Source organism: Molossus molossus, unplaced genomic scaffold (assembly GCF_014108415.1).
Source record: "Molossus molossus isolate mMolMol1 unplaced genomic scaffold, mMolMol1.p scaffold_m16_p_18, whole genome shotgun sequence".
NCBI classification, from domain to species: Eukaryota; Metazoa; Chordata; class Mammalia; order Chiroptera; family Molossidae; genus Molossus; species Molossus molossus.
The window spans coordinates 60,773,582-60,841,047 of NW_023425353.1; the positions used below are offsets into that span (position 1 = coordinate 60,773,582).

General features: G+C 46.0%; 4 protein-coding genes across 4 annotated transcripts in view; 2 read left to right on the forward strand and 2 right to left on the reverse strand.

Annotated features, from left to right (window-relative positions):
* Window positions 1-2,324, reverse strand: part of ZNF445 (zinc finger protein 445) — a 22,106-nt gene extending 19,782 nt beyond the window's left edge. The window contains exons 1-3 of the mRNA XM_036267488.1: window positions 2,213-2,324; window positions 2,037-2,082; window positions 890-1,050 (exon numbers count right to left, since the gene is read on the reverse strand). The gene's annotated coding sequence lies outside the window, so the exon portion shown is untranslated. The remainder of the gene's footprint in view (window positions 1-889; window positions 1,051-2,036; window positions 2,083-2,212) is intronic.
* A 9,540-nt stretch (window positions 2,325-11,864) lies between these two features.
* On the forward strand, window positions 11,865-16,303 carry LOC118632967 (the record flags this gene model as incomplete). The annotated part of the gene is given in 6 exon segments (XM_036266305.1): window positions 11,865-12,252; window positions 12,255-12,344; window positions 12,559-12,906; window positions 12,909-13,033; window positions 13,035-15,079; window positions 15,901-16,303. Coding segments are annotated over 6 exon segments (3,399 nt in total), but the record flags the coding sequence as incomplete, so codon positions are not given.
* Window positions 16,304-26,048: 9,745 nt separating this feature from the next.
* On the reverse strand, window positions 26,049-43,248 carry ZNF852 (zinc finger protein 852). Its single transcript, XM_036266306.1, has 3 exons — window positions 43,061-43,248; window positions 30,055-30,218; window positions 26,049-27,498 (listed from the first exon to the last, which is right to left on the reverse strand). The coding sequence occupies exons 1-3, from the start codon at window positions 43,246-43,248 to the stop codon at window positions 26,063-26,065; spliced, it is 1,788 nt and encodes a 595-aa protein (XP_036122199.1). The 3' UTR covers window positions 26,049-26,062.
* A 3,407-nt stretch (window positions 43,249-46,655) lies between these two features.
* On the forward strand, window positions 46,656-59,749 carry ZKSCAN7 (zinc finger with KRAB and SCAN domains 7). Its single transcript, XM_036267500.1, has 6 exons — window positions 46,656-46,829; window positions 48,979-49,519; window positions 53,981-54,200; window positions 55,257-55,348; window positions 55,663-55,786; window positions 58,163-59,749. Exons 2-6 carry the CDS (start codon window positions 49,097-49,099, stop codon window positions 59,596-59,598), a joined length of 2,295 nt encoding a protein of 764 aa, XP_036123393.1. The 5' UTR covers window positions 46,656-46,829; window positions 48,979-49,096; the 3' UTR covers window positions 59,599-59,749.
* Window positions 59,750-67,466: the final 7,717 nt, after the last annotated feature.

Here is a 67,466-nt window from a genome sequence, read left to right on the forward strand (position 1 = left end):
CTCCAGTCACCCCTCCTCGGGTCTGGTTCGACTAGCCATGTAGGTCGTGGCACCTAACCTTTAAGACCCTGAAACAGGAGGCCCCAGCAAGCTCGCCTTCCCAGGAGCACGACAGCCCTCCCCTTCCCTTCTTCCCTCAGGCTGCGTCTCCTAAACTCTAAGGGACCCAGGAGGCTTACAACCAGGGGAGCAATGAGCAGCAGCAGTTCATCCCAGACAAACCCCCTGAACCTGTCCCCAGTTCCCCCCTTTCTCTGCCCTCTTAGTGAGCCGAAGCAGGCCAGCTTAGGCTCATTTCCCCAGCCCTTCCCGTTTCACTGTCCTCAGCTTTAATAAATGTCCTCTAAAATTCACCTGGACTTGTGTTGTGAAATTTCTCTCGCACAAAGTCAAGAAGCCACACACTACCTGCCCCACCCTAAGCAGACTCACTCAGGGCAGGTCCTTTTTCCGGTAACAATAACACAAAATTGGAAATAACCTACTTGTCCCATCAACACAGCTAAATAGAAGTGTAGCACTTTATTGGATGAAATACCAACAACAGTTAAAAAAGCAGGTCAGTGTCTGCCCGGCCGTGTGGCTCAGTGGTTGAGCATCGTCCCATGCACCAAGAGGTCACCAGTTCGATTCCCGATCAGGGCACATGTCCAGGTTGTGGGCCAAATCCCCAGTGAGGGGCCTGCAGGAGGTGGCCCATAGATGTTCTCTCTCACATCAATGTTTCTATCTCTCTCTTCCTCTCCCTTCCCCCCTCTCTCTAAAATCAATAAAGAAAAAAAAATTGTTTTAAAAAGCAGGTCAGTGTCACCCAGAGAAGAGACCAGAGCATGATACTAAGTTGTTGAGAACAGAAAACACACACAGCAGGGGTACAGTGTTTACTTACAGCAAGAGAGAAGAGAGAGTACACAAGACTCAGCCCTTTGGAATCCACCGGTCCCCATGACGAGCAGATGCACTTCACAGCCGATGTGGTGCGGGTGGTGTGGACGCAAGCAGCACACGCCATGCTGCAGGAGGGAGGTCCTGACCCCTTGCAGGTGGGGTCTGAAACAAGAAAGCAGGGGTGGGCCTGAGGGCCACTGACACAGGCATGCAAGCACAACAGTGGGGTTGCCTGAAGCACTGAGCAGGGAGACAGTCCCTCACAAGGCATAAGCCAGCACAGGCTGGGGGGGCTCTTCACCTCTTTGCAAGGGACTGTTGCCCACATCAGGCCACGAGCTCCTGTGCTGTGCTATGCGAAGCAGAAGCTGCAGAAGCTGTGCCTGACTACCTCTCCCAAAAGAAGCAAGACGTGCTAAGTTAAAAAGAACGTCCTAAACATAATTGTAGGAAAAAACCTGAAAATCACATATATGTGCATATAAGTGTGTGTATGTGGGATGACACATACACTCTCAAAGGAATTTAAAATGGCCTGGAAGGACTCACAAAAACTTGTGAGGTTGGAGGTTGGGAATAGTAGTTATAGGAACTTCTACTTTATTTGTAATTTGATTTCTTAACACAAAATTTATATACTAGGTCTCTCTTTTTTTATTGAAGTGCACAAAGAAAATAATGAATGCAAATACATGAAAATGTTAGATGTGAGTACCCTCTGTGTTATTTTTCTTTATATTTTATGTTTATATTTTTGTCATTTCCCAATTTCCTGAAATAAAAATTAAAAAGGCAAACTTTAGAAAGTACAGTCGTGAACCTGTTCAGTCATGAAAACAGCATGTTTGCATGTGCGCAGAAAGGCCCTAAGCAGCGGCACCAGTGTTTCAGCCACTGTCTCCTCTGGCAGGTGGGACCAGAGGGCTTTCCCTTCCTGTCTGTTTACGTCTCCTGAATCGTTATGCACTACTTTTACAGTCAGCAAAGCGATCAATAATTCTGCTTAAAAAACAAAGCAACTGAGTATCGGCTCCCTGGACGGAAGAGAAGGCAGAGAGCAAAAGGGGCAGCAAATCCTCAGAGGAAACCTGGGTGCAAACAGTGGCTGCAGCTCAGGTGATGGGAAAAAAAGAAAAAATCCAGGTGACCTTAGTTCTGTTTTAGCCGCTGAGTCAGCATCTAAATCAGGGAAGGCTGGTTGAACAAAGAGAACAATGTAAGACAAAAACTGGGAAGTGAGGCACAGAAGAAAAAGAGCAAAATGCTGCCCCCAAACCCAACATACAAAAGAAACAAACTCAGGCAGTTAACAGACTGCAGTTACCTGAGGGAGGGGGGAGGGAAACCAGGGAGGAGGACAATCCTCTGTTACAGATGAAAACTAGACTCCGGTGGTGAGCATGATGTATTATATATAGCTGTCAATTTATAATGCTGCATACCTGAAACATAGTGTTAAAACCAATGTTACCTCAACACAAATGAAATTTTTTTATGAAAGAAAAGAGTTAAAACAAAAAAATCTACAAAGAAGTTTGAGATGGACAAGCAGGCCTTGGCACCTGGAGCAAATTGTACCGCGTCACAGATGATGATTGTCACCCCTGAAACTGTGGCACCCTCCAACCCTCACCACTGTCAGCAAATTAAAAGAAAACACTGCCTTCACCTATGATACTAAAACAAAAGCCATCCTCTCCTACATTCATTATAAAAATAAAAAACACCTCCTGTTCAACGTCTCCTGGACTCAGCAAGAGCTGCTAGGACCCACAAGGAAGACATGACTACGTGAGACAGGAAGAAGGCTCACCCAGAAAGCATGCCCCATGCCAGCTCCAGCTACAAGAAGAAACTCCACCGGGCTCCAGGGCGGGGGTCAGGTAAAGAACCACATTAAGGGTCATGCATGAGGAGGAGGCTGCTCAAATTTCAGCAGAGAAATGAAGCTTTGCTCTGAAAGGGGGCGGAGGGTAAGAAGAAGTATTCAGAGAAAACAAAAGCAAAGGAAAATGAGAGAAATGATAAAGTAAATAAATGCAGGCCTGTCACAGGAGACCTGGAGACACAGACGACAGCAGGGAGCTTCAGGAGCCAGAGGGCCAGGCTCCAGCCTTGCTGAGCTCCAGCAGCACAGACAGGAAGCAGAAACACTGCTCAGAAGGCAGCTGGAAGTCAGAGAAAGGACAGTGACTTTCCCACACAATACTGCAGAACAGCCTGGAGAGAGCAAGAAATGAAAAATGAAGAATGAAAAGACCTAGAGTGATGCTGAGTGTAAAGAGAAATCTGGCGGTGAGGCTAAAGACAATGAACTTGAGGCCAAATATTTTGAAGAAATGCAACCAGCAGGAAATATATATGATAACAATCTCAGAAAACTGAGACCCACAACGAAATTAGCACCAAAAATAAGCCTCCGATTTGGCCTGTTCTGAAGCAGCTGCAGAAATGTCCAAAAGGTCAGTGAAGTATTTATAAGGAGCTGATGAGAAGACTGAGAAACAGGAAAATGAGGGTGACTGCCTGATAATATGGCAAAGGAGTCCAGGTCTTCAAAGAAAGGGAGAGCCCAGCTTCTGCAACCATGAACATGGATAAAGCTAAAATAAAAGGCCCAAGAGTGGGCCTTTCAAACTCTGAATGAAAGACCCAGAGCATAGGAAAGCGATGGGGGCCAGTGAGTTGAACTTGTCCAGTTAAATTCATGTATTCTATCTAATGCCACAGGGAAACTCCTGTCCCAACTAGCTTTTAAGGACAAAAGATAAGATTCAGCCCTGGCCCGTTTGGCTCAGCGGTTAGATCATTGGCCTGTGGTCCGGAGAGACCTGGGTTCGGTTCCCGCTAAGGGCATGTACCTCGGTTGCAGTTTGTCCCCGGCCCTGGTTGGGTCGTGTGGGTGGCAGCCACTCGATGTGTCCCTTTCACATCGATGTTTCTCTCTCTCTCTCTTCCTCCCACTCTATCTCAACAAAGTGTTGAAAAGTGTCCTCTGGTGAGGATTAAAACAAAACAAAACAAAGATTCAGCCCTGGCCAGTTTTGCTCAGTGGTTAGAGCGTCACCTGCGGTCCAGAGAGACCCGGGTTTGGTTCCCACTAAGGGCACGTTTCTCGGTGCAGTTTGTCCCCGGCCCTGGTTGGGAGTACAGGTGGCAGCCACTTGATGTATCCCTTTCACATCGATGTTTCTCTCTCTCTCTCTCTTCCTCTCTCTCCCTCCCACTCTATCTGAACAAAAAATGGAAAGGTGTCCTCGGGTAAAGATAAAAATGAAAAGAAAAGAGAAGAGAAGATTCATTCATCAGTTTGTTAAGATTCTACCACTAATGTGAGCCCCCAGGGCCTAGGAAGCAACTTGAGCTGGATCAGGCTTCTCATTAAGAGTCATACCTTAAGCCCCTCTCATTCCCACAATGAAAATAAATATTTGAAAAAAACAGGGAAGCCCTGGCTGGTTTTGCTCAGCGGTTAGAGCAACGGCCCATGGACCAAAGAGTCACGCTCCATTCTGGTCAAGGGCCATGTACCTCAGTGGCAATTTGACAGGGAAAAATCCCAAGCAATTGCCTGGCCATTTTTCAGGGGCATTTTCTTCTTTTTATCATTTTGTTTCTTCAACTCATATGCAATGTAACTGTGTTTGTTTTCTTTTTCTTTTTTGTTAATCCTCACCCAAGAATATTTTCCATTGATTTTTTTTCTTTATTGATTTGAGGCGGGGAGAGAGAGACACATAGAGAGAGAACATTGACTGGCTGCCTCCTGCATGCCCTCTACCAGGGATTTGACCCACAACCTGGGCATGTGCCCTGACCAGGAATCCAACTGGCAACCTCTTGGTATATAGGTCGATGCTCAACCACTGAGCCACACCGGCTGGGCATCTTTACTGATTTTAGAGAGAGAGGGAGAGGGAGAGAGATGGGAACATCGATGAGAGAGAACATCAATTGGCCACCTCCTGCATGCCCCCCCCCCCCCAGGATTTGGCCCACAACCTGGGCGTGTGCCCTGACTGGGAATTAAACCTGTGACCTCTTGGTGCATGGGTTGATGTTCAACCAGTGAGCTTCACTGGCCGGGCTCCATTGATTTTTAGTTAGAGTAGAAAGAAGGGAGGAGAGAGAGAGAGAAACATCAGTGTGAGAGACATATTGATCGGTTGTCTTTCGCACGACCCTGATGGGGCGGGGGATTGAACCTGCAACCCAGGTACATGCCCTTGACCAGTAATCAAACCCAAGACCCTTCAATCTGTGGGCCAATGTTCTAACTGCTGAGCCAAAATAGCCAAGGCTGTTTGTTTTCTTTTAAAAATCCTCATTAAAAGTAGTCTTTTATTTTCATGTTTTTCTTACCCATGTAAGGGTACAGAGGTTTATTCTATACACAAATAATACACAAATGTGTACTATTAATTGCTGTTAAATAAAGATTTCCCTTCCAGTACATATTTAAAATTTTAAAACAATACTTATACAAATATTTCAATTAAGAAATAAGCTCACCCTGGCCAGTGGCTCAGTTGGTTGGAGTATTGTCCCATACACACAAAAAGTTGTAGGTTCAATTCACAGGCAACAGCCAACTGATATTTCTCTCTCTTTCTCCCTTCCTCTCTCTTAAAAAAAAAAAATAATAATAATGAAAGCCTATCCTCAGGTGAAAATTAAAAAAAAAGGAAAGAGCCCTGATGGTGTGGCTCAGTGGTTGAGCATCGACCCATGTACCAAGAGGTTGTGGGTTCAATTCCCAGTCAAGGCCCGACCCCCCAGTGGGGGCATGCAGGAGGCGGCCAACTGATGTCTCTATCTCTCTCTCCCTCTCCCTTCCTCTCTCTAAAATCAATTTAAAAAATTATTATTATTATTATTTTTATCCTCACCCGAGGACACTTTTCCATTTTTTGTTCAGATAGAGTGGGAGGGAGAGAGAGAGAGAGAGAGAAACATCGACGTAAAAGGGACACATCGAGTGGCTGCCACCCGCACAACCAACCAGGGCCAGGGACAAACTGCAACCGAGGTATGCGCCCTTAGCAGGAACCGAACCCGGGTCTCTCTGGACCGCAGGCTGACGCTCTAACCGCTGAGCCAAATCGGCCAGGGCAAGAAAAATTATTTTTAAAAAAGAAAGAAAGAAGCTCAAACCGAGTTCCCAAAACTAGACATCTAAGTACTTTTCTCTAATAGACAGAACCAGGGTCCTTGGAGAATTGGCTAATTCCAGTGCCGGGGTAGAGAAGATACAAGATGAGTAGTATGTGATGCCAAAAAGTCAGGGAAAGACACAGAAAAGCATGGGAGCCCCTCAAGGAGAAACAAACCAACCCGAAAGAGCTCCCAATGGCCAAAGTGGGAATAAATTAGACAACAAAATAAACAATAGCACTGCATTATAGGCTGAAGAAGAAATTACACACCCAACATCACACACTGGTATAACTGATCGAACAAATAATCAAAAAGGGGTGAAGGCACAACTCTTCCCCACAAGGAATTGCAGTTACTAAATGCAGACGGAATAACAGAAATGAAAGTCACCATTAGCCCTTTACAGTAATGACTGCACAGGCGAGATCCATCGAGGAATGCTGACTGACTGCTGAAAGGTGGAGAGAAGCAGAATATTTTTATGTAATGTCTCAAAGCATCTTCCCCCAAATACTTACTAATTACAAAGGGAAAGACACTATCTTCACAGTGGTGAAACCTGGCAAATACCACAGGATCAGATTAATTATCACCGGTAAAAAGACATATCAACATCATTCTCAAAACAGGAGAACAAATATAACAAAACCAAACTGATAGTCCTAAAAATATAAATACGAAATACTTCCAAAGTGTCAACGTCATAAAAAGCAAGGACTGAGAAACTGCCACAAATTTAAAAAGAACAAGGAGACATGACAGCTAAATGAAAGAGGGATTCTAGACTGAATCCTGGAACACAAAGGGTCAATAGTCAGAACCTGATCAACTCTGATTACAGTCAGCAGTCTCATTAATCACATTGTACCACTGTACATTTCTTAAGTTTGATGATTGTATTATAGTTATGCAAGATATTAACTTAAGGCAAACTGGGTAAAGAGGATAAGGAAACAGTTCTGCAACCCTCTGTAAATCTACAATTATTCATTATTTATTTTATTTTATTTTTTATCCTCGCCCGAGGACATTTTTTGATATTTTGTTCAGATAGAGTGGGAGGGAGAGAGAGAGAGAAACATCGACGTGAAAGGGACACATTGAGTGGCTGCCATCCACACAACCCAACCAGGGCAGGGGACAAACTGCAACCGAGGTACATGCCCTTAGCGGGAACTGAACCCAGGTCTCTCGGGACCAAGGCTGATGCTCTAACCGCTGAGCCAAACTGGCCAGGGCTAAATCTACAATTATTCAAAATTAAAAGGTTTTAAACTGAAGACTGGGTTGTTACCATTTTTTTCTGATTTATTTCTATCTTAGATATTTAGGATTAACTTGGCAATCAAGGATATGAAATACAGTGAATTCTTATCTCCAATTGGGATTCATTCTTCAATTAATTTAACAAGTATTTCATGAACAACTACTATGTATCAGGCATTAAGGTCACGGGAGTGAAAGAGCAGACATGGAGGGCTGCCTTGAGGCCCTTATGGGAAGACAGATTATGAAATAAATAAAGCACATGGTATCTTAGTGACAGGTGCTATGTTGTATAATAAAACAAGGAGGGAGCTCTTTCAGATTGTTTCTGATATAAAAATACTGGAGATAGCAAAAATAAGGTAAGTTATGTTTACAATACTTTATGCATTTTTACTCTTAAGCAACTCTCTGACATCATAGAATGTTATACACCAATACTTCCTGGATATTAGGAGCCCCAGGAAATTTAAAGGTGAAACAGTATTTTTGATGCTGTCAGCAGTTCCCTTTTAAGTACATATTGAATGTTTATCTTCAAAACATTCCATCTTTTCAGCTTACAGAAAGGATTACATTTTTTTTCATCCTCACCCAAGGATATTTTTATTGAATTTAGAGAGAGTGGAAGGGAGAGAGGGAGAGAGAGAGAAACATAATGTGAGAAACATCAATCGGTTGCCCACCAGAGAGAGAATGTGAAACCCAGGTTTGTGCTCTGACCTGGAATCGAACCCACAACCTGTTTGGTGCATGGGACGACAGTCCAACCAACCAAGCAACCTGGCAGCAACAAGGATTACTTTTTAAACCAAAATTTGTCTAATATCTTTAGCGTTCACATAACATGTAAGAACAGCCTCACTGGTCAGTCCCTGAATGTGCACACAGACATAGGTGTGTATTAAAAGATGCAAGTTCCCTGAAATCCTTAATTTAAAAATACTCCCCGACACTTCCTTTGCAAAATAACAGAATAATATTAATGAGTTTTCAGTATGAACTGCACACAGTTTGAAACAGGATGTTCTTTCCTGGCCACCACTTTTAACTTAGGAAGGAGAGCTTGATTTCGAAGGCCTATGCAAGTCACAGGACAGTAGCTGGCTTTGGGTTAGAAATGTACCTCATGTTTAACAAACTGCATTTTACATACTACACTGTCATTCTGAGAACAATCACCCCAATAAACAAGATTTTTCTCCACAAACGTCACTTGTTGAGCATTTACAGCCTCGTGAACTGTGTACTATGGGAAATAAATGGCACATAAAATGTTTTCTTTTAATTATACTTGGAAACATGCTTTTGTGATATTATGCTAGCACCATCTTTAACCGGTATATGAACAAACGCATTATGCAAATGAAAAACTGCATAATTTTCCAATAAGCAACACATAAATTTATTTAATGCCACTCAATTATACACTTTCAAATGGTTCAAACAGTGCATTTCTACGTATCCTTTGGTAAATGTTATGTATAGTCCATCATATTTCAGCAACTGCTTTATCACAATAAGTTTTTATTAGCACTAGCGTGATCCCATGTCCTAGTATATACGGATATGAGTTTGCATAATTACGCGTAAATTTTAAAATATCAGCAAGCCTCCCGACGAAAACACCGGCGGATTGCAACCACTTTTACTTTTCTGTGGCTCACCCGCGACAGTAATGAATACGCTTTGTTTGCATAATTGGGACAAGAGCGAAAGCACGAAACCTTCACTCCAAATTCTCGCCCCGGGCGCCCCGGGCGGGGACGCGCTCCCAGATCCGCCCCCGACGCGGCGGCGCAGGATCCCAGCCATGCCGCCCCGGGCGCAGCCTCCAGGCCCGGCCTCCGCCGCCGCCGTCCGCGCAGGGCCCCGCAAGCGCCCGCCGCCCTCCCGCAACCCCGCGCCGCGCAGCAGCCCGGACGCGCCCCGCACCCCGCCTGGTCACTCACCGTCTCCCGCGGCCCCCACGGCCGACCCCGGCCGCACCGCTCGCCGCGCGCTGGTCTCACAGCCCATAGGGTCGCGCACGCGCGTCGCTGTCCCGGACCTCGGCGGCCTCTCTAGGAAACCGGGAGGGCCAACGTCTCGGCTTCTCCCCGGTTCCAGTGCGGTTCTGGTCGACCACTGTCTGAGTCATTGGGGGCTCTTCCCCAACACACCCATCTCCCCCACAATGCCTGTCCTCCACTCTCCGATGACCATTCGGGCCCCACACGTCCATCAGCCTTGACCTGTGTTCCCGCTTCCCTCCCAATGCATGTGCAGGGCTGCCCCTGGGGCCTCCCTCCCACCAGGTTAGAATAGGATCCAAAGCCAGGGGTCAAAATAGGGACCAGTGAGATCTAACAGACCAGTCCTGGCAGGAAGGAGTTGTTAAGGGGTCACTCATGACTCCCTGGAGCCCCTTTAATGAGGGGAACCAGATGCTAGTTTTCAGGACTAGCCTCTTCTAACCCCATCGCCACCAACACCAGGGGCACGGAGGTGGGGGTCCTTTCAGCCACAAGCACCCAAAACTTGACCTTCCCACACCTCCAGCTGTCTTCTCCTATTAAAGAACAAAATTCAACTGAGCAAAATTTTTAAATCTTACAGGGGATGGCAGGCGTTAATTACCTTACTGATGCTAATGTTGTAGCCCACAAGAAGAATCCGAACTCAGACTCCAAATGTGGTCAAATCAAAGAGCTTTATTAGCTGCGCGGTGACTGTCCCTTCCTGCTCAGAGGAGGGAGCAGCCCTGAGCTCAGGAGGAAGGTTGTGTTATAACTCAGTGCCATTGACCTAAACTCCCAGAGGCCTTCACAACAACCAAAGGGGTTGTCAGTTACTCATCTACTGAAGAGCATTCTTCACTAACTAACCCCTGAGTAATCGCTAACCCCGGGTAATAACTAACCCTTGAGTAATCCTGGGCTCGGCGCCAGGAATAATCTATTGAAAACATCTTGACCTTTGAGATGTCTGGGAAACCGAGTAACAGGTAATTAACTAACCGCTAAATTCCGCTTCTGTAACATGCTTGCTTACACGTAGCACCCCCCTTACAACATCCTATAAAAAGGAGCCATTTTAGCTCTCCGGGGCCGCAGTCACTTCTGTGTGGGACACACTGCAGGTGCCTGCGGACTTAGCTCAATAAACTCCTTTTTTTTTTTTTTTTTTTTTTTATCCTCACCCGAGGATATTTTTCCATTTTTTGTACAGATAGAGTGGGAAGGAGAGAGAGGAAGGGAGAGAGAGAGAGAAACATCGATGTGAAAGGGACACATCGAGTGGCTGCTAAACTCCTTTTATTAAATCCCATCTCAGCGTCTGAGTTTGGTCGATCTCCTGGGTTACAACAGTTGGAGGCCTCAGCGAGATCACCTCGAGGTCCCCCTCTAAGAGGGGTCGACCTCCTCAGGTACAAGGCGAGGCATCTCCATCCTCGCCTCTACAAATTTGATCTTCTGACTGCGGCCAGATTCGGCTTAGGGTCTCCGCGCCACGTGGTCTTGGTAAGTGGATCGATCCATTTGTTTCTCTGTGTCTTTGGCTCCGGAGCATTTGGCGAGGCTGTACAGGCGGGACGCCGCGCACTGTCTGCCTCTAATCAGTCAGGACGCTGACTTCTGATTTTGGAAGCCTAGGTGCTTCACTTTGAAGGTGTGTGTGTTCCGTGAGGGTGTGAGACTAGTCTCAGTGATTGTTATTGTTTGTCTTCTGATTTCGTGTTCTTGTATGTTCAGCCTCTCTTGCTGCTCTAACTGTTTCACTTTCAGAAGAGACGCCATGGGCCAAGGACCATCCAGGAAACAGACCCCCTTTGAATGTCTGCTCTCTAACTTTTTCGATTTTCTCAAAAGGTCCTGTAATTACGGGAAGCCAGCAGACCCCGGCTTCCTGAGGACGCTATGTGAACTAGAGTGGCCAACCTTCGGGGTGGAATGGCCCTCGGAGGGGAGTTTTGACTCTAACCTCCTCTTCGCCGTGCGGTCGGTTGTTTATAGGGTCCCTCACCCAGACCAACGGGTATATATAGATGTCTGGATTGACAGTATTAGACAAGCCTCCCTATATAACAAAATAGGGAGAAGCCCCAAAAGGAAATGAGAGCTAAGATAGGAAACCATACCATCATGGTTGCAGCCCCAAAGGAGCGACCGTGGGGGGCAACCAAGGAGAGCCAACCAGAACCCCCTGGGAAAGCACCCAAACCCCAGTTATATCTGCTCCTAGAAGTAATGATGCCCCCACCCTATGCAGGAAACACCTTGGGCGGGAAGGCGACGGCACCCTCAGACGAGCCTCAGGCAAGAGCCCCAGGCCCGGCTGACAACGCCAGACTTTTGAGTCCCTCACATACACGGGACGGCACCCCTTATCAACCGGCCCGGGAACTGGACACCTCAGTCCCGATGCTCCCATTACGAGAGGTGCCCTCCACGCCCGGCACTATGGGCCCGGCGCGTATGATCTATGTCCCTTTTTCAACTAGTGATTTATATAATTGGAAACAACAAAACCCCCCTTTCTCGGAGCAACCACAAGCTCTGATAAGTTTATTGGAGTCTGTATTCCGGACCCACCAACCCACTTGGGACAATTGTCAACAGATCTTACAAACTTTGTTCACCTCAGAGGAGAGGGAGAGGATACGTGCTGAGGCAGTTAAGGCTGTGGTCGGGGATGACGCTGGCCCCGAGGGCTTAGATGATGAACTGCCTCAACGACCCCCAGAATGGGATCCAAACACTGGGGAGGGGATGCAGAGGTTACACACTTATCACCGAAACCTCCTCAGGGGTCTAAGGGGCGCTGCTAAGAAACCCACCAATTTAGCAAAAGTAGCAGCCACTATGCAAGGGAAGGACGAATCTCCCACGGCCTTTTTAGAAAGATTATTAGAGGCCTACAGAACTTATACCCCCTCAGACCCAGATGCAGATGGGAATAGACGATGGTCAACATGGCCTTCATCTCACAGTCAACCCCAGACATCAGAAAGAAATTGCAGAAATTAGAAGACTTTGGGGGAAAGAATAGAAGTGAGTTACTTGAAATAGCTCAGAAAGTTTTTCAGAACTGGGAGGATCCCATTAAGGAGCAAACGAGGCAACTGTCTCGAATCTTGCTGGCAACCCCTAACAAGGGACCACTAGCCACCTATCAGGGGAATAAGGAACCATCTAAAGGTAGACCCCAACTCCCCTAACAAGGGACCACTAGCCACCTATCAGGGGAATAAGGAACCATCTAAAGGTAGACCCCAACTTAATAAAAATCAATGCGCCTTCTGCAAGGCTATGGGACACTGGAAGAAAGATTGCGCCAAGCTAATGGCAAGAAAAGCACAAGAAACCCCTACACGCTTACTCCTAGAGACTGAGGAAGATTAGGGGGGTCAGGGTTCCATCAATTTAGGCCCCCAGGAACCCATGATAACCCTGACGGTCGAGGGAAAACAAACTGACTTCCTCGTCGACACGGGGGCCACCTATTCGGTCCTGCAGCAGGCCTCTGGAAAGCTCTCCTCCCAAAAGACATCGATTATAGGGGCAACAGGAAAGCCAAAAGCATACCCATGGACTAAGGCCAGAATCACTGATCTCAGGAAGGGCAAATCACTCATTCTTTCCTCGTAATGCCCGACTGCCCCTACCCATTGCTTGGCAGAGACCTGCTGCGAAAGCTGAAAGCAACTATAACTTTTCAAGACAACAGCACAACTCTAAGCCTAGGGAACCAACAACTTTCCCACCATCATGGTTACAGTACCCCTTTCTGAGGAATATCTCCTTCAAGAGGAAATGTCACCTCCCACTGGGGAAAGTAACTCACAGGATGTCTTGACTAAATTAGCCATACAGATCCCTGAAGTTTGGGCTGAAACAAACCCACCGGGGCTAGCCTCTCACCAGCCCCCTATCATTGTGCAATTGGCCAGCACTGCTACTCCCATTCAAGTCAGACAATACCCAATTCCCCAAAAGGCCAAGGAAGGGATTGCCAAACATATTAAGAGGCTGAGAGATGCAGGCATTTTAATTCCGTGTCAGTCCCCCTGGAACACCCCATTGTTGCCCGTGAAGAAACCAGGAACAGAAGATTATAGGCCAGTTCAGGATTTGCGGGAGGTAAACAAAAGGGTTGAGTCTATCCACCCTACTGTGCCTAACCCATATACCCTCCTGAGTCTTTTACCTCCAGACAAGGTTTACTACTCAGTCCTGGACCTCAAAGACGCCTTCTTCACCCTGCCGCTTGCTGCGAAGAACCAACCCATCTTTGCCTTTGAATGGACAGACCCCGAAGGGGGTTTCTCAGGCCAGCTTACCTGGACCAGACTCCCTCAGGGCTTCAAGAACTCTCCCACCATTTTTGACGAAGCCCTGAGCCGGGACCTCCTCAACTTCCGAGACAGCCACCCACAGGTAACCCTGCTCCAGTATGTAGATGACCTACTCCTAGCTGCCCGGACCTCCGATGAATGCCTTGCTGCCACCCGAGCCCTTCTCATTGAGTTAGGCAAACTTGGGTACCGGGTATCCATGAGAAAAGCACAAATATGTGTCAAGAAAGCCACCTATTTGGGTTACCACTTAGAGGAAGGGAAACGCACTTTATCCTCAGGAAGCATCCAAGCAATCCTTGGGGTCCCAAGGCCAACCACCAAAAGGCAGGTACGAGAATTTCTAGGCGCGGTTGGATATTGCAGACTGTGGATTCTAGGGTTTGCAGAAATTGCAAGACCCCTCTATTCATGTACGGGGGGAAAGGAACCTGATTTAACTTGGACTAAAAGGGAAGAAGAGGCTTTTGAAAGACTTAAACAGGTGCTTGCCTCAGCCCCTGCCCTTGCCTTGCCAGATACCACCAAACCTTTCCAGCTTTTCGTTGCAGAACGCAAAGGCATAGCAAAAGGAGTCCTAACCCAGACTCTGGGACCATGGAAACGCCCGATTGCTTCTCTCTCCAAACAGCTTGACCCTGTTGCTGCAGGCTGGCCGTCCTGCAAGAGAGCGATAGCTGCAACTGCTCTCCTTGTCAAGGAGGCGCAGAAGCTGACCTTAGGCCAGGACCTCCAAATCATCGGAGGCCACACCACTGAAGCCTTACTCAGGTCTCCTCCTGACAGATGGATTTCCAACGCTCGCCTCACCCAATATCAGGTACTATTATTGAACCCACCACAGGTTACCTTCTCCAAGTCTACTGCCCTCAACCCGGCTACCTTACTCCCCGACGAGAATCAAGGAAAACTGCTCCATGATTGCCACTCATTACTAGACTCCATAGAGGGAACAAGACCGGACCTCAAAGACGAGCGAATAGCCAACTCTGGCTATGACCTCTATACCGATGGGAGCAGTTTCATCAAGGATGGAACTCGGTATGCCGGGGCAGCAGTAGTCACCAACTTACAGGTAATCTGGGCTCAGGCCTTGCCCCACGGAACTTCTGCACAGAAAGCAGAACTGATTGCCCTGACACAGGCACTCAACTGGGCAAAAGGCAAGAGGGTCAACATCTATACTGACAGCCGCTGTGCCTTTGCAACTGCCCATGTGCATGGAGCCCTATACCAAGAAAGGGGGCTCCTCACATCAGCTGGGAAAGAAATTAAAAATAGAGAAGAGATACTCAACCTCTTAGCAGCCATCTGGCAACCTAAGGCTGTGGCCATTGTTCACTGCAGAGGGCACGAAACCAAGCCTAGTCAGACAAAAGAAGGAAATGACCTAGCAGACCGGACTGCTAAACAAATTGCCCTAACTGAGGTAAAACCTATAGAAATCCTCCCTGCTCTTCCCCTTCGGGAATTGCCCTCCTTGCCATCCTACAATGAAGAGGAGCTCAACCTGGGAAAGAAATTAAATTGTTCAACAGAAAAGGGGAACTGGCATCGGCTCCCCGACGGAAGACTACTTCTCCCGAAAGCCTTGGGAATTGCTCTCATTAGAGATCTCCACTATAGTACTCACCTAGGCACATCAAAATTAATCTCTCTAGTCAGTAGACACTTCTATATTCCAGATCTCAAGACTATAGCCACTTCGGAGGTTACCCGATGTTCTGCCTGTGCACAGGTAAATCCAGGGCCTCCCAGACCCCATGGACTTGGGGTCCGAATCAGAGGGCATGAACCAGGTGAGCATTGGGAACTTGATTTTACTGAGATCTCAACCAGCAAATTTGGATTTAAGTACTTACTTGTTTTTGTTGACACCTACTCAGGATGGACTGAGGCTTTTGCCACAAGGCACGAGACTGCTAACGTAGTTGCCAGACATCTCCTAACTGGGATCATTCCTAGATTTGGCCTGCCCTTAGTCCTGGGGTCAGACAATGGGCCGGCTTTCATAGTCAAAATTTCCAAATTAATAGCAGAAGCTCTCAGAATAGGCTGGAAATTACATTGTGCCTATAGACCCCAAAGCTCAGGTCAGGTAGAGAGAATGAATAGAACTCTTAAGGAGACTCTTACCAAACTTAAGATTGAAACCAGTGATAATTGGGTAAACCTCTTGCCGTTTGCTCTGTTGCACACCCGTGCACCCCATATCTCAAGAACCTTACCCCTTATGAAATCATCTATGGGAGACCACCACCTATTATCCCTAAGATTCACTATGACCACATAGGCAAATTATCTAACCAGGGGCTTCTCAAGTCTTTGCAGGTCATCGAAGTCATCAGAAGAGAAGCCCGCCTCTCAGCCAAGGAAAGAAAACAACCCACTGAAGCGGAACCACCCCCACTGGACATTGAGCCTGGTGACTGGATTTGGATCAAGAAGTTTAACAAGGAAACCCTCGAACCTACCTGGGATGGGCCCCACTTGGTAATTCTGACAACCCCCACAGCCTTTAAGGTGTCTAATAAGACACCGTGGATTCACCACACCCAGGTAAAGAAAGCACACCCTGATCAGATCCCAAAGAAATGGGCTCTTTCCAAGGATCCCACAGACCCTCTAAAACTCAAGTTTACTGCATCCTCTTGAGTTTGTTATAGGTCCCTACCCTCTGCAGCATTCCAACTAAACATACCTGGATCCTCACCAGGACTAGAGATGGCTCTAGGCTAGCCATCAATGAGACCTTCCAAACCTCCCAGGTAACCCTTAAGACTGACTTTTCACAATTCTTCGATGACAACCTCTGTCACGGAGAATTTGGTTCCCGTCACACAACCCAACCAATAACTCGCTTTGGCTCAGCAAGTAAAAACTTCAGTCTGTAACCTTAACCATGTCCTATGGAGCACTCAGCATTATGGTTGTCCCCAGAACCCATTCCCCAGGCATGTGAGGGCTACATGTGGTGGACCGGGAGAATTTTATTGTAAGGCCTGGGGTTGTGAGACCCTAGCCCTCGGATGGTCACCAGGGGGCGGCAATGATGATGAAATAACCCTCCTGCGGGACCGCACACCCCATACCCACAAGAGACAAGATGGAATAGACCCTACTTACAAGAACCAAACTTGTAACCCCACCACTATTACTATAAAACAGCCCCTAAACTCAGTCTGGCTTACTGGAAAAACATGGGGATTGAGACTATATCTCACTGGATACGACATTGGTACCTTATTCACCATCCAGCGACTTCCCTGGGTTCCTTCTCGGAGGGGCCCTCCCAACCCTGCCGGGGGTCTACCCCCACTGCTTCCCATTGGACCAAACCACATTCTCAACCCAGTAACACCCATAGAGTCTCTAGAGAGCTGGAACAGGACAACAGCTCCAGCTTCTGGGTCCCTTCAGGTGCCAACGCCACACCCCCTCAATTCCTTTCGCAACTCGCTTCTAACCATGTTAGATTCTGTTTTCTCCCTCTTAAATAGTTCTCAACCTACCACCACCGAAGACTGCTGGCTCTGTGTAGATCCAGCACCACCCTACTACGTTGGTCTTGGGGCAAATGCCATGGGTACTCTTGCCCCCATGAACCAAACTTTTAGTGACTCACACTCACCTGGGGAAGGAACCCTAGCCAACTGTGCCCGAGCCGGCAAGCTCACCCTAGGAGATCTTCAAGGACAGGGGACCTGCTTCATCCTTGACCTCCAAGCTTCGCCATACAAGGACAACTGCCTGACCAACACCTCTCTGCGAGCCGAAGGCTCACCCTCATGGACGCTGATTGCACCTAGCGGGACTTGGTTTGCATGCTTATCAGGTATCCACCGTTGCATTAGCCCCGGGAACCATTCAGATCTTTGTGTTGTTATCTATATAGTTCCCCAGGTATACCTATATGCAGGGCCCACAGGTGCAGCCCATTTTCTAGCCTCAGACTATCATACTAGACTCCAGAAACGTGTCCCCATTCTGATCCCTGTACTGGCTACCCTGGGTATTGCCGGCTCCACTGCCCTAGGGGCGACAGCCCTCATTAAGAATGACCTTGCCCTTCGTGAGCTGTCAGCCACGTTTTCCCGCGATGTTGAATTACTCCAAACCCAAGTCAAATACCTTAAAAAACAGGTTGACTCCCTAACCGAAGTGGCCCTCCAAAATCGCAGAGGTCTAGATCTGCTCTTCCTCAAACAGGGAGGCCTCTGTGCTGCCCTAGGAGAGACCTGTTGTTTCTATGCTAACCACTCAGGTATCATCAGACAATCTATGCAAGAGCTGCAAAAGCGATTACGAGCTAGAGAGAGAGAAGAACATACCTCTACCTCATGGTATGAGAGTATGTTCAATTGGTCTCCCTGGCTGACCACCCTCCTCTAGTGGGTCCGCTCCTCCTCTTATTCATAGCCTTAGCCTGCAAACCTATCATCCTTAACTGAATCACTGCATTTGTCAAGGAGCGGATCCAATCAATTAAGCTTATGGTACTAGCCCAACAGCAACATTACCAACACTTACCCCTGATCGATGACTAATATGAATCAAGGATTTGATTAATTCACCAGAAGAAGTGGGGAATGTTATAACTCAGTGCCATTGACCTAAACTCCCAGAGGCCTTCACAACAACCAAAGGGGTTGTCAGTTACTCATCTACTGAAAAGCATTCTTCACTAACTAATCCCTAAGTAATCGCTAACCCCGGGGTAATAACTAACCTTGAGTAATCCTGGGCTCGGCGCCAGGAATAATCTATTGAAAACATCTTGACCTTTGAGATGTCTGGGAAACTGAGTAACAGGTAATTAACTAACCCCTAAATTCCGCTTCTGTAACATTCTTGCTTACAGTAGCACCCCCCTTACAACATCCTATAAAAAGGAGCCATTTTAGCTCTCCGGGCCGCAGTCACTCCTGTGTGGGACATACTGCAGGTGCCTGCGGACTTAGCTCAATAAACTCCTTTTATTAAACTCCATCTCGGCGTCTGAGTATGGTCGATCTCCTGGGTTACAACAGTTGCTTATATAGTTTTCTTAGCCCCTGTTAAGAAATTGGGCTAAGGGTCTGCGAACAAGCAAACACGTACAGAAGCAGGTATCTGCAGTTAGCCGTTATGTCTGAGGGATTAACAGTTCTATTTGTACAATACAATGGTTAACTGCACAATACAATGGTTAACTCTGGCTGATGTATATCTCCTTCCCCTTTGCCCAGTTCCTGCTATTCTCTTAAAGTTCAGGGAGTAAGGTCTGCCTAATGGAAAATTTTCTAAGGGCAGGTTCCCGTGTTCCCCTATTTATTGTCTTCTAGTTTTCCCTTCACACTAGTCAGGAAGTTTTTGAATGATTTCTTAAAGACAATAGGCACCAGCCCTGGCTGGTTTGGCTCAGCGGTTAGAGCCTTGGCCTGCGGTCCAGAGAGACCCGGGTTCGGTTCCCACTAAGGGCATGTACTTCAGTTTGTCCCTGGCCCTGGTTGGGTCGTGCGGGAGGCAGCCACTCGATGTGTCCCTTTCACATCGATGTTTCTCTCTCTCCCTCCCACTCTATCTGAACAAAAAATGGAAAAACGTCCACGGGTGAGGATAAAAATTTTTTAAACAGACAACAGGCGCCAAATGGAGTTGCTTATGCTAAGCCCCGTGTCACCAGATTGACACTTCAGTTAGTTACAGTTCTGGCTCTCCCCAAAACAAAATCTTAAAGCAATCAGGAATTCCCTAGTATGCTTTAGTTAGGTAATTAGCCTGATAAACACCTGCCATTCATCTACTATAAGGAAAGTAAGCTTGTAATAACCAATCCACCATTTTGCCTAGTATAACTTCCTTGGTTCTGCTCCCTTCTGCCTATAAAATTCCTTGCCTCGTATAGTGTTTCAGAGCTCCTGTCTATCAGCTAGACTGGATGTCGCCCAACTTATGAATCACAAATTTTAAAATTTAAATTTTGTTCTCTAACAGTCAGAAAGGTCAGAGAAAATACCTTAGGCCAAGAAGTCTAGTTGTTTCAGTGAGTTTAGAAATTGAAGAATTCCCTTTGTTCTTTCAACCTGATGATTGACGGTGATAAGGAACAGTGATAATTCCTAGAAGTTTGCAAGGTTTTAGTTAAAGCTTGCATGATTTTCCAGTGAGGTGGGTGCTTCGGTAACTGGATATTGTGGAGGGTATACCCTAAGTGGGAAACACATTTTCCAAGTTTCTTTGCCACTGTGAGGGTGTCAGACTTGTGGCAAGGGAAGGCTTCAACAGATCCAGAAAAAATACTAGAACATATTGGTGACCCATCCTAGGAGGCAGTTGAATGAAGTCCAGTTGCAGGTACTGAAATGGTCTACAGGGAGGATGTTTGAGGCCTTTGGAAACAAAAATAGTTTTTCAAGGATCGTGAACATGGAAGGTAGCAATCGGTTTTCACAATTTTATAGGAATCTCCACACCAATATTTATTTTTAATTTCAGTCTTCTTAGCTGCACTACTGTGGGCTAATGAATGGAAAAACCAGAAGATGGGGTTTACTAGGAAGCATAGAAGAACCAAGTAGCTATCTTGGGTCTCCCATAGCCCTGACTAAATTTACAACCACTGTTTGCCCATTGTGATTTCTCTGATTCAGGAGATAACTGTTGTCATGTTGCAAGGACCTCAGGATGACAAAAGGCAAAGTCTGGCAACAAGGAGACATTTTTTTCAAAGTCAGAAAGGACTTCATTTACATATGCCACAACCCGTATAGTTTCTGCTGCTGCCACCTGTGCACGCAAGTCAGCAAGGCATTTCCCTGGTACTCAGTTTCAATCCTCTTGGTATGAGCCTCAATTCTGATGACAGCAATTTCAGAAAGTAAGAGAATAGCAGCAAGAAGGTCATTGACTTGCTATTCATTTACTGGCGTCCCAGAGAACGTGAGAACATGTGACACTTCTTACATTCATCCTGTGCAATCATGTTTTTATAGATCTTATATCCTTTGCTGACTTGAGAGATCCTGGACTGAAGGGACCAATTCTAATTTTTATCTTTACATGTCCAAGTTGAGTGTTCATGCCATTCTCCAAGTAACACCAGATTTCTCACTAAAATACTATGTGTGTTTCCACTAGTAGTACATGATGGCTTCTTTGTCCCTTTTATATCACCAACACTATGTACTGTTTAAAGATGAATTGAGGCACATTTAATTTTTTAAGAGTTGATTTGAGCAAACATCTATTCAAATTAGGTGATGCCAAACTGGCATTGATTGGGAGCATCTCCATCAAAGCTAGGGGCAAGGTTTTTATAGAGGAAGCAAAGTTTATTGTTTGATTGGCTACAGCTTAAGCAGGATGCATTACTTGCACAAAAACCCAGTTGGCTGTTGTGATTGGTTGATTTTCTTAACCTTGAGGCATTCACAGGAACTGACTTTAGCTTAGCTTTCAGTTTGCCTAGGTAAGCCACCAAAGTATTAGCATCACCTCAGCTTAATAGCCTTTTTAATTACTTTAACAATTCTCCCCTTTTTGTCATCTCCTCATACATGGAGTGACCAAAAATATGGTATTAGTATCACTTTTTTTTTTTTTTTTTTTGGTGGTACGTGCCCCTAGCGGCAACCAAACCTGGGACTCTCTTGTCCGTAGGCTGACACTCAACCGCTGAGCCAAACTGGCCCGGGCTAGTATCACTCTTAGTCACCATCACATTTAAGATATTTTTTATTTAGTTAGTTTTATCCTCACCCGAGGACACTTTTCCCATTTTTTGTTCAGATAGAGTGGGAGAGAGAGGAAGAGAGAGAGACAGAGAGACAGAGACAGAGAGAGAGAAACATCGATGTGAAAGGGACACATCGAGTGGCTGCCACCCGCACAACCCAACGAGGGCCAGGGACAAACTGCAACCGAGGTACATGCCCTGAGCAGGAACTGAACCCGGGTCTCTTTGGACTGCAGGCCGCCACTCTAACCGCTGAGCCAAACCGGCCAGGGCAAGATATTCTTACCTCATTGTGAAACTCATGAAATTTGCAGATTATAATACCGAATTTGTGGAAGAGTTGTTTTTGCTGTTCATTTCATGGTCCATTTAGTTTCTCCTTCTCCAAGCACAGTGAGACCATTTGATATACTGTTGATGTCTGCAAACATGTATTTAAGACCCTTAAGAGAACAAAGGGAGACTACATTGATGGCTATGTGGGTATTACCAAGAGACTGAAGTATGTACCTCCTTCGCCAAGGTCCCCATGGACCAAACCAGTGCATATCAAATAAAGAATGTACCTGAAGAGGTGTCAACCTGTTTTAGCTAAGTGGCTTGTTAATTTCTTGTATCTACTATAGCACCAGAGAGGCAGGTCCAGGTACAGCAGGAGGTACTATGGCACAGACTCCTCTTTGTTCAGCCAATAAGTAATTTAAAGCAACTTTATTTAAAATCACCTTAGCAAGAAAATCTAGGGACTTTTGTTGTGCAGCTATGGCCTTGGCAGTAGATTCAGTGATAGGTGTCAGAGTTAAAGAGTACTATTTCCTCATGCATTACCATAGAGAAAAAGCAAGCAGCAAAAAGGCAAAATGAATAAATAGTTTCATATTGGAGATGAAGATCTTCATAGGTGATCTTGGAAGAGTTGTCCACCTCATGATGTCTTCTGCTTCCGGGGAGGAACCTCCCTCGTCCATTTTAATTTTAGATCTCCAGCTGGTGTGCAAGTCCAAAAGTCAACAGGAGCGTTTAAAAAAAATTCTTTTTCTTTATTAATTTTAGAGACAGAGAGAAAAAGAAATGTCGATGAGAGAGAACATCAATTAGTGCCTCCGGCATGCCCCCTACCAGGGATTGAGCCTGAAATTCGGGCATGTATGTGCCCTGACTGGGAATCAAATGAGTGACCTTTTGGTTCATGGGACAACACTCAACCAGCTGAAACACTCCAGCCAGGCACATGAGGCTTTTTTTTTTTTTTGCAAGACAGACCAATGAACTTTATTATAACAGAGTATCACAGTTTACTAATAAGGTTTCAGATTCCGCACTGCAGCTAACTTTTGAGAAAGTATTACTTTTTCAGTTTTGGAGAGTATGAAAAAGGAATGTTCACAAGTGTCTGAAAAGACTATTAAAATCTCCTCCCTGAACCCAATATAGTCTTCATGAGGCTGGATTTTCTTCATATGCTTCAACCAAAACAACCTATCGTAGAAGACTGAAGGCAGCAGATCTGAGAATCTCATTGTCTCCTAGTAAGCCAGCCTTTTAAAGAGATTTGCAAAAATAGAGCACTGCCATACTTCTCATTATTTTATTTTGGTAGATAGTTATTTTTTCATGTGTTTTTTTATGATATCATAATGTTTTTTGGAAATAATTACTAAATATTTTAAACTTATATTATGGTAAATTGATAGGTATAATCCACAAAATAAGAACTCTTTGGTATGTAAAACTCTTAGTATCTAAAAAGATCCTTAAGCCAGGAAGTTTGAGAATTGCCTGGAGTTTGGACAGAGCAGTGGGAAGTTGAGGGGATGGGACTCAAAGGACTCTGGATAGTGAGTGGGGAGGGAATTCCAAACTTGCTAAATGGCAGGAACAAGGCATGAGGGTTGAAAGACCACAGCATGTTTGGAAAGGGTCAATGCAGGCACCAGTGCAGGAACAGAAGACCATGACTGTGGTGCAGTAAGGAGTCAAAGTTCAGGGTGGTGTGGGGCCAGGTTATGAAGGGCTGTGGGTCCGGCACGGGGTCCCTCCAGAGGCAGTGGGAAAGCACCAGTATTCCGCAAGTGCCCGTCGGTGGTGATGCTCAGGACGGGCAGCTGACTCAGAGCAGCGGTCCTCCTGCGGTTGCCATGATTCAGGGCAGGACAGAGTTATGAGAATCATGTCGAAGTCAGGAAGTAGGGCTTCCATCTCCATTTTTCTTCATATATGAGATTAAAACAGAAGTAACCTTGAGGCAAGTGTCAGCTTTGAAATGCAACGCCACAAAAAAATGAATTTATTGCACAGATTTCCATGGTAGTGGTTCTCTTTTAGATGTTATTGCTGAAGGTTTCATACTATATTGTTTAGCAGGTTCTCAATAACAAGGATCTATTATTGCTATGAGAATAGTAGTATAATTGCTTTTCCTCCAAATGACCTGGGAGTGAGTATGAAGTTTGGAGGCAGAATTATGTCATGAAGACCAATGACATTTTGACTTTCCACTGTCACTGCAGGGCAGCTCCCCCTGGGAACTGCTCCTGGGGGCCCCGTTTGCTTGCCCAGTTCTGTCCTGCTTTCCCCACCAGCACCCTTGTGAGGACACATGTGCAGAACCAGCAAATGAGGCTTTTAAAAAAAATCCTCACCCAAGGATATTTTACCATTGATTTTCAGATAGAGGGGGAGGGAGGGAGGGGGGAGAAGAGGGAGGGAGGGAGGGAGGGAGAGGGAAAGAGAAACATCGATGTGAGACATATCAATCGGTTGCCTTGCACATGACCCTATCCAGGGCTGGGGATTGAATCACAACTAAGGTACATGCCCTTGACCAGAATCGAACCCAAGATTCTTTGATCCGAGGGCCAATGCTCTAACTCCTCAGCAAAACTGGCCAGAGCTGAATGATGAGGCTTGTATATGTAATATTCTATGATATCCATTTTAAAAAATTTTGGGCCACTAGTGGGAGGAAAGTTCATGTTCGGTTTAAGAATGGTTCAAATGGCCCTGCCCAGTTTGGTTCAGCAGTTAGAGCGTCGGCCTGCGGTCCTGAGAGACCCGGGTTCGGTTCCTGCTAAGGGCGCGTACCTCGGTTGCAGTTTGTCCCCGGCCCTGGTCGGTTGTGCGGGTGGCAGCCACTCGATGTGTTTCTTTCACATCGATGTTTCTCTCTCTCTCTCTGTTCCTCTCTCTCCCTTCCACTCTACCTGAACAAAAAATGGAAAAATGGCCCTGGCCGGTTTGGCTCAGCAGTTAGAGCGTCAGCCTGCGGTCTGGAGAGACCTGGGTTCGGTTCCTGCTAAGGGCATGTACCTTGGTTGCAGTTTGTCCCCAGCCCTGGTTGGGTCGTGTGGGTGGCAGCCACTCGATGTGTCGCTTTCACGTCGATGCTTCTCTCTCTCTCTCTCCCTCTCACTCTATCTGAACAAAATATCGAAAGATGTCCTCGGGTGAGGATAAAAAAAAAAAAAAAAAAATGGAAAAATGTCCTCGGGTGAGGATAAAAAAACAAACAAACAAACAAAAAGAATGGTTCAAATGGCCCTCGCCTGTTTGGCTCAGCGGTTGGAGCACTGGCCCGCAGACCAGAATCCTGAGTTTAGTTCCTGCTAGGGGCATGTACCTTGGTTGCAGTTTGTCCCCAGCCCCGGTTGGGGTTATGTGGGTGGCAACCAGTTGATATGTCTCTCTTACATTGATGTTTCTCTCTCTTCCCCCCTCTCTCCCTCCCACTCTATCTTAGGATAGATGCAAAAAATGTCCTTGGGTGAGGATTAAAAAAAAAAAAGAATGGTTCAAATGGAGAACTGAGATTTTAAAAATCATTTATTTAACAACTAGTATATGCAATTATCTATATGCTAAAAGAAACAGCATACCCAACTTCAAAAAGCCCACATTAAGTTGGTATGGAAGTATACACATACTCATTAAGTGGAGAACAATTGACAATGCAATTTCACAATTGCAAATTATAGCACAAACCAGTTGAAAGTACTGAGGTCAAATCAATAGTTTGGGAGGAAGACATGTTTGAAGAAGAAAGTCTTTCACAGATGAGCTGGATCTTAAAAGTTCAGGGGGATGGAGACAAGCAAATAGGAAGAAGAAAAGGTTCTCCAGATAGTGAACGAGCGATGAGGATCCAGAATAAAATAAAGCTTTAAAGGGGCCATAGCAAAGAGAAAAAAGAGGGGAGCACTGGAGATCTTACTTCCATGATGTTGTCAGTGTGGCTCAAACTCATGAAAATTCCGAGGCGAGAGAGAGAAGAGTGAATCAGCTTTGGAGAATGACTTTTTGTAAATTGTGAAGTTAAGAAGGTGAAGTATCCCTCTCCCTTCCTCTCTAAAAATCAATAAAGGAAAAAAAAAAGGTGAAGTAGAACAAGAAAGATACATATAACCTCTGTCCCAGAGAAGTACACAATCTGATTATAGGATACATAACAAAGAAATGAGATAAATTTTTAAAAAGAAAAAAAGAGAGAAAGGAAAAATGAAACCTACAAGTACATGAAATGTGTAGTCCCCACTTCCACAATAGTGGAGAAGGACCACACTTTTCCTCCCCCTTCCCACCTTCATAACCCAGCTAGGGAATGGCCCACTTTGATTAGTGGTTCCAAGAAAAGATAACGACAAATATCCTTCTTATAAAGAAAGCTAACGTTCCTATTGTCTGTCTTAGAAACTTACACCTTATAAAACGGACTTAGCCAGGCCTGAGTGCTTCTCTCCAGTGTGAATTCGTTGGTGGTGATTGAAAGTGGAACGCTGACTGAAGGCTTTCCCACACTCAGTACATTCATAGGGCTTCTCACCAGTGTGAACTCTCTGGTGCACAGTGAGCTGTGAGCTGTCACTAAAGGCTTTCCCACAATCGTTGCATTTATAGGGTTTCTCCCCAGTGTGGGTTCTCTGATGTACCATAAGGCTAGAATTATGACTAAAGACCTTCCCACACTCATTACATTCATAAGGTTTCTCTCCAGTGTGAATTCTCTGGTGTATAATGAGGTATGAGTTTTGATTGAAGGATTTTCCACATTCATTGCATTTATAGGGCTTCTCACCTGTGTGAAGTCTCTGATGTCGAATAAGACATTTACTCAGGCTGAATGCCTTACCACATTCATTACATTCAAAAGGTTTTTCTCCAGTATGAATTCGCTCATGGTCAGCAAGATGAGAGTTCTGATTGAAGGCTTTCCCACATTCCCTGCATTTGTACGGTTTTTCCCCAGTGTGGAGTCGCTGGTGTCGAATAAGACTTTTATTCCGACTGAAGGCCTTGCCACACTCATTGCACTCATAAGGCTTCTCCCCAGAGTGAATTCTCTGATGGTCAATAAGATTTCTACTAGAACAGAAAGCTTTCCCACACTCGTTACACTTGTAGGGTTTCTTACCAGTGTGAAGTACCTGGTGTCGGAGAAGATTTTTATTCCGAGTAAAGGCTGCCCCACACTCATTGCATTCATAAGGTTTCTCCCCAGTATGGGTCCTCTGGTGATCATAGAGTTTGTAACTCTCATTGAAAGCTTTTCCACATTCATTACATTTATATGGTTTCTCCCCATTATGGAGTCTCTGGTGTTGAATGAGATGGGAGCTATGCCGATAGGTCTTCCCACACTTGCTGCATTCATAGGGCTTTTCCCCCGTGTGGGTTCTGAGATGAACTATGAGCTGAGAGGTCTGCCTGAAGGCCTTGCCACACTCATTACACTCATAGGGTTTCTCCCCAGTGTGGATTCTCTGATGGCCAATGAGGTGTGAACTCCAATTGAAAGCTTTGCCACATTCATCACATTGATAGAATTTCTGTACCTTCAGAACCTGATGTTCTACAGGACTGGAAGATAGATTCGGATGTTCCCCAAGGTCCTTATACTCATCATATCCATCTTTTGCGGATTTTTTTTTATCTTCATGTCTTATTTCCAGGAAATCACTTTCCAGTCTGCTCCCTTCCTCCTCTGAGGGATGTGCTTCTAGCTTTCCTAAAGCATTTCCAGCTTCTGGTCCCCCAGGAACCACCCCACAGAGGCCTCCTGATGTCCCATCAGATGACTCTGATCCTTTGGAAATCTCTTGCCTTGGAGACAACTCTGAATTCTCCATCCGAGTCTCACCTGATGCCAAAAGAAAGAAGAAAAAGCTCTGATTCATTTCTTGTTCTATTAAGGAAACAGAATCATCAGAAGTCTCTGTACCTAAAAAAGCCTTCACATTATGGGTAAGGAATGAAGAGAGGAAGTCAGAAATAGCTCAAATTTTTCTTCATGGACAGAAAGACAAAGAGCAGGAAGAAGGTCAGTGGAGGAGGATCCATCAGGACAGAGGAATGCTGAGTCAGCACAGTCAAGTCAGCAGGGCAACTGAAAGGTAAGAGACCAGATGTAAAGTATGTTTGACCTTCCAGAAGTCACCCTGATGCTTTGTGTCCTTAGTAAACAATAAACTCTAAGATCTTTTCCAACCATGACATTGTATGGTTCCATGATTCTCAGCAAAGATGTTTGGGAGAGAAAGTGAGGGCAAATACCTCAGATCAAATATGAGAAACAGTGTGGGCAATCATGATAGTTGAGGGAGATTTACATTATGAGGGTGTGATTAGAAAAAAGTATAAAAAAGAAGCAATTTTGTCACGACAGGGCAGTGACAAGCTTTGAAGAAGCCATGGGTTGAGAAGTACTGAAGGGGAGAACAGAGGTCTAGGAGTGGGCATCCTGTAGACCCTGGAGCACTAGGCTGGTGAGAGCTAGTACTGCACACCTATAAAAGTTAAGAAAGCATGCCCTGGCCAGTTTGGCTCAGCAGTTAGAGCATCAGCCCGTGGAACAGAGTGTCCCAGGTCCGGTTCCCGCTAAGGGCATGTACCTCGGTTGCAGTTTGTCCCTGGCCCCGGTTGGGGTTGTGTGGGTGGCAGCCACTCAATGTGTCTATCTCACATTGATGTTTCTCTCTCTCTCTTCCCCCCTCTCTCCTTCCCGCTCTATCCAAAAAAAAAAAAAAATTAAGAAGGCCGCAATAATTTGAAATATAAATGAAAATATGTCTTTGACATCTTGATAATCTGGAATCATAAAGAAACTGAACAGATGAGTATTTGCTTTTGAATTCAAGAATATTTTAATACAAAAGCTGGTAGAAGGCAGAGCATCACAATCATCTAAGAACGAGAAATTTTGGTTCATTTCATCTTAGGACTACAATCTTCCTGCTTTAGCATATGAGAAGTTAAAAATATCTGGTCCCCTGACTGAAATCAAAGTGATTCCTAAGCCCACCTCACCAGAGTTGACACTCCCTAGACTTGTCAATCAAAGAACCTAACCCACAACATCCCCTTCCAGAAAACTGCCAAGCCCTAGTTCTTTTGTTTTTGTTATCTTTATTTCTTTATTGGATTTTTAGAGAGAGAGGAAGACAGAGAGAGAGAGAAACATCAATGAGAGAGAATATTGATTGGCCGCCTCCTGCATGCCATGCACGGGGGATGGGGCCCACAACCTGGGCATGTGCCCTGACCAGGAATTGAACCAGCGACCTCTTGATGCATGGGTCAACGCTCAACCACTGAGCCACATTGGCTGGGCTTAGCCCCAGTTTTTTTGTTTTTTTTTTTAAGTTTAAATAACTGTTCCTCAGTTTATCTATTTTATTCACTTGAACTTATCGATTGATTAGATAAATAACATATAACCACAGACGGATATGCAGGACTCTATACCCTTGTGTCGACAGCATACATTTTGGCCGTCTCTGTCCGAGGGGCCACGTATGACTTGGCCATGGAGACGGCTGCAGTGGAATAGGCCTTCCTCATGGAATAAGTTAGCCCCAGTTTTTACTCAGAGGGTAGCTGAAGCAACTATGCTTTGTGCCAAGGAACCCAGCTCAGCCCATGACGAACCCTAAACAGTGGAAAGAGAACACAGATATTCAAGAAGTAGCTAAGTTACATTCCCAGTACAATGCGAGCACAAAAATTTATTTATTTATTTATTTATTTATTTGGTTAGTTAGTTAGTTAGTTAGTTAATCCTCACTCACCCAAGGATATTTTTCCATTGATTTTTTTTTTTTTAATTAAAAGAGAATGAGAGGGAGAAAAGGAGGGAGAAAGAAATGTTGATGTGAGAGAGACACATCAACTGGATGCCTCCCTCACGACCCCAACCAGGGCAGAGCATCCAACCCCCAAGTGGGGTACATGCCCCAGAATCAAACCCACAACTCTATGGTCCTTGGACCAACACTCTAACCACTGAACCAAACCAGCCAGGGCAAAATGTATTTATTTTAGTTGTTGAGGCTCCCAGGCTCCTCAGTCTCAATGAGGCCCTGCTTCCTGAAGGCTGGTCTAGCCAGTCAGTTTGTACAGCTTTCCCATTCCTTCAGCCTTATTGTAAGTAACACAGCTCATTACTGACAATAACTTGAGTAGCTCTCTGTTCCTTACAAATATGAACTCTAAAAATACCACCCCCGCTCAACCCCTTATGAAGTACAGACAATGGTGATAACTGTTATAGCTGGTGAGGGGCACAGAGAGGTTCATTGTACAGTTCTGCTTTGTCTATGTTGTAATTTTTCATAATAAAAAGTTAAAAAAGAAAAAGCATACGGCAAAGACAACGTGAAGGATGCAGACGCTAAGTTAGCAGGGCAAGAATCATTACCCAGGGAGGCCACGCTGCGGTAAGTTTCCGGCATGGAGCGGCGGTACAGGGCTCTCTGACTCAGGGCTGGACCGTTCCACTCCTCAGTGCAGTCCACAGACAGGCACCTGTACACTGCAGAGCCCTGCAACGACAAGCGTCTACTGCTCAGACACACTCCCACCCTGAAGGGCAGTCATCAGGAACACCAAGAGCACAGGGTGAGGGCCCTGGTGGGCACAGGGCTGGAGGAGGGAGAAGCTGGGATGACATCTTAAAGGACAAGTCCAGGGCAAGAGAGAGGCCACGAACTCGGCAGGCGGCACCCAGCTTCGGGGGAAGCAAGAACGCGGACGCCACAGGAGCAGTCTCAGAAAGGTCAGTGCCCCGGAGATGAGTTCTAGCTATTCCTGGGCCCTGGACTCAGGAACTCGGGAAAGACAGAAAAAACAAGCTCACCTGGGGCCTGACTATCCGAAGCACAGTTGCCACTCCTTGGTCTCCTGTGTTCCCCACCTGGGGAAGGGCAGGCAGTGGGGAAGCACGACGAGCTGAGGGAGGAAAGAAATCTATGAGTGGACAAGCCCTGCCCTTGGCGCCAATCAGGTCTGTATCCACTGAGTGCATTCAAGAGGGCCAGGCAGCTCCACGCACAGTTTCTCATCCCTCGCCCACACAGGCGTTATCCTAAGTGTGGTGTGAATTCTCCACGGAGGGTGCAGTACAAGGTCCCTGATCAAACTGGAAACTTCTCCCAGCCCTGGCTCTCTTCACCCTCTCCTACGGGAGCTGTACTTCTGACCACTTCCTCTCCACAGGCTTCCCCAGCACCAGCCTTGACTGACTCCCCCCTCTGACCTCTGGCCCCGCATTCCCTGGTTTCTCTCCTCCTCCTGCCCTCTCGTCTGGACCCGAGGTGCTCAGGCCTCAGCGTCTCTGTGTCCCCGTCAGCGACCTCACCAGCCCTCACTGCTCTCAGGCTGCTCTCACAGGTCGTTCTTCTCTTCTCCCCCCTTACCGCAGCTTCCACTGGCCTACTGGACATTTCACCCGGTGATCCGCATGACTACACATATTGTTTCAAAAATGCATGTTCTCCCTTTTTCTTTTCCTATCTTCCCACATTCTGTCAGTGACTCTAGATGCTGGCTGAATCTCTAATTCCCTATCTCCTTTCTTTAAATGCACGTCCAATAGCCCGGCCAGTGTGGCTCAGTGGATGAGCATCAACCCATGCACCAAGAGGTCACCAGTTCGATTCCGGTCAGAGCACATGTCCAGGTTGTGGGCCAAATCTTCAGTGTGGGTCATGCAGGAGGCAACCAATCGATGTTCCCTCTCATCGATGTTTCTTTCTCTCTCTCCCTCTCCCTTCCTCTCTCTAAAATCAATAAAGAAAGAAATGCACATCTGATAGATGTTCCCCAAATTGATCTTCAGTTTCAACACAATCTCTATCAGAATCCCAGCTGATTTCCTTATATAAACTGACCAGCTGCTAATAAAACTCAATATGAAAACTAAAGACTTGCAGCACAGCCAAAAGAATCTTGAGAAATAAAAATAAATTGGAAGGCTTCCATTTTCCAATTTCAAAACTTACAAGGCAGTCATCAAGACAGTGTGGTGCTGCCATAAGAACAGACATTTAGATCAGTGAAACAGAATAAAAGCCCAAATATTAATCCATACATCTATAGTCAACTTATTTTTTATGATGGTCCCAAAAGCACAGAAAGAGGAAAGATGAGACTTTTCCACAAATGGTGCCAGAACAGCTACTTACCACATACAAAAGGGTGAAGTGGGACCCTACATCAGACCATGTATAAAACTTGTACAGACAGCCCTGGCCGGTTTGGCTCAGCGGTTGGAGCGTCGGCCTGCAGTACAGAGAGACCCGGGTTCGGTTCCCGCTAAGGGCATGTACTTCGGTTGCAGTTTGTCCCCGGCCCTGGTTGGTCGTGCGGGTGGCAGCCACTCGATGTGTCCCTTCATGTCGATGTTTCTCTCTCTCTCTCTTCCTCTCTCTCCCTCCCGCTCTATCTGAACAAAAACTGGAAAAATGTCCTCGGGTGAGGATAAAAAACAACAACAACAACAACAAACATGTACAGACAGCTGGCCTTGGCACCTGTGACAAAGTGCACCTGTGACAAAGTGCACCTGTCACCAAAGTGCCCCTGAAAGAGTGGCACCCACCAACTCCCAGCACTGTCAGCAAATATAAAGAAACCACTACCTTCACCCATGATACTAAAACAAAAGCCATCCTCTCTGACATTCATTATAAAAATAAAAATAAAAAACACCTCCTGTTCAACGTCTCCTGGACTCAGCAAGAGCTGCTAGGACCCACAAGGAAGACATGACTACGTGAGACAGGAAGAAGGCTCACCCAGAAAGCATGCCCCATGCCAGCTCCAGCTACAAGAAGAAACTCCACCGGGCTCCAGGGCGGGGGTCAGGTAAAGAACCACATTAAGGGTCATGCATGAGGAGGAGGCTGCTCAAGTTTCAGCAGAGAAATGAAGCTTTGCTCTGAAAGGGGGCGGAGGGTAAGAAGAAGTACTCAGAGAAAATAAAAGCAAAGGAAAATGAGAGAAATGATAAAGTAAATAAATGCAGGCCTGTCACAGGAGACCTAGAGACACAGACGACAGCAGGGAGCTTCAGGAGCCAGAGGGCCAGGCTCCAGCCTTGCTGAGCTCCAGCAGCACAGACAGGAAGCAGAAACACTGCTCAGAAGGAAGCTGGAAGTCAGAGAAAGAAGGACAGTGACTTTCCCACACAAAACTACAGAACAGTCTGGCCGGTGTGGCTCACTGGTTGACCATCAACCCATGCACCAAGAGGTCGCCGGTTCAATTCCTAGTCAGGGCACGTGCCCAGGTTGTGGGCTCAATCCCCAATGGGGGGCGTGCAGGAGGCGGCCAAGCGATGTTCTCTCTCACCCAGGTTTCCATCTCTGTCTCCCTCTCCCTTCTTCTCTCTCTAATATCAATAACAAAAAAAAAATTTAAAACAAAACAAAACTACAGAACAGGCTGGAGAGAGCAAGAAAAGTGAAGAATGAAAAGACCTAGAGTGATGCTGAGGGTAAAGAGAAATCTGGCGATGAGGCTAAAGACAATGAACTTGAGGTCAAATATTTTGAAGAAATGCAACCAGCAGGAAATATATCTATCAGGAAACTGAGACCCACAGTGAAATCAGTACCAAAAATAAGCCTCCAAGCTGGCATATTCTAAAGAAACTGTGCAGAAATATCTAAAGAGGTAGTGAAGTATATTGATAAAGGTGATGAGAAGATGGACAAACAGGAACGTGAGTATGACAACCTCATAATATGACAAAGGATTCCAGGTCTTCAGTCAAAGAAAGGGTGAGCACAGTCTCCACAGCCATGAACCTGGATAAAAAGCTGGAGATCTCCTGGGCCTTTCAAAATGAATGAAAGACCCCAGAGCATACGAAAAAATTAGGTCCAGTGAATTGAACCTACCCTGTTAAATTCATGTATTCTAATGCCCCAGGGTCTTCCCATGCCCCAACTAGCTTTTTTTTTATCCTCACCCAAGGACACTTTTTGCATTCATCTTAAGATAGAGTGAGAGCGAGAGAGAGAAAGAGAGAAACATCGATGTGAGAGCAACACATTGAGTGGTTGCCACCCACACAACCCCAGCTGGGGACGGGGACAAACTGCAACTCAGGCACGTGTCCCTAGCAGAAACCAAACCCGGGACTCTCTGGACCGCGGGCCAACACTCTAACCACTGAGTCAAACCGGCCAGGGCCTGTCTAGCTTTTGAGGACAGAAAAAAAGCTTCATTTATCAACTTGTTGAGATTCTACCACAGATGTGAGCCCCCAAGGCCTAGGAAGCCGCTTGGGCTGGATCAGGCCTCTTCTCAGCAGGAGTCATACCTTCACCTCCCCCCCCCCCATTCCCACAATGAAAATAAATGCTTTGCAAAGAACAGGAAAAATCCTAAGTAACTATTTGACTATTTTTCAGGAACATTTTCTTCTTTTTGTCATTTTGCTCCTTCAACTCATATGCAATGTAATTATGTTTGTTTTCCTTTTAAAATTCTCATTAAGTAGTCCCTTATTCTTGGGTTTTTCCTATCACTGTGAAGGCACAAAGGTTTATTTTTATTTATTTATTTTTTTCTTTATTGATTTTAGAGAGAGAGAAAGGGAAAGGCAGAGAGAGAGAAAGAAACATCAATAAGAGGAAACATCGATTGGCCGCTTCCTGCACATCTTCTATTAGGGATTGGCCCACAACCTGGGCATGTGCCCCTACTGGGAATTGAACCAGCAACCTAACCGGCAGCCTCTTGGTACATGGGTTGATGCTCAGCCACTGAGCCACACCAGCCAGGTACATAGATTTATTTTTATATGTGGATAATAAGCAAGTAAGATTTCTTCTAGTACATATTTAAAATGTTAAAATAATACTTATACAAATGTCTCAATTAAGAACTAAGCTCATCCCTGGCTCTGCGGTTAGAGCTTCGACCGGTGGACCAATGAGTTGCAGGTTCGATTCCAATCAAGGGCATGTACCTCGGTTGAGGTTTGTCCCCAGCCCTGGTAGGGGTCGTGCGAGAGGCACATGGGCAACTCTCTGCGTAGCATGGAAAAGGGCAGAACAGTCAGTATTTCTGATGCTTTCATCGGTTTCCCTTTTAAGTACATGTTGAGGTTTATGTTCAAAACATTTGCATATTTCCAGCTTACAGGAAGGATTACTTTTTTAACCAAAATTTGTCTGACTTCTTCAGCACTAATACAACATGTAAGAACTACCTCACTGGTCAGTCCCTAAATGCTCACACAAATATACATGTGTATATAACAGACAGAAGTTCCTTTAATCAAAGTACGGTTAAAAATACTCGCTGACATTTCCTTTGCAAAATAACCAAAGACTATTAATGAGTTTTCAGTATGAACTGCACACAATTTGAAACAGAATGGTTGTTCTTTCCTGGCCGCCACTTTTAACTTAGGAAGGAGACCTTGATTTCCAAGGCCCATGCAAGTCACAGGACAGTAGGTGGTTTTAGGCTAGAGATGTACCGTGTTTAACAAACTGCATTTTACATACTACACTTTCATTCTGAGAACAATCACCCCAATAAACAAGATTTTTCTATTTTTCTCCACAAACGTCACTTGTTGAGGATTTACAGCCTCGTGCACTGTGTATTATAGGAAATAAATGGCACACAAAATGTTTGGAAACATGCTTTCGTGTATCATAATGCTAGCACCAAAATTAATCAGTTTTATAAACAAACGCATTACAGTCGTCCCGACGAAAACACCGGCGGATTGCAACCACTTTTACTTTTCTGTCGTTCACCCGCGACAGTAATGAATACGCTTTGTTTGCATAATTGGGAGAAGAGCGAAAGCACGAAACCTTCACTCCAAATTCTCGCCCCGGGCGCCCCGGGCGGGACGCGCTCCCAGATCCGCCCCCGACGCGGCGGCGCAGGATCCCAGCCATGCCGCCCCGGGCGCAGCCTCCAGGCCCGGCCTCAGCCGCCGCCGTCCGCGCAGGGCCCCGCAAGCGCCCGCCGCCCTCCCGCAACCCCCACCCTCCCGCAAACCCGCCCGGCCACTCACCGTCTCCCGCGGCCCCCACGGCCGACCCCGGCCGCACCGCTCGCGCTGGTCTCACAGCCCATAGGGTCGTGCATGGGCGCCGTTGTCCCGGACCTCGGCGGCCTCTCTAGGAAACCGGGAGGGCCAACGTCTCGGCTTCTCCCCGGTTCCAGTGTGGTTCTGGTCGACCACTGTCTGAGTCATTGGGGGCTCTTCCCCAACACACCCCATCTCCCCCACAATGCCTGTCCTCCACTCTCCGATGACCATTCGGGCCCCACACGTCCATCAGCCTTGACCTGTGTTCCCGCTTCCCTCCCAATGCATGTGCAGGGCTGCCCCTGGGGCCTCCCTCCCACCAGGTTAGAATAGGATCCAAAGCCAGGGGTCAAAATAGGGACCAGTGAGATCTAACAGACCAGTCCTGGCAGGAAGGGGTTGTTAAGGGGTCACTCATGACTCCCTGGGGCCCCTTCAATGAGGGGAACCAGATGTCAGTTTCCAGAACTAGCCTCTTCTTCCCCCATCACTACCACAACCAGCGGGGGCTGTGGGAAGGAGGGGCACACGGCTACTTTCCAGTTGTCAGCCATAGGCACACAAAACTTGACTTCCCACACTCCCAGTTTTTTCTCCTATAGGTAAGTTCTAACCAGGCTCACCTAGTGGGTGAACAATTATACTCTTGGCCAATATGTGGAATCCTGGTGTAGGTTTGTGGATGAATAGGCTTCTTGAAGAAGGGCTGAAGCAACATCAGGAGAGTGCCAGGCCTCTGGCAGAGCTAATGTCTTTACCAGAGAACCTGGAGGGTGTGTAGCCAATGCCATAAAGCACGTGTTGCCATTGCAAAGGCGTCCCACAAGCTGTTGTGCAAGGGCCAGGTAGCTGTTCTTGTTACCCTCTGGTATATGTTTCCTAGTGGCCTGGCATGTTGCTGATTGATATTTCAGTAGAAGGGATGCCCTTCTGTACCCTGAGGCTCTGCTCTACCTATCTGAGCCAACCCAGGTTCCTTTCCAATGCCCCAGCCACCAAGGATGAAAACAAAGAATGGAGTCTTACACCAGAGCAATGGTGACGAGGTGGAAGAGAAACCAACAGCACTTTCAAACAGGGTAATTGAGAAGGGTTCAAAGGGGATTTACAAAAGGTGAAAGGGTTAAGAAAATATGACATAGGGTAGTACAGAACCCCACAGTTAGCTATAGCTATAGCTATTAGAAGCTAATGGACAGAAGCTGTGGTCTTCAGTTGAGGGACACAACCAACCCTTGGCTTAGTACAGAAGCTGCTGATGTAACTGCATAATGAGCTCAAAATGGTCATACCCTGTTTAACAAGATACTGAGTTGCTTTTCAGAGACAAAAGAGGAAATCCACAAGTCAGGCAGCTGAAGCATTCGCAGAGAACTTTGCTCTCCAGGTGCACCTGGAACCAAAGTCTCGCTTCCTCCTCCCATGGAACCAAAGTACTGGGACATAACTGGAACTTGAATACTGGAACCCTTTCAGAAGTAAAGGATCTGTTGTCAAGGAAGATCCAGTGCTGACATCTTACCATATATGTCCAAGCTCTAAGGTCTTCCAATTAAAACTTGCCCCACCAGCGCTTCTGCATACCTGTTCCCCTTATAACCCTCCCTGAACCCTGGATCAGAGAGTTTGTGTTTTTCCAGCACAAGCTGTCCTTTCTCCATGGTGTAGAGCTATACAATAAATGTCCGTCTTTCTTTCTTTCTTTCTTTCTTTCTTTCTTTCTTTCTTTCTTTCTTTCTTTCTTTCTCTCTCTCTCTCTCTCTCTCTCTCTCTCTCTCTCTCTCTCCCTCCCTATCCTCACCCAAGGATATTTTTCTATTTTTCTTCACATAGAGAGACAGGGAGAGAAAGAGGGAGAGGGAGAGAGAGAGAGAGAGAGAAACATCGACGTGAAAGGGACACATTGACTGGTTGCCTCCTGCACAACCACAATCAGGGCCGGGGACGAACCGCAACCGAGGTACGTGCCCTTGGCTGGAATCGAACCTGAGACTCATTGGTCCATGGGCCAACACTGTACCGCTGAGCCAAATCAGCCAGGGCTAAATACCACTTTCTTTCTTTTTTTTTTTTTGTTATGTGCCCCTTGCGGGAACCGAACCTGGGTCTCTCTGGTCCGCAGGCCAACATTCCAACCGCTAAGCCAAACCGGGCAGGTGCCACTTTCTTTCACTATACCTGGGTGTCAGTGTAATTGGCTCTCTGCAGCGCCGGGTGGGCAAACTCTTTGCTGTTACACTGGGGAAAGAATTACCTGAACTTGACTCTCCTCTGATTTCCTGCCAGGGCCTGCCACTGGCCCAACCCAACTGGAAGCTGGTGAGTAATTCAAGGTCAGCCTTCCAAGTCTCAGGGCAGGGGTGAGAAGGACTGAGAATGAATATATGGAATGTGGATGAAAAAGGGGATCTGTGGAAAGTAAGGTTAAATTCCTAACTGGGCAGGTCATGGTAGGTAGACATGCCCCAGGCCTATAATTTCAGTGAAAGGTTTTGAAACCAGCCATGTTTATTATTCTTGTGCATCTAGGTTAATACACCTTCGAAATGCCAGAAGTATAGCAACAGAAAACACATAATCCTGTAATCCGATCATGTCTTGCTTTCTCCCACCCTCTTGTAATATTCTTTATGTTCTTGCCTTAATTGCAAATGCATAAAAGAAACTGCAAAACTGTTACTCTCAAGAGCATTTGAGATCTTGCTCTCTGGCATATTTTGTCAGGTTGGCCTAAATAAACTCATAAAAATTCTCTGCAGACTTGACTGTTTCTCATGTCAACAGGGGCAACTGGAAAATATCCAACATACCCAAAAAGAAAAATAGGAACTTCTTGTCTATGCATAATGTGTCCATTAATTTTCATTTGAAATAATGTTCTTAGGTAATTTGAATCAGGAGGTGGGGTGTGTGAGAATGTTCATAACCACCCACAGGAAAAAGTTTTGAGTTTTATCTTATTTTAAACAAAATTTCCCATCACAGAAGCGCTTCAACAGGTTGGCTGTGTTTGGGGTGTGCTTACTGGATGTTTCTTAGCATGAAGGCAGCTAACATAGACAGCACCCGGATAGGTGTGATCAAAGAGATCCATCAGATTGGCCCCACCGTGTTCACAAACCCGCAGGAGTAGCCACCACGAGAGCAGCTCTGTTTTGAAGTGCTGCACAGCTTCTTGAAGCTCAGCTCACTTTGCCAACACTCTGAGAGCCACACAGCGCAGAGCCTGTAACAATGAGGTTTCTTCCCTCCTCAGCTGAGAAGCCTGTTCTTTCAGACTGGCCCAGTTTGCTTTATATGAGTCCTAGGCAGAGAAGCTCCAACTTTGTTAGTGCATATGAATGAAAACAAATCACTTGGAATAAAACTGGTTAAAACTGCAGATTCTAATTTAGGAGGTCTGAGGAGGGTCCAAAGAAAATTTCTGACAAACTCCAAGCTATGCACAAGCTGTGTTTCTGTACCAAGCTTTCAGTAGCAAAAACCTGAATGTATATCACTGGCTCGTAACTTGCTGCACATTATAATGCCCTGGAGGGCTTTTATTTTTATTTTTTATTTTTTAAATGGATTTGAGCCTGGCCAATGTGGCTCAGTGGTTGAGCATCAACCCATGCACCAAGAGGTCGCTGGTTCGATTCCCAGCCAGGGCTACTCCATCCATTCATGCATTTGTCTGCTGTTTCCTGCATGTGCCCTGACTGGGGATGGAACCCGCAAACTTGGCGTATTAGAACGATGCTCCAACCAACTGAGCTACCCAGCCAGGGCTGGCATGCAGATTGTTTGAAGTGAAGGCAATTAAGACCCAGCAGAATCTGGAAGAGCTTTTTACCTCCCACTTAGGGAGGGGGCCTGTACCAGAAAGAGCTATTGCCAGAGGTAATTTCTTTATCTGATAGATATACCTGTTTGGCTAAGTGTCTGCTCGTCCCATCTTCCTGTGAACTTCCCTCCTCCCCTCTGAAGCCCCAGGTCCTTATCCCATTCCTCAGCTCAGGATAGCATAAAAGCCTCAATTGCCCCACTGCTTTTGAACCTCATGTCTCTGTGGGGCTCTTGCACATATGACATTAATTGGTTTTTCTCCTGTTAATCTGTTTTATGTCAATTAAATTATTAGGCCAGCCAAAGAAACTGGGAGGGAAGAAGGGGAAAATTTCCAACCCCTACAGGAACAATCCCCAAGACAGGAAACCTTGAAGTTATCCTCAATTCCTCTTTTATCTCTATTCACTACCCCACCTCACCCCTTTGCCCTAATCCAAACCATCAGAAAATCTTGTTCACTCTTCTTCCAAAATGCATCACAAACCAACCCAACTCCACACAACTCCAGCTCCACACACTTTGCCCAGGTCCTGGTCTCTCTTTTCTGAAATGCATTTCTGCAATGATGCCCTAATTGGCCTCCCTGCTTTCCCACATGACCCCATAATAGACTTTCCCTCAGCAACCTCAAATGCCTTAACCTGGTCCCTGTCCATCTCTGACAACATCTCTAACACTATCACTCTCATCCAGTCACTGCAGCCTCCCTTCTGGACCTGATCAGCCAAGTCAGTTATACCTCACCTCCGAGCCTTTGCAGCTACTGTTCCCTCTGCCTGCAATGCTCCTCTCCCACATCTTCAAGAGTGTAGTAGCCTTTCTTCATTCAGTTTAAATGGTACCTTCTCAGACAAAAGGATGAAATTGTTTCAATGGTATCTATTGATAAAAGAGCATGAGATTTACAGTCATTGCCTTCCGACTTATATGTTACCTTTAGAAACAAAATTCTGAAGTTTCCAGACTACTAAGATTAATCAGTGAAGTTTTAAGATATGATGAAAACAGAGAACTGAGGATTCTCCTAAAAAATCTTCCTATTTATTTCTCTGCACAGCACTCATTTCCTGAAATTTTCTCATATCGTTGTCTTTTCCTGTCCAGGAGGTGGCGCCTGTATCTGTCGGCGATTGTGTTTTCAGGACCCTGGACAACGCCTGGCGTATAGCACAGCACATGCTCAATGAATGTGCTGACCGATTGTCATAAACTTACATGCACCTCTGCACTCAGCAGTTTTAAAATATATAAGGCAAATATTATCCTACAGACAATCAAAGTGGGAGACCAACCCACCTCCCTTAGAAACATACCAAGCAAGGAGCAAAAACTACAGAACTTTTTAACCTAAAGATAGATTAATGAGGGCTTTTACCATCTATATTTCTGAATTAAAAAATAAACATGTATTAATTTTAGAAAAGGGATTATATGTTGTTTTATTTAATTACCCTCCAAACTTAAAAAAAAATCTTTTGGTATGGTTTTGAAGAACTGGACACAACTATTCAAGGGGGTTAAGTGTAACCCGATATGGAAGGGTGGGCGGAAGGAAGGTGCATGGCATGAGGTGATAGGCCAGGCTGAATTCTCTCGCTCAGTGGGGACTAGTTTACAATAGAGTGACTAGAAGGTGTAGACACAGAGAAAAGAACCAAGGAGAAGACAACCATCTACAAGCCAAGGAGAGAGGTCTCAGGAGAAACCAACCTTGCTGACAGCTCAACCTCAGACTTCTAGCCTCCATAACTGTGAGAAAATAAATTTCTGTTATTATAGCTAGAAGAAGAAGATGTAGGTTTAGAATGAAAAAATGGAAGAGCTCCAAGGACAGATGCAGGTATTCTCTAGTTCTCATATGTGAAGGGAATTTAGAAATTCCCTGGAGGGCCCTGGCCAGGTTGGCTCAGCAGTTAGAGCATCGGCCTGTGGACCAGAGAGTCCCGGGTTCAGTTCCTGCTAAGGGCACGTATCTCAGTTGCAGTTTGTCCCCAGCCCTGGGTGGGGTTGTGTGGGTGGCACTCGATGTGTCTTTTTCACATCGATGTTTCTCTCTCTCTCTTCCTCGCTCTCTCCCTCCCGCTCTATCTGAAGATAAATGCAAAAATGTCCTCTGGTGAGGATAAAAAAAAAGAAATTTCCTGGAGTATCAGGGCTTGGCTTCTCCTTGGGTCTCTTCAATAGAGATAAAAAATGTATCACCTGTTCTCTAATGTAGTGAAAGAAAAGGATCATCGGGGGACATTTTGGTGGCTTAGGGGCACACAGATTCTATACATCTAAACTAGAGATAGCATCACGGGTTTTTTTGTTGTTGTTGTTGTTGTTAATTCACTATAGTTTTTAACAGGAAATAACCTGAACTGAAATAATGACACCTCTCCCTCAAATGGGTATCTCTCCACATATTGTTCCCTCTATCAGGAATGCTCTCTCCTCTCCCCCTAAATGTCTAAATGCTACTTCAAGGCCCAACTCAATGCTGTTCTCTTTGAGGCTGCCTCTGATCTCTTTCAAAATCAATCCCTCCCTTAGCTCTTTGAATTTCTTATGTTGGGACACATACTGCTTTTTGCTAATCCCGGGTATCTACCTGCCTGCCCCTTGCCCTTGACATTTCTGAAGTTCAGTCTTGCTCCCCTCTCCCTCCTAGAATTCAAAATTTCTTGCATAAATGTCTTGGTTATGTTTGTATGGTACTTAATCGGACATGTCAAAGCTCACAACTTACCTCATTGAATGCTTCCAAATCTGAGGGATAAGCAGCCACTGATAGTTGTTGTTGTTGCTTTTCTCCATTTCACAAATAAAGAAACTTAAGACGCAGTGGATACATAACTTGCCCAAGGTCACAAAGCCCATCTGGTAAGTGGCAGACCAGGGGTCTGTCATACTCACAGGCTGGAAAATCCAATCTACGTTTGAGATGCTTCTGGAAGAATTTGGATTTCAAATCTTAAGTCTAACAATACCCATAATCTGAAAGATTACAACCAATAGTGTAAAGCTTATGTCCAAGATCAAAGCTGTGCCTTAGGAGAAACAAGGTCGCAGACCCTGGCTCAGAAAGAGACAAAGTCTCTGCTATGGGAGGCGGAAGACCTCGATTCCTGTAGAACAGGATGGTGGCGGCCGGAGTAGCGACTCTAAGTATCCTTCGTGCAGTCCACGAGTCCTTGCTAACAACTGTGGTGGCTGGGAGCTGGGAGCGCTCCTTTCATTTCGCAGATCTGCAGCAGGTAGGGCCGGCGGCCCAGCTGGAGGTCCGGTGAGGCAGCTGGGTCAGGAGGACAGGGCCGGGCGGAGACTAAGCCAGAAGAGAATACAGGGAGTATAGTGGCCGTCTCTCCGAAGACCGCTCGGGTAGAACCCTGGGGAAGGACGCACCGAGAGCCTGGGCCTTACTGGGCGGGGAGGCAGGGGCCTGCGTTACCACCTAACGCCGTCGCACGGGCGCTGGGATGCCCCGAAGGTCCCTGCCGCTCTCTGGGCCAGTGTTTCCATCTGTGTCACGAGGGAGCGTCAATACCAGCGCACAACGGGCGGGGGCAGCCCGGGACCGCAGTTCCTAGTCCGGGGACCGGGAGCTGACACGCCCACCAGCACCGCCAGCCCGGCTCGCGCGTCACCAGCAATCGCCTCGGCCTCGTTCCGAACAAAAGATTCGCCGGAAGCGAGATCCTCTGGGGTCTTCGGATCCTTGCAGCAACTTCCCATTCCGTCTAGGAAGCTCGGAGGCCTGAGCATCTCGGTGGTGTCCTCGCCTGGGATTGGCTCCCCCAAATCCAATCGAATCACCGGGTCCCTAAGACCTGAGGTTTAAGACAATGGGCCCCCTCCCGGAGTCTACCGTGAGGCCTTGTTTTGTGACCATCGCAGACCCTATTTGTGCCGGTGACAGGACTTGGCACACCGTTAGCAGGAGGAAATCTGAGAGGAATTAAAGAACAGGAATGAATGAGGGTCAGAGAGAGAGAGAGAGAGAGAGCATCTTGCAGTAGAAAGAAGAGGAGGAGGAAACTCTATACACCTAAATTCAAAGCTTTCCTTGCCCTTTTCAATCAGTAAAATGTTACCCAGCTAGCTGGATGTTTGTCAAGCCTCAGAATCCTAACATGAAAATGAATGATCCTGTCTTCCAGGGGTACTGGGATTGCAAAAAAGATAAACAGATAGAAGGGATGTCCCTATCTCTTTCTGTCCAAGCTCTTCATTATAGCTAGTAATCACAGGCAACTTTCTACAACTCAGCTAATATTGTAACGTGTCAGTGAGAAAACCAGAGATGCACAGTTGAATTGTAAAGGAGCACTTTACTCACCGGTGGGTTGCGGGGACTCTCCCCAAATCACAGCCCAAGTTTCCTTTGTTTTTTGCTTATATAGGCACAAACTACAGGAAAAAACTACATTAAAGAAACCTACATTCTTCTTGGCGCCCCTTAATTGGTGCCGGGACTGATACAGACTGCTCCAGAGGGGGGCGGGGGGGGGGCGGGATTCTGTTGCAGGGGTCAGGGCAATCATTAATCTCTTTCTTTTTATGGTCCCTCTGAGTTTCCCAAGGCCATCCTTAACACCCTTATCTTTATAGTTCCTCTAGGGTTCAGTCCCAGGGTGTTTTAGAAAACTGCTCAGGTGTTTACGTGCAGGAATAACTAGTCAGAATGGAGTTTAATTTTAAAAAGCCCAGCTCATTAAGTCTTGTTTCCCAGATCCTTGCGTTTTCTACATAGTAGGCAGCCAGAACTGGAGGACAACACATAGTTAGGGAAACCTGATAACCAGAGCTTAAAACATTTGGCCTGGCCTCATGAGATTTCCTGATCAAGAACCCCAAGTAACAGAGGCCTTAATGGATCAACACACCACATCCAATTGCAATGTCAGGCAGAAACTAAGACCAGATAGTCAACACCTCCCCATGAGGTTTCCAACGTAGAGGATGACCTGTATATCAGATGGTCACTCATTAGGCTAAGTGTGCAAAGACTGGTTTAAGAAACTTCCTCTAGCCTGGCTTGTGTTGGTCAGTGGATGAGCGACAACCTATGCACCAAGAGGTTGCCGGTTCAATTACCTGGCAGGGTACATGCCCAGGTTGTGGGGCCCAATCTCCAGTGGGGGCATGCAGGAGGCAGCCAATCATTGTTCTCTCTCATCAATGTTTCTTTTTTTTTTTTATCCTCACCCGAGGACATTTCTCCATTTTTTGTTCAGACCAGAGTGGGAGGGAGAGGAAGAGAGAGAGAGACAGACACATCGACGTGAAAGGGACACATTGAGTGGCTGCCACCCGCACCACACAAGCAACCAGGGCTGGGGACAAACTGCAACCGAGGCACACACCCTTAGCGGGAATAGAACCCAGGTCTCACTGGACCGCAGGCCGACGCTCTAACCGCTGAGCAAAACTGTCCAGGGCTAATTTTTTTCTTTGTTAATTTTAGAAAGACAGGAAGGGTGAGGGAGAGAGAGATGGAAACATCAATGAGAAAGAACATCAATTGGCCGCCTCCTGCATGGCCCCCACTGGGGATCGGGCCCACAACCTGGGCACATGCTCTGACCGGGAATCAAACCGGCAACCTCTTGGTGCATGGATTGATGCTCAACCATTGAGCCACACCAGCCGGGCTCATCAATGTTTCTATCTCTCTCTCCCTCTCCCTTTCTCTCTCTCTAAAACCAATAAAGAAAAAAAAATATTACAAAAAAGAAGAAGAAAGAAACCTCCTTTAAACCTGTGAAACTCTGTAACAGGTTTTCTGATATCTTTGTTTCCATCCTGGCTTATGCAGAGACATGAGGGATACATGTCAGTGGTCCAGAGGTTGGCCCACCTGAACACTCTGGAATATTGTTCAACCCTGAACAGCCCAGGAAACTGTTACTTTAGACCTTGTAAGGACCTACCTGCTGGGCAACAATGAGATATGAGAAATAGATAGTTTACTCCATTGGAAAGTGGCTCATCTTTTCCTTTACTCTTCACCCGTGGCCATGACACCCAGAAGTTGTGCCTCTGGGGCCTGCTCAGTCATGTTAGCAGCAGGCAACTGGTCATATCATTCTTCAAGGTGAAGTCCACCTGGTACTATACCTGTCTCTCTAGACAATTGTATCTAGATTATGTTGTCCCCATACCGTCCCACTTTTTATCAGCTCCGTGGCCACCAGAGTGTGGGTGCTGTTTTAGGAAAGATTAACCACATCTATAGGCCAAAATATCACAGTCTTTGAGACTGTTTCCTCATTAGTAAGATGGAGATGTCTACTGCTCACTTCATTGAGACTCAGATTGGGTGAAAATGCCCTGAGCATCACATATTGCAGTGATTCTCAATCTTTTTCATTTCACAGCACACATAAACGAATTACTAAAATTCTGCAGAGTGTGTGTGTGTGTGTGTGTGTGTGTTGTTTTGGCTGTTGTCATTTTTCTGTTTGACAACCTAAGGGAAAAGAGGTCAGTGCCCATGACTAAATAGGTAATGCATGTTTTAAAATCTCTTGCACACAAGTTGGAAAACACTGAGGTACAATATAAGAACTGACTGAATGCTCAGGATATGCCAGGCCTTTTGCTATCTCGTGTCTGTATGGTACCCATTTCAGCGCTCATAGTCCCATGAGGCAGGCGCTTGCTCTGCCTTTTTTAGATGGTTGGGTATCACACTCAGAGGTTGGGTATCTTTCCCAAGGCCACCCGGAGGGGAAGGGGCAAGCCAGGGTGCCGTCTGGTCGCCCAGACCTTGAACGGTCTCAGAGCGGCAAATGCAGCCTCAGGTCTCATTTGAGTCCCTGCTCCGCTCCGGGGCGGTGGCAGGCTCGGCCTGGGAACCAGTAGTCCCGGAACCAAGTTGCCAGCACGCTCCCGGGTGCGGGGGCGCGCAAGCCCACCTCCAACGCTGAGACTTCCGGGTTCCTGGAGCAGCCGGAAGCGGGGCCTCTGTCTCTTCCGGCCCCGGCTCGGCCATTGTTTTTTGCATCTGCGGGCCGCAGCGGAGTCCTGTGCCCGGCGTCGCCGCAGCGGTGCTTCCATTGAGCGGGCCGGGGGCGGGGAAGGAGGTGCTGCTGGGGCCGGGGTCGTTAGGCTGGAGCCAAGGCCGCCCACGGCCCAAGGCGGCGACGCTGGCCGGGCGCACGCTTCGCCCCCGCGGCCGGCGGCGCCGTCCCTGTGACGCTCAGAAGCGGCCAGATGTCGAGCCTCCTCTTTGTCGCGTTCCCCTGACCAGCTGTCCTGGCGCGGAGCCGGGCGCCTGCGGGTGCAGCGGTGAACAGGGCCGACGCGGCCAGGTGAGCGGCGTCGCAGACGCCGGGTCGGACAGCCTTGCTCTGGGACACAAGGCCGAGCGTCGGAAGTGGGTCAGGCGCTATCGGGATCTCACACGTGGAGTGTGACTTGGACACGCAAAAATCCAGATGAGATAGCTGCTGAGCCTTCGGAACAGTAAAGGAAGTAGGAAAATGGCCATACTTTATACATGTTTGGGATCTGAAAGCTCACAGATTATGTTTAAGTCCATCTTCTTTTTAAAGAAGTTGAGACCTAGAGAGAAATAGCTTACCCAGGGTCCCCAGATGCATGGTGAATTGGAAGAAAGCACAGATGCCCTAGTTACCACTAAAGTGCTGATTTTCAAAAATTTACCATATATCAACTGAATAAAAGTTTTACCCCTACTTCAGTATCAGCTAAATGAACCACATTCATTCGTTTACCAAACGTGTGTTTTTGTGTGCCATGTACAGATATGTGCAAAGATGACTGGGAACCAGCCCTGCCCTCTTGAGTCCACCCAGAAAGTGGGGGAGACAGCCATGTAAGCCACAAACACAGTGTGTGTAGTGCTCTAGCAGAAGTTTGAATGAGAAGGTGCCTGGTCTCACAGAGGCAGTAAGTAACCACACTTAAACCTGGAGAGATCAGGAAGGTTTTTAGGGAAAGTAGGTTGAGGAGAAAAAGGTCTGGCTTTTTTTTTTTTCCAATCCACCCGAGGACATGCTTTTATTGACTTGAGAAAGGTCAATGTAAGAGAGAAACATCAACTGATTGGTTCCCATATAGAACCCAAAACCCAGGCATGTGCCCTAATCAGGAATCAAACCCACTCCCTCTCAGTCCATGGGACAACTCCCTACCAACTGAGTCACACTGGCCAGGGCACAGAGGTCTAGCATTTTCTGACTCCGTAGGGTTCCTTTCCTTTGGTAGCCATCCAGCAGTTTGGAGGGTGTGAGTGTCGAGTTGTATGTAAACTAAAGTACTGTGTTATAGTGAGAGGGTTAGAGAAGGAGGCTGCCAGCTCTCCTGTATGAGGCAGTCAGGAAAGCTTTCAAGAGAAAATGGCATTTGGGTCTTGAAAGATGAGTAGGAGTTTGTCAAAAGTTGAAAAGAAAAATCTAAATGGAAAGAGTACGCTAGCTGTGTGTCTAGAGCTTTAGTCCCAGACTTTATTGTGCATCTCTCTGAATGGAAAAGGGTAGAAGAGTGTTGATTATGCACTTCCAACACAGGTTTATTTGTAAATTAAAGATACGTGCTATTTGCCCTGGCCGGTTTGGCTCAGCGGTTGGAGCGCCGGCCTGCGGTACAGAGAGACCCGGGTTCGGTTCCCGCTAAGGGCACGTGCCTCGGTTGCAGTTTGTCCCCGGCCCTGGTTGGTCGTGCCGGTGGCAGCCACTCGATGTGTCCCTTCACATCGATGTTTCTCTCTCTCTCTCTTCCTCTCTCTCCCTCCCGCTCTATCTGAACAAAAAATGGAAAAATGTCCTCGGGTGAGGATAAAAAAAAAAAAAGAGATACGTGCTATTTTACACATTTAATGCACATTATAAAACATGTGCTAAATAGGAGTTAAATAATAACAGTGTTTTCCTATGCACCCTTTGAATCATTTTGCATTTCGCACATTTGGAAATCATTGTTATCTTTCTAGCCTTGGTATGTGGGGAGAGTGGTAAGGAGTGGCTAGAACAGAAGGCTAAAACCATGTTGTGAAGGGCTGTGAATGCTAGGTATAGGTATTTAGGTTTTATCTTATAGGGAGCCACTGAAAGTATAAGAAGGTAAGTCATGTGGAAAGATGCTTAGAGAGATGGCCCTCGTCGTGCTCTCTCTTTTTTTCTGGAGCTTTGCTTCCAACTATTTTTTTTTCTTTATTGATTTTTAGAGAGAGAGGGAGTGAGAGAGAAAAACATCGATGAGAGAACATCGATTGGCCACCCCCACACGCCCCTCCTCCCCCATCGGAGATCAGGCCCACAACCTGAGCATGTGCCCGAACAGGAAGCGAATCGGCGATCTCTGGGTGCATGGGTCGATGCTCAACCACTGAGCCACACCAGCTGGGCTGGAGCTTTGCTTTTTAAATGTGGAGGGTCTGTCATCAGCTTGGGGCTGAACACTCCGAGGACTCTGATTTCTCTCTTGATGTTTCTATAGGTGACACTCCCCTCACCCCACACCCCAACTCTGAAAAGCAGCTCCTGAGACCTGAATTACAGACCATCATTTTAATTGGATAACCTGCTGCTGGAACAAGCTTCTCTTTGGGGTCACAATGGCCACCCAAGGCAGAGGAGCTTTAGGCCTCATCCCCAGGGTTGCTGTTCTCCAGGAGCAGGAGGGGCACCTAACAGTAAAGCCAGAGCCAGGGAGCCAGACCTGGGGGCAGGGCTGCAGTCTCCAGAAGAACCATCCACCTGTTTGTGAAATTTTCCGGCTACACTTCAGGCAGTTATGTTACCACGAGATGTCTGGGCCACAGGAGGCGCTGAGCCGACTTCGGGAGCTCTGCCGCTGGTGGCTCATGCCAGAGGTGCACACCAAGGAGCAGATCCTGGAGCTGCTGGTGCTGGAGCAGTTTCTGAGCATCCTGCCCGGCGAGCTCCGGACCTGGGTGCAGCTACATCACCCCGAGAATGGCGAGGAAGCTGTGGCTGTGGTGGAGGATTTCCAGAGACACCTCAGTGGACCAGGAGAGGTGAGCAGTTGATTCTAGAATGGCATCTAGAACCATTCTCTAGTGCTTAGATTACCCTGGGAATAGGCATTCTTCATTCCTTAGGCCCTAGGCTGGTTTGCCCTTAAGATTCCTGAGCCAGTCATGGATAGAGAGGAAATAGTTTTGTGCTCCAAGCCATAAACAAAAATGTAAATTGCAGCCAAGCTGTGAATCACTTTGTGAAATAGTGTTCCGTGAGCTCGGCTCCCACCTGGAGATCCACACAGCGCTCCTGGCAGGTAGAAGATCTGCACGTTGGTCAGAATACAGGACCATGGCAGCCAGATAAACCTCAGGTACGCTGATAACATGGGCCCTCATTTGAGAAGTTTTCATGCCATGACCGGTTTGGCTCAGCGGTTAGAGTGTCGGCCTGTGGTCCAGAGAGACCCAGGTTCAGTTCCCACTAAGGGCGCGTACCTCAGTTGTAGTTTGTCCCCAGCCCTGGTTGGGTTGTGCAGGAGGCAGCCACTCGATTCGTCCCGTCGATGTTTCTCTCTCTCTCTCTTCCTCTCTCTCCCTCCCACTCTATCTAAACAAAAAATGGAAAAAGGTCCTCGGGTGAGGATTAAAAAAAAAAAAATGAGAAGTTCTCATTGCTCCCTTCCTCGGACTGCTCAGAGTTAATTCTCTCTCTTCCTGCCTTTTAGTTTCCTTATGAGAGGTGACATTTCTGGGCCTCATAAACATTTTTTCCTTTTCCAGCTGGGTTCTTTTGCTTCTCTAACTCTAACTTCATTTTTCTCCAATTTCCCTGGGTTCTCTCAAATTTAAAGCCAAGGTAATTCAAATTAGAGGAAAAGCTGGAGAGTAAAAATTGTGATAACGGAGAAATCTGGCTTTTAGAAATCGAACTAGCTCAGTGACCATTTGTATCAGTCAGGTTTCAACCAAAGAAAAAAACAGTAGAAATAAAAATTTTGTTCCTGTATTTTTATATATTTATATGTATATTATTGCTAGAAAGTGGCTTGGGTGATTATGGGAGCTAGCGAGGCAAGTCTGAAATTTGTAGGGCAGGCGAACTGGAAGGGCTGGCTGAAACGTAGGCAGAATTTCTTCGTGGAATCATCAGCTCTGAATTTTAGGCCTTACACCTGATTACACCAGGCCCATCCAGATGATCTAGAATGCTAAAGTAAACTGATTATAGACTTTAGTCGCATGTATGAAATACCATCACAGCAACAGCTAGATTAGTGCTAAATTGACACATGGAAAGACCATCACACCATCAATAAGCCAGTTCCTCCCAATGAGTCTCAAATTGCTTCCTTATAACTGAGCAGGGTGAATGAGGGTCCCCTCTATGTTTACACCTTTGCAGTTTACCAGGAAAAAGCAGTAAATGAAATTTCCTGAGTACCCATCACATAATTTTATTTATTGCTTTTTAAAATAATGATTACATATCTATGCCCAGGGAATCAGTTCCAGTTGATTGGAGTCCTAGGGCTAGACCTTTTACCAGGAGTACTAGCCAGTGCCTATTCGGCTTTATCAAATACATTGTCAGCCAATATCTCCTTGTGTAAACAGGTAAACACCCAATAAATCAGCCATCACTGAGGTCTAGAGAGCAAGTAGCAAGTAGGCCCAACCATGGGCAAAGACAAGTGTCTGAAGAACTGTTTAGAGGGCCATTTTATGAAGAGGGTGGAAGAAAAATTTTCCTATTTCCTACTTCCTTTTGCTTTAAGATGAATAAAACACTCCCTCCATTAAAACACAGTCTTTTTTTCCCAGGGAGCCTCAGGAAAAAGCGACTGAGTCACAAATCCAAGAGAGTGACTAACAGCTGACTGTCATGGCTCCAGCCTAGGAGTGGGGTCTTTGGACTCCATTTCTTACTCTGCCACTTGGTCAGCTTAAGTTTTCTAACGTGAAGACATGAGAGCAGGGCTATCTCTCGTAGCACAGGCTCATAACATGTATTTATGGCTAAATGAATAAACAAGCGTTCTCACGGCAGTTTGCCAGGGGAGATTAAGGAATATCAGGGCAGGTCAGAGTCAGTCTGCTTAGCAAGAGGGAGCACGTGTGCGTGTGCACATTGGGGCTAGAAAGGGTTGTGAAGTAATCCTTGCTGGGCTGCAGAATCATGCAGCTTGCAAACTACTTTTATATCCTTTTATTTTAGCTCCTAGCAGGCTTGCAAATATGCAGATAGTAATCACTATCTCCATTTGACAAGTGACACAAGCACAGAGGTTAATTGACTCATCCAAGATGACAGAACTAGTAAGCGTTCCTTTGTCCCTGAGACAGCCAAAGTGTGGTTACTGCTGATACCATCAAGTGTGGGAACCAAGATTTTCCAGCTCCCTGGGTCCAAGCTCCTAGTTTCCCCTGGTGTCTTGCTGTGGAATGCCATCTTAGAATGAAAACTAAAATGGGGATTTCATGCCTGTGAGGAAAGGAAACCTGTGAATCCTAGATAACGAACAGGAACTGTGCCGGGATGTAATTGCTGGTGAATTATACAGTTTTTTTGTCACTGTACAACTAAGTTCCATCTTCTGCCAGTACCCACAGCTGATGTATATAAGAGCTGTGATTCCCATTTATAAGATCTATCCAGTAGAGACCCTGGGAACCACAGACCCAAGGGAGCCTCCTGGTCCTACCACTATGCTGGAGAGAAACACACCAAAGGAGTGAGTTCCCTGCCATCTCAGCAGTTGTAAGCCAATTGGACAAGTCCAGCATAGTTTATTGAAGGAGCAGTTATTTTCTCCTGGTGTACTGTGTACATGCCAGAGCGATTGAGCTTATAAATGTGTTTTGTTCAGATAATGTTTTAGATTTTCTGTTCCAAATGATGGTAAAAATAGTAACAATGAGATTGTGAGGAGCTGGTTTGATGACAGCAAGCAATAGTTAGAAATAAAAGGCCTAGGCCCTGGCCAGGTAGCTCAGTTGGTTAGAGCATTGTCCGGATACACCAAGGTTATATGGGTTGGATCCCCGGTCAGGACACAAACAAGAATCAACCAATGAATGCATGAATAAATGGAACAACAAATCAGTGAGAAATAGACAATAAAAGTATAAGTGTATAAATAAGAAAATATAGAGATGAATACATGCCATAGAAAATATAATCAGGTAATTTGAGAGAGTGACTGTCCTTGCTTTGTCGGTGTAGTCAGGGATGGTTTCTCTGAAAACGAGACACTTTCTTTCTTTCTTTTTTTTTTTTTAATCCTCACCAGAGGACATTTTACAACATTTTGTTGAGATAGAGTGGGAGGAAGAGAGAGAGAGAAACATCGATGTGAAAGGGACACATCGAGTGGCTGCCACCCACTCGACCCAACCAGGGCCAGGGACAAACTGCAACCGAGGTATATGCCCTTAGCGGGAACCGAACCCGGGTCTCTCCGGACCGCAGGCCGATGATCTAACCGCTGAGCCAAACCGGCCAGGGCTACACTTTCTTTTTTGAAACTTTTTTTTTTTTTTTTGCATTTATCTTCGGATAGAGCGGGAGGGAGAGAGGAAGAGAGAGAGAAACATCGATGTGAGAAAGACACATTGACCAGTTGCCACCCACATGACCTCAACCGTGGCTGGGGACAAACTGAAACCAAGGTACATGCCCCTAGTGGGAACCGAACCCGGGACTCTCTGGTCCACAGGCCAACACTCTAGCCACTGAGCAAAACCTGCCAGGGCTGAAAACAAGACACTTTTTTTTTTTTATCCTCACCCGAGGACAGTTTTCCATTTTTTGTTCAGATAGAGTGGGAAAGAGAGAGAGAGAGAAACATCAACGTGAAAGGGACACATCGAGTGGCTCTCTCTTGCACGACCTAACCAGGGCTGGGGACAAACTGCAGCCAAGGTACGTGCGCTTAGTGGGAACTGAACCCGGGTCTCTCTGGACCGCAGGCAGATGCTCTAACCATGGAGCATAACCAGCCAGGGTAAAAATGAGACACTTTTGCTGAGAGAAATTGGAAAAGCTCCTTAGAGATGTGTCAGCCACTGTTTTTGGATATTGCTTCAACTGTCAGCCTCAGTAGCATTATTTTACACATGAAGGCACACACACCTATAATTTTTTATTTCCTTGGTACTTCTGGTTGGCCTCTTCTGTAGGCTCAAGCCCTAGGGAGTATACTGAATTGCTCTCCTGGCTCCTTTTTCTGGATGATTCTTAAAGCAAATTTGTGTCTGAAGAATTGACACAGAAGTGGTTATGTGACCTGGTCTTCAAGCTTCTAATAGGAAGGTCAACAGAAGGATGGCAAGTAGGGTTACAAGCTGTAGATTCTGCTCTGACAGTATTTCTCTCAGTGGGCTGTACTGGTGGGACTATAAGGATACTCCGGCTCTCTTTCCCTGGCTTTCTTTCTTAGGGTGCTTCTTAGAGGTTTTGGATTCTGTACCTTCAAGGATGCTCTTTTGAACCCAATTGTATTTCCTTGTCACTAGGTTTCAGCTCCAGCACAGGAACAGGAAATGGAATTGGAGGAGATGACAGCTTTGAGTGCAACAGAGGAATCTCCTCCCACCTCACCCCTCTGTGACGGTTCAGCCCCTGGAACCCACATGGAGCCTCCTCGTGACCCAGGGGCCTGCTACCTCCCCAATGGGCACTCGGGTACTCGCCTCTCCAGCTCTGGGGAGCAAGATCACATGGATATTGTTAATGGTGAGCTGGGCTGGTTATGGGATGCTTCATGGAGGAGGAAGCAGTGGGATTGAACAGTGAAAAATCAGGGAGAAATTTAAAGGGTAGAGAAAGGTGGTGGGCACCGAGTAGAGAATATAAGCAGAGACTCGAAATGGTTCATCCTTGAACCCTTTTGAGATGGGGCCAAGGAGGACTGCATTTGAGAGCCTATGGCCTGCTTGTACAAGGCCTTAGAGTTGAGGGTCAGGAGATGATGTGTGTTAGAAACAATAGTTCAGAATGATTACTCTGGTGGATGTCAGTATTGCAGATCGACTGGGTAGACCAGTGGCGGGAGCTTTGGAGGAGGCTAGTGTAGGAGAATAGGTGTGAGGCGGTTATTGCCTGAGCAAGGCTGAGTGGAATGGGAAGTGATAGATGTGACAGGCATTGTGAAGGAAAAATCCATCTGGAAAGGGAGAGGGGGAATTAGAGGGTTTGGACAATGTCTGGATCTGACAGAACTTTAGAAGTCAAGAAAGGAAAATGGTAGGAACATGCCTTTGAGACACAGAACTTAAGGTGTGTGGGACAGCGAATGAAATGCCCGAGCGTCTGGAAGCTTGAGAAGTGGTCTGGGAGAGAGCCGAGAACCGGAGAGCAGCCTGAGAGCAGTGAGGGCTGGTGAGGTCGCTGACGGGGACACAGAGGCTCTGAGGCCTGAGCACCTCAGGGGTCCAGATGAGAGGGCAGGAGGAGGAGAGAAACCAGGGAATGCGGGGCCAGAGATCAGAGCGGGGAAGTCAGTCAAGGCTGGTGCTGGGGAAGCCATGTGGAGAGGAAGTGGTCAGAAGTACAGCTCCCGTAGGAGAGGGTGAAGAGAGCCAGGGCTGGGAGAAGTTTCCAGTTTGATCAGGGACCTTGTACTGCACCCTCCGTGGAGAATTCACACCACACTTAGGATAACGCCCGTGTGGGCGAGGGATGAGAAACTGCGTGGAGCTGCCTGGCCCTCTTGAATGCACTCGGTGGATACAGACCTGATTGGCGCCAAGGGCAGGGCTTGTCCACTCACAGATTTCTTTCCTCCCTCAGCTCGTCGTGCTTCCCCGCTGCCTGCCCTTCCCCAGGTGGGGAACACAGGAGACCAAGGAGTGGCAACTGTGCTTCGGATGGTCAGGCCCCAGGTGAGCTTGTTTTTTCTGTCTTTCCCGAGTTCCTGAGTCCAGGGCCCAGGAATAGCTAGAACTCATCTCCGGGGCACTGACCTTTCTGAGACTGCTCCTGTGGCGTCCCCGTTCTTGCTTCCCCCGATGCTGGGCGCCGCCTGCCGAGTTCGTGGCCTCTCTCTTGCCCTGGACTTGTCCTTTAAGATGTCATCCCAGCTTCTCCCTCCTCCAGCCCTGTGCCCACCAGGGCCCTCACCCTGTGCTCTTGGTGTTCCTGATGACTGCCCTTCAGGGTGGGTGTGTGTCTGAGCAGTAGAAGCTTGTCGTTGCAGGGCTCTGCAGTGTACAGGTGCCTGTCTGTGGACTGCACTGAGGAGTGGAACGGTCCAGCCCTGAGTCAGAGAGCCCTGTACCGCCGCTCCATGCCGGAAACTTACCGCAGCGTGGCCTCCCTGGGTAATGATTCTGTGCCCCGCTAACTTAGCGTCTGCATCCTTCACGTTGTCTTTGTCGTATGCTTTTTCTTTTTTAACTTTTTATTATGAAAAATTGCAACATAGACAAAGCAGAACTGTACAATGAACCTCTCTGTGCCCCTCACCAGCTATAACAGTTATCACCATTGTCTGTACTTCATAAGGGCTTGAGCAGGGGTGGTTTATTTAGAGTTAGTATTTGTAAGGAATAGAGGGCCACTCAAGTTATTGTCAGTAATGAGCTGTGTTACTTACAATAAGACTGAAGGAATGGGAAAGCTGTACAAACTGACTGGCTAGACCAGCCTTCAGGAAGCAGGGTCTTATTGAGACTGGGAAGCCTGGGAGTCTCAGGTCCAAAGGGAAATGAATTTTCACATTATGTTGAATTGAGAACATAACACCACTGCTCCCTGCATATCTCCTCCCACTGATACCCATTGTCTTCTGTGAATTTTTTCTCCCATCATACCTCCTCCTTTTTTTTTTTTTTTTTAATACTTACTGGAGGACATTTTTTTGTTTATCTTCAGACAGAGCGGGAGGGAGAGAGGGAGGAAGAGAGAGAGAGAAACATCAGCGTGAGAGAGGCACATTGACTGGTTGCTACCCACATGACCCCAACCGGGGCCAGGGATAAACTGCAACCGAGGTACGTGCCCTTAGTGGGAACGGAACCCGAGTCTCTCTGATCTGCGGTCCGACGCTCTAACTGCTGAGCCAAACCAGCCAGGGCCATACCTCCTTCTTCGTTATACTTTGAACCCTCATGCTTTCTGCTTGCTGTGGCTCCTAATGGCTTGGCTTTTCCCCATGCATCATTTTAGCTTGAGCTTCTAGTTTATTGTAATTTCCTTCCTTTTGCCCTACTTTGAGTTCAGAGTTTACTTAGAGAGGGACTCCAAGGGTGGTTCAGCTGTTAAATACCATCTCTGGAACAAACTTTGGCCCTGGCCACAGCAGGCTGATGACTAATCTACAGAAAAGCTACACTGGGCTATAGTGCCTGACCCTGGTACAGTCATCTGTGGTGCAGTGTTACCTAGCACAAAGCATGGTTACCTCAAAGCAGGGCAGCTCCTTGAAGGTGCTGTTGTCAGGACAGGTTCTGTGATTGACAAGTGTACTCTGGGGAGGGTGAACTCAGGAGTCAGGGATTCAGAAATCTATAGCTTCCACATTTATTTTATTTTTTTATCCTCACTCGAGGACATTTTTTCATATATTGTTCAGATGGAGTGGGGAAGGAGAGAGAAACATCAACGTGAAAGGGACACATCGAGTGGTTGCCACCCACACAACCCGACCAGGGCCGGGAACAAACTGCAACGGAGGTACGTGCCCTTAGCGGGAACCGAACCCGGATCTCTCTGGACCACAGGCCGATGCTCTAACCACTGAACCAAACTGGCCAGGGCAATATAGCTTCCACATTTAAAGTAGCACAGTGGTTTGTGGGCTTGATTTAGATGTGATTGAAGGGAACCAAAATTTTTGTGTTTAGCTTTCAGTATAATTTTATGACTTTTTCCAGCTTTTGTATTAAAATTTTAGAATTCAGAAGCACATATGCAACTCTTTGCTTTCCTTATGGTTCCAGATTATCAAGATACGAACGTCACATTTTGATTTACATTTCAAATTAATGATGCATTTGTAAATTTTTATAGCAGCGTAGCACTGGTTCCTCACAGTCCAGTGCTCCAGGGTCAAGGGTATCACCAACGTAGAGCTTTGCTCTCTCCTTCAGGACTTTCTCCTAGCATCACTGACCCATGGCTTCTCCAAATCTTGTCACTGTCCTGTCAGGCCAGAATCACCTCTTTTTGAGACTTTTTTCTGATTATACACCCCAAATATATATCTCCCTTCAACTATCATGATTGCCCACACTGTTTCTCATATTTGATCTGAGGTATCTGCCCTCACTCTCTCTCCCAAACATCTTTGCTGAGAATCACGGAACCATGCAATGTCATGGTTGGAAAAGATCTTAGAGTTTATTATTTACTAAGGACACAAAGCATCAGGGTGTCTTCTGGAAGGTCAAACATGCTTTACATCTGGTCTCTTACCTTACAGTTGCCCTGCTCACTTGACTGTGCTGACTCAGCATTCCTCTGTCCTGATGGATCCTCCTCCACCCTCCTCCACTGACCTTCTTCCAGCTCTTTGTCTTTCTGTCCATGAAGAAAAATTTGAGCTATTTCTGACTTCCTCTCTTGTTCTCAATGTGTCACTTCATTCCTTACCTGTAATGTGAATTCTGTTTTAGGTATGTAGACTTCTGATGATTCTGTTTCCTTAATAGGGCAAGAAATGAATCAATGCTTTTTCTTCTTTCTTTTGGCATCAGGTGAGACTCGGATGGAGAATTCGGAGTTGTCTCCAAAGCAAGAGATTTCCAAAGGATCAGAGTCATCTGATGGGACATCAGGAGGCCTCTGTGGGGTGGTTCCTGGGGGACCAGAAGCTGGAAATGCTTTAGGAAAGCTAGAAGCACATCCCTCAGAGGAGGAAGGGAGCAGACTGGAAAGTGATTTCCTGGAAATAACATTTGAGGATAAAAACAAATCCACAAAAGATGGATGTGATGACTATAAGGAACTTGGGGAACATCCGAATCTGTCTTCCAGTCCTGCAGAACGTGAGGATCTGAAGGCACAGAAATTCTATCAATGTGATGACTGTGGCAAAGCTTTTAATCGGAGTTCACACCTCATTGGCCATCAGAGAATCCACACTGGGGAGAAACCCTATGAGTGTAATGAGTGTGGCAAGGCCTTCAGGCAGACCTCTCAGCTCATAGTTCATCTCAGAACCCACACGGGGGAAAAGCCCTATGAATGCAGCAAGTGTGGGAAGACCTATCGGCATAGCTCCCATCTCATTCAACACCAGAGACTCCATAATGGGGAGAAACCATATAAATGTAATGAATGTGGAAAAGCCTTCACTCAGAGTTCTCAACTCATTGACCACCAGAGGACCCATACTGGGGAGAAACCTTATGAATGCAATGAGTGTGGGGAGACCTTCATTCGGAGTAAAAGTCTTGTCCGACACCAGGTACTTCACACTGGTGAGAAACCCTACAAGTGTAACGAGTGTGGGAAAGCTTTCTGTTCTAGTAGAAATCTTATTGATCATCAGAGAATTCACTCTGGGGAGAAGCCTTATGAGTGCAATGAGTGTGGCAAGGCCTTCAGTAGGAATAAATGTCTTATTCGACATCAAAGCCTCCACACTGGGGAAAAACCGTACAAATGTAGGGAGTGTGGGAAAGCCTTCAATCAGAACTCTCAACTTGTTGACCATGAGCGAATTCATACAGGAGAAAAACCTTTTGAATGTAATGAATGTGGTAAGGCATTCAGCCTGAGTAAATGTCTTATTCGACATCAGAGACTTCACACAGGTGAGAAGCCCTATAAATGCAATGAATGTGGAAAATCCTTCAATCAAAATTCACATCTCATTATACACCAGAGAATTCACACTGGAGAGAAACCTTATGAATGTAATGAGTGTGGGAAGGTCTTCAGTTACAGCTCCAGTCTAATGGTACATCAGAGAACCCACACTGGGGAGAAACCCTATAAATGCAACGATTGTGGGAAAGCCTTTAGTGACAGCTCACAGCTCATTGTGCACCAGAGAGTTCACACTGGTGAGAAGCCCTATGAATGTAGTGAGTGTGGGAAAGCCTTCAGTCAGCGTTCCACTTTTAATCACCACCAACGAACTCACACTGGAGAGAAGCACTCAGGTCTGGCTAAGTCAGTTTCATAAAGTCTTAAGTTTCTAAGAAGGAGAGCAAGAAACTTTGAATTAAGCTTTCTTTGTAAGAAGAATTTATCCTGATCCCCTCTTTGAACTAATCAAAGTGGGCCATTTTATAGATGCTGTCTGCTGGGTCATGAGAGTGGAGAGTGGAAGGAAGTATGGACTACACATTTCATGTACTTGTAGGATTTTCCTTCCTTCCTTCCTTCCTTCCTTCCTTCCTTCCTTCCTTCCTTCCTTCCTTCCTTCCTTCCTTCCTTCCTCCCTCCCTCCCTCCCTCCCTCCCTCCCTCCCTCCCTCCCTCTCTCCCTCCCTCCCACCCTCCCTCCCTCCCTTCCATACTTACTTTCTTCCCTCCTTCTCCCTTTTTCTCCCTTCTTCCCTCTCTCTCTCCTCTTTTTCTTTCTCTCCCTCTTTCAAGTCTTTAGAATTGTATCTCATTTCTTAGTTATGTATTGCATAATTATACTGTCCTTTTGAAGGTCAGAGATTGTATCTTCCTTATTCTATTCCACCTCCTCTATTTTATCAAGTCATTCCCAGGACTCCATGCTTTACTTCCTCTTGGCTATAGCTCTTCTTACCTACTTTTTAGGCTTCTACTCTAATCTGGATCCTCATCACTAGTATTCCCTACTCAGAAATCCTTTTCTTTTTCCCATTTGCTAGTCTGTGTCCCTCAGAATCTTCCAGATCGATCTCATCTCTAGATCCTTCCAGAGCCAGCTCATCTATGAAAGACTTTCTTCTTCTTTTTTTTTTTTTATCCTCACCCGAGGACATTTTTCCATTTTTTTGTTCAGGTAGAGTGGGAGGGAAAGAGAGGAACAGAGAGAGAGAGAGAGAAACATCAATGTGAAAGGAACACATCGAGTGGCTGCCACCTGCACGACCGACCAGGGCCGGGGACAAACTGCAACCGAAGTACGTGCCCTTAGCGGGAACCGAACCTGGGTCTCTCTGGACCGCAGGCCGATGCTCTAACCGCTGAGCCAAACCGGCCAGGGCAAGACTTTCTTCTTCAGACGCTTCATTCCTCTTCTTCATTTGATCTCAGTGCTTCAAATTAGTTGGTACTATAATGTGCAACTGTTACTAAAATGCCTTGTACATTATTCTCAACTTAATCCATATATGTATACTGTACATTATACCAACTTATTGTGGGTTCTTTGACATTGGGTATGGTACCTATTTCTTTTAACATATAGATAATAATTTTTATATACTAGTTGTTAATAAATAATTTTTTAAAAAATTACCTCTCCAATTGAACCATCTTTAAATTGGGGCACAATCTACCTACCCCTCTCTCCCACCAGACTAGAAGCTTTTAAGGATGGAAGTGGCATCTCATCATAGGATATTACCTACAAAGACCTCATTGACATCTTCTACATATACCCCTGGAAGTCTCACTTCTGTTACTTCATTGTCAGTTTCTGATACGTATTCTATAATGTGTAGGAAGTTTCTTTCTATTGTTTTTAGAAGAAGCAATGTAGAATTGTAGTTAAGGATACAGATGTTGTGCCTTGAACTGTACGTTGAGTCCTGAATCCACCACTTCCTTAGGTGTGTGATCCTGAGCAAGTCAGTTGGCTTCCTTGTGTCTCAGTACTTGGATCTATAAAGTGAAGCTACCTCACAGGAATGTTAGGATAAAATTGGTTCATATGTGTAAGGCACTTAAAACAGTGCTTGACACATAGTACACACTATGGCAATTATTATACTTAGTTTTTATTAGGGTGGCTGCTAAATTCTATCACATTTTAAAAGAAATATACTGGTGTAATTTTATGGGTCATGATATTGTTTTTTAAATTTTTTGACAAGTTTCCAAATAATTTAAATTTTATTTGCCCTCTTAGTATAAAAAAAATTGTGGTGATTTTTAAAAAAGTTCAGAACTAGATTGACTTTATTAAGGTTTTGCTGACTTTGCAAAGTGTTTTGGAAGAGTTTGCATAATGTGGGGATTATTCTTTGAGGGGTAAAAATAACTGCATCTGATTGATTTTGGTGGGGAGAAAATTGGGAGGGACAAATCTTTAGCAACATTTTGATTTCTTCATGATTGCGCTGTTTAACTTGCCACCCCTTCGCGAATTTTGGTAATATATATCTAGAAATCCTCATTTTACTACACTGTCAAATAGTGACACAAAGTTTTACCTAGTATTCTATAAATTCTTTTACTCTCTTTTGTATATATAGTTAGAGCTCCGTCTTCATACATAATGTTTTACATTGGAGTTTCCTTTTAGTTTTTCTGTCATGATTGCCAAGTTTAATTTATTTTGTTCCTCTTTGAAACTTGTTTTTCTTTTTCCTTTTTTATTTCCCAGTTTTTCTTGAAAGAAAAATTTTTAATATTTTTCCTTTATTGATTTTAGAGAGAGAGGAAGAGAGAGATAGAAATATTTATGAGAGAGAACATCGATTGGCCACCTCCTGCATTCCCCTCACTGGGGATCAGGCCCACAATCTGGGCATGTGCCCTGACCGGGATTGAATTGCTGACCTCGATGTACATGGATTGAGCCACACTGACCAGGCCTTGAATATTTTTTTTTTTCATATATCTTTTTACTTGCCTCAAGTTTTAGAGGCTTTTCATCTCATGTCATTTTTTTTCCACATTAGTCAATTTCAGAGCTTCCCAGTCCTGATATTTGCCCCCCAAATAGGGAAAGTAGAGTTTCTTTGAATTCTTTTAGCATCTTCTTGGTTGCTGTTAAAATTGTCTGTTTAGATCTGGAGCTAGAAGGTGAGTTGTAAATTTACATTACTAATATGTCCTCAGCAGTGAAGAAGTGAAGGAGCAGCTCAGCACTTTGCTAATGTGGTTGGAAACCTACCAGAGCCGGCTTTTTGTGTCTCTCTTTCTTTTTGGCTCAGTCCTCATGCTGTGGGTCCAGAAGAACCTCCTTCCATGTTCTCTCTCAATTCCAAATAGTTTTGTTGTAAAAGAACTGAATGTGGGAAAACCTTCAGTCACAACTCAGGTTTTATTTTACCTCTGCGACTCCAAACTGGGCAATGAATCTATTCTTGAGTTAAGTGTAAAAAAAATATTCAGTTGTAGAAAACATCCACCAGAAAGTTTACGCTTGTAAGAAAAGTTAGTCGTTGTGTGTGGGAATACCTTGGTTATAGTTTATTTCTTGTTTCACATCAGAAAATCCACATAGTTTAGAGTTTCTTGGATTTTGGAGAGCAAGAAATCAATCATGTAGAGCTAGTATTTTTACACGTTTCTGAAAAATATTCCTGAAATAAGTGTGGAAATCTTTTAATTATAGCACATAGTTTCTGTTCCATCTGTGAATCCACAGTGCAGAAAAAGAGTATCAGTAAACAGTATGACCAAACCCCCAAACTATTTTTAAAAATTAGGGTAACAAAATGTGTATGAATGTGAGGAGAGAAAACTAGCATGCAAAATGTTAACAAATGTTGACTCTACCTGAAGCGTATAGGTATGTTAGAAATTTAAAATGAAGTTTGAAAAGGGTAAAAAGGGATTGTGGATGGCTCGTTATAACTCAGTACCTTTGGGAGAAATGCAGTCTGTAGTTTGAGGCAGTGTGGCAGGAGGTAAAAGGACATAGGATCTGTCATCAGAAGACCCAGTCCAAGTCTCAAATCGTCCACTACTAGCTGTGCAACCATAAGCAATTCATTTCTCATACCCAGCTTTTAGTTCCCTGATATAAAAAATAAGGATAATTTTATGTCATAAAATTACTGAGGCTTCAACTAGTTAATGCCAATGAAAGCCTTTGCAACTTGTAATATACATTGCAGCAGTAAGTCCCATTAACTTCTACACTTTTCAAGTATCTTCTCATCTTTTCTTACAGCCTGAGAGACAGAGCCTCAAATAGAATGTGAATTCCCAAAGGGTAGTGTATTACCATCATTTTGACCAATAAAGTAAGACCTAACTACTGGATATTCATTTTATTTACTCAAATATGACTTGGAATTTTTTTTGGCTGGCAGATATGATAAATATTAACATTGTTGAATAGGCAATTGTGAATTCCCAAAATATCCTGATTCTGAACACTGACATCATTCTGGACTGAATGAATAGATTTTTGTCAGGGAAAAAAAATACGCTTCTGGATAAAGGTTACAAGTTGGAGAAGGGGCCCTGGAATTTGAATTTTTGACATATGTCCCAGTTATGCTAAGATTTGAGAATGTCTGGGACTAGAATATTAATGAGTTACTATTACCCCCGTGTGACCAGATGTGGAGTTAGCAGCTTGAATCGGAATTAATGACCCCTTCCCCAAATAAAAGAATAGCTGAAAAGCAAGAGCAAGTATAACTGTCTGAATGTACATGAATATTCTTTACTTTTTTTTTCTTTATTCATTTTTGAGAGAGAGAGAAATATCAATGAGAGAGGTCATTGCTTGGTCACCTCCTGCTTGCCCCCCACTGGGGATCTGGCCCACAACCTGGACATGTGCCCTGACTGGGAACAGAACTGGCGACCTCTTGGTGCATGGGTTGACGCTCAACCACTGAGCCACACAGAGAGGACAATACATGAATATTCTTAAGTATTTCCTGATGTAGTGTCAATAATGTTGAGCTGCTGAGTTCTACTTCCAGCATCAACTCGGGGTATGGACTTGTGTAGATCTTATCATTTCTCTGAATCTCTGTTTCTGCCCTGTAGAAAATATGGCAGAGTTATTGTGCCACCTACATGAACTGATGAATGAGAAAGCTCTCAGTATCTATTACATGTTTGTTGATTGATGAGCTTCAAATTTCAATCCTCAAATGACTTTTATCCTGGCTGCCCAATAGTGTGACATAGTGACACCTAAATATACATCTCTAGCTGCGATTTCTTCACTGAACTCCTAACTCCTATTTAAACTGACATTTCCTCTAGGATGTCTAATTGAAGTCTTTAACTTAACACATCCAAAACAAAGCTATTGATCCCTCTCTCTAAACTCGTTCTTCTTTCTGTCCACTCTATTTCCAAAAGACAAATCTTATTCTAGTTGCTCTGAACAATCTTTGAACACGTGGCAGGAAAAAAGAAAAAAAGGTAAGATCATGTCAGTTCTCTGTCCCAAAACCCTTCCGTGGCATTCGGGATACACCCCAAAGCCCATATGGTTCCAAATGTGTGCCCTTCCTCCTGACTTAAGGCCTTTGCTTCCTGGTGTTCCCTCTATCAGGTACGCTCTTGACACAGATACCTACATGCCTCAATTGCTCACTTCTGGTCATGTGTAAAACAGTCTCACAGCCATCTCTCTCTCCCATCATGCACACCACCACCTTCCACCTATTTATTATTGTCCCCCGACTTGAAGGTAAGCTTCATGGGGCAGCGAGTTCATTTTCTTCACTACTGTATCCGCAGAGCCTGAAACAGTGATGTAATAGGCACCCAAAAGTTATTTTTATATGCTGCTGACAAAGGGTAGCTGATCCTAGTTTTGAGACTGAAAGGTGTGGGATCTGTAGAAGGAAAGGTGACTTTTCAGTTCAGCAGCCAGAGCCGATGGTGTGACTTCAGCGAGCCTGAGTTCCAGACATGCAACCTGGCCTCCCAGCAGTTGAGTTCCTCTTCTCGCCCTACCCAAGTCTCTTTCTCAGGCTCCACCCCTTCCAGCGCCCTCCTTATATTGGCTGAACCCTCCAAGCCCTTTTTTCCTCCTAGCCAATGATAGAACAAAACTTGGTAGGAGGCGGGGCCAGAGCACTTGCAACGCGACTGGCTCGCGTACGGGCGAAAGGACTCCAGCCTCCCGGGCACAGAGAGGCAGAAACCTCCCGATGCCTAGAAGGGCCAGAGGGTTGGGATGCGAATTGGTGGGATGTCCGTGACGTGATTGCTTCTGCGCTTTGTTCCAAGATGTGGGTCAGGCGCTTTCGGTGAGGGGTATGTGGCCCCCTGGCGTGGGGTCGGGCGGGGTCCTGGGAGTGTATGAAGGGGACACAGGCCGGGAGCCCCTCCCCAGTGCTGCGGAAACTGGGGTGCAGCAGCTCAAGGATCGTGAGCCCCCTCCTTCTCCTTTGGCGCTGTTCCTTTGTTTTGGGTTTTGTCTCCCACTAAGCGAGGCTGCTTGCTCTGACCGGCTAATAGCAGCGACAGAACTGTGTCATCCCCGGCCCTAGCCAGTGGGCGGCCCTGGTAACAGCAGTTGAAGCCCAGCCCAGGCTCTCAAAGGACCCTACAACACTTGGGTGTTTGATTTAGGTCACCCGTCCCATCCCCTCTGTGTTCCAGTGACGAAACGGACCAGAGAGGAGGGCAGAGTCTTGCCCTCAGTTACTCATTCATTCAACAAATACTTATTGAGCAACTACCTAAGTACTAGTGTGCTAGGTCCTGGGTTTCAGTTGTGTACAAGACAGCTACATTCTGGTAGGGAAGAAATGGAACAAGCTTGAAGGGTTAGAAGCAGAGGCTGGGCTTCTGGAGTGGGAAACACAAAACATGTTGAGGCCTAGTGATCCTAGGAGATGAATATTTAAAAATTCTCCTTCTAGCATCCTTTTTTTATTTTTTTAATCTTCATCTGAGGACATTTTTCAATTTTTTGTACAGACAGAGTGGGAGGGAGAGAGAGGAAGAGAGAGAGAGGGAAACATCGATGTGAAAGGGACACATCGAGTGGCTGCCACCCGCACGACCAACCAGGGCTGGGGACAAACTGCAACCGAGGTACATACCCTTAGCGGGAACCGAACCCGGGTCTCTCCGGACCGCAGGCGGACGCTCTAACCGCTGAGCCAAACTGGCCAGGGCCTTCTAGCATCCTTTTAAAACTTTATTTTTCCTGTCTCTCTAAAGACACTTAACTCAGCAAAGATCCTCCCTCATCTCCCTTCTGCAAACTTTTGTTGGAAAGCTGAAGTGCAGAGAACTCAGTTGGAATGCACTTGCAGGTAGAGAAGAATATGGAGACTTTCAGATGTCAACAAAAGGTGAAAGGGAGTGACTGGTGTGATGGAAGGAGGGTTTCCTTCAGACACAGAAGGCTTGTCTCTCACTAGCCATGCGACCTTTGGCAAGTCATTCAACCTCTGGGAGCTTCATCTCTGCATCTTTAAAATACGAATGGTCGTCCTTACTGCTCACAGTTCAACAGGAAGGAGAGTTCCCCAGAGAGGGGACACTGCCCTGAGTGTCCACTTGGAGTACAGCACTCAAAGAACTCAATCATTTCTATCTGTTCACAGTGATTCAAGACCCCATTAGGAGCTTCCTCACCAAACCCAAGGAAGAGATCAGGCAATATCTGTGCTGGGTACATCTCTGGAGTGAGGCTACTGTGCATGGGAGAGAGTGAGTGATGCCTTTCTCTCCTGGGCAGGTGAGACCTGTACTGTGAAATTAGTTAGATTGGGGACAGGAATCCTGCCTGTTGAGAATATGGGGACCAGGGCTGAAAGGGAGTGTTTATGGATGGCTATTTATCTAGGAAGAGAGAGAAATGTGGGGTGGAGGTTGGGGAGGTTCTGAACCTTGAGGAGTAGAGTTTTGGGATGGGGGGAAGGGTGATGTCGGGAGATTTGGACTTGAGTCCCAGCTCCAATCTAAGTTCCAGTTTCCCTATATCCACATTTTGGTATAAAACTAGGTGGCCTGGGAGATTCCTTCCAGCTCTGACATTCTGAGAATCTCTGAGTAGTTGGACTAGGTCAATCTCTTAGGGAACTTAGGCCCTTTGATGGCCCTGTTGAGACAGAATTACCAAAAGTGCAAATACATTACCATAGTGTTCAAACAACATGGAGCACAAAAAGGATGAACCAGGTGGAGGAGGGATGGTGGTGGTCATGTGTGGAGGATGCACTTCTCACCGGTCCTACACCCAGAT

Bases quoted from the DNA above. Each gene is read 5' to 3' on its own strand.
- ZKSCAN7 (XM_036267500.1), top strand. From the start codon at position 49,097: ATGGCCACCCAAGGCAGAGGAGCTTTAGGCCTCATCCCCAGGGTTGCT. The intron at 49,520-53,980 runs GTGAGCAGTTGA...CCTTGTCACTAG, and splicing joins ACCTCAGTGGACCAGGAGAG to GTTTCAGCTCCAGCACAGGA. The intron at 55,349-55,662 runs GTGAGCTTGTTT...TTGTCGTTGCAG, and splicing joins TTCGGATGGTCAGGCCCCAG to GGCTCTGCAGTGTACAGGTG.
- ZNF852 (XM_036266306.1), bottom strand. From the start codon at position 43,248: ATGGGAAGTTGCTGCAAGGATCCGAAGACCCCAGAGGATCTCGCTTCC. The intron at 30,219-43,060 runs GTATTGACGCTC...ACTGCCCTTCAG, and splicing joins CCCCCGCCCGTTGTGCGCTG to GGTGGGAGTGTGTCTGAGCA. The intron at 27,499-30,054 runs GTAATGATTCTT...TTTTGGCATCAG, and splicing joins CCGCAGCGTGGCCTCCCTGG to GTGAGACTCGGATGGAGAAT.